Here is a 51,922-nt window from a genome sequence, read left to right as displayed (position 1 = left end):
GGCTGCATATATCACTTACCTTGTTTTTTTGGAAGTGACTGACAGATAATTAATTGGGAAACCATCTTTGGTGTAGCTTTATACATGTGGCAGTGATAGTTTCGAGGGTTGTCTTTATTTTTTGCAAGTAGAGAGCAAAAGGTGAAAGTGACACTCTATAAGAATCATAGGAAATCTTCTTCCTGCCACATGTCACAGCAATGATGTATTTCACTGTTGGCTTTTTCTCGTAAACACAACAAAAAGTAAGTTGGTGACATTAGCAGTGCATTTATTTATAAATGCAATAACTTATCTTGTCCTTTATAATTTAAGCAGCTGTCAAGGGTTATTAGGGTACCCAAAAAGCATATCATATACTAATTATAAAAGAAAGGACAAGCTGAATTTGTGTAATTAAAGAGAGGGTGCAAAGAAAGTGAAGTGATATTGTCTCCCCTTTTTTACTTGGGACAGCCCCCACTAGTGCATTAGTGGCTACTGTTTTACACTAGCAAGGGTTGTCCCAAGTAAAATGCTAGTAGCCCCACTACTGCATTAATGGCTACTGTTTTAGAATGCTAGTAGCCAACCCGCACTGTGGCATACTCTCATTTAACCGGTCCTGAATGTAATTTTTTTCATTTTTTTTTTAAAAGGGAATTTTCCGGAATTTTTCCTATATTTTACCAAATTTCGGTTCAAAATTTCAGCCCCATTTAAATGATTTTTCCTAAATTTTACCAAATTTCGGACCGAAATTTCGGATTTCACCAAAATTTCGGATTTCGGTGGGGTCCGAAATCGGTACCGAAACCGAAATTTAAAACCTTGGTGGTATTATCAGAGAGTCTTTGACTCATTCATCTTTTAGGTGGTATTATTAGAGAGTCTTTGACTCATTTGTTCTTTTGTGGTATTAATTAGGGAGTCTTTGACTCGTTCGTTCTTTTGGTGTTTTATTAGAGAGCCTTTGACTCATTCTTCCTTTGCTAGCGGAATTAGAGTCTTTGACTCATTTCCCCCTTTTCTTTAGTATTTTTGGTTAGGAGTTTCTCCTTTAGTCTTGTTGTCATTCTTCTTCTTTAGAGACTAGCACAGTCTCTTTAGAGCCTTGCTTGTTAGGGATCTTAGATTGTTTCCGGTGTCTTTGACACTAGCTTATCCGGTTTAGGGGTTTCCCCTGTTGGCCTTAGGGTTTGGCTCTAAGGGTCTGTTTTGCGTTTTCCCTTAGGTCTTTGACCAAAAGGGTGAAAACATTTAAAAATCCAAAAAAAAAAATTTAAATTATTTTAAAAATATCAAAAACACTAGAAAAGCTTTACAATGCAAAAATATTAGAAATTTAAAACATAAAAAATATTTGAAAATCTTAAAAAAGCCTAAAGTGTTGAGTGTTTTAGAAGTAGTAATTAGGAGAGTTCGATTTGGAACTACGTTAGCTTGATCCTCTTCCACGAGGTACATAGTGCAGCTTGGGATCTTTATCCCAAGTCCAGCCAAACTTTTGTAGATAACATTTTAAATCTTTTTGAATAAGCAACCTTTAAAACCTTATTTTCAAAAGATCTTCCTCTAGAGTTAGGAGTTTCTTCTAGATAGAGAGTTTTAGAGTTAGGAGTTTCTTTTGATAGGATGTTTGTTTGTTTGTTGTGTGCTTGTTTTAGAGTTAGGGGTCTGTCCTAGAGTTATAGGAACGCCTCCGTCCGGTCAGTCGGCGATCCACATCGCCGAGTGATGACTAGAGTAGGATACGTTAGTCCACCCTTTATTTTTCTTTGGAAACACAGCCTAGTTACACATAGGTTGTAGGAACCACCTGCATTAGCTTAGGGCTAATCTGCATTTAGTTAGGGCATATAGAGTGTCCTAAAATCCACAATTCACTGGAATTTAAATAATCGTACAAGAAACTTTAATAACTGGTCCGGTCTTTTAGATCCAGTCTAGGATAGAGGTCTAGGTGTCTTAGGCATCATAGCTTAGAATAGGCGCGAAGAACTACGTTGCTCTGATTCTTGCGGAGGCAGGGATACGTCGGCTTCTTTGGATAAATATCAGACCATCCAAGGACTTGGGCTAAATGGTTTGGAGTCTTAGGATTTGTTATGATTGTATGTTTTGATGTGTTTTCTTACTTTCTTGTACTGATCCTATACCTTTAGCTGTAGCTTGCATGTGTATGTCCACCAGAACTTAGACACCAGTTAGGCATGCCACTCACAACCTAGTTGTCATTAGGTGACACATCTTTTATCTTACTTTATGTGTGTTTATTATATCATCCCCGAGTCATGCATGATTAGGTAGACGTTCACTCGGGGATATTTGTTCCCATTTCACATGATTTTTATCCAAAACTTCTTTGGAGTTAATGAAAATGGCATAAGAGACCAAGTGCTTGCACTCGGATGAATTGGGGGTGCTCTTCGGACCTTCTCCATTCGTAATCAGGCACGAGCCCATATATATTTCTGGTTATCCATTGTACAGAGGATTTGATTTTGGGGTTCCATGGCCTATCCATGGATGGCGACTCTGAGTTATTTCAGGTACATATCGGTTTGGGGATTTATCCTTGGATCAGGATGTATCTAAGTTATATCGCCACTCGTGCTATGCTATGAGGGTGGCAACCGTTTCGAGAGTTCATTGGCAGAGCTCTCTCTTTCACGTGGAGATCTTAGAGGCTATTTGAGGGACTCGTTTCCTCATCATATCTCAATATCGGGGTCCACAGGCTGGCGACTCTGTTGGGGAGTTCTTGAAACATTGCCTAACTCTATAAAAATGTCATTTTTACTAACTTTGGAGAAATTTTGGCTAAATTCAATTTAATTGGAAACTCTGTCGTTAGAATCTAGGGGCACCAGATAGGTGCGTAATTAAAACGAAGGATTCACACCCTGCACAGCATGTATTATCATATTTTTTATTTCGTTCATTGTTTTTCATTATTGGCTACACGGGATAGATTCAATGCATGCCTGACTGTGATGTCATTACCCTGATGGTACTGTTGAATCTATTTCCAAGCTATGCGCCAGCGCTGAGGCCGTAAACACTCGGTGCACTTGTGTTTACAGTAGCCGATGAGCAATGAAGCATACTATGATAACACTCGGTGCACTTGAGTTATACATATTAAGTATGGTTCATACGCATAGTACCCGATAGATTGAGTCCGGAGCCATACTTTGTTTTATATATTATGTATATACTTACTGACTTAGTGAAATCCACCTAGGAAGTACCCGTGTTTATATAAGTATATTGCATTCATATAAGGGTCGAACGTGTGTTGCTTACACATGTGGAGCCTAGAGTTAGGAGCTTTGTCCTACTTATAGACTAGGGTAACTCATTTTACATGGCTACGACACGGTCCTGGTACACTCACCAGTCTGTCTTGAGTCGAGACTTCCTTGACTCCGTTAGATTAGAATTAGGGCTGGTGCCCCTGGTTAGGATATATGTGTATGTATATACCTATATATACTGATTATGTATATTAGGGTTCTTCTCTTAGTTAGAGTTCCTTATTTATTTCAATCGGTTATATCCATTCCTTATTCAGATCTAGATCTAGTCAGTGGCTTTGGCTTGCTATTATCTTGGCCATGATCTGTCATTCGGTCTGTTGGTTATAGGATTTGACCCGTTATCATGTATTCTCACTTATGGCCAGTCCTTCATATGATTACCTTTCTTTGGTAACCTCATTTCGTTTACCAATGATGAGCTTATCGTTCCATCATTATTCATATACCTTTATGTTGAGTTTTACGATTCCTTTATAGCGCTGTTATGCTACCGGATTTTATCCAGAATGTTTTGAGCATGACCGCTATTTCTTAGAGTTAGGGAAACCATGAGTTTACCTCACTTTGACTTTCTTGTCTAGCTGTTATGCTGTCGAATTTTTTGCAAAATATGTTAAGCATGACCGCTATTCTTGTAAAGGTAGTTAAACCATGAGTTACTTTCTCTGGACCTTTTTGTCTAGCCGTTATGCTGCCTAATTTTTGCAGAGCATTTTAAGCATGACCGCTATTCTTTGGAGTTAGTTAACCCATGAGTTTACCTTACTTTGATCTCCTTATACAGCCGTTATGCTGTCAAATTTCATCCAGTCAAGGATAAACTATGAGCTTGTTTTGTCATGATCCTTTGTTTATTCATATTTATCCATTTTATGGATCGTTTGTCAGATTAGTGGCCTGTATATGTTACTTTCATGGCCACAGTCTATTTACTACCCTTAGATTGTATATCTATTACCTTATGCATAGATGAAGGTATCTCTCGATTTGAACCTTCACTTAGTGAGGACATATCAAAGTTAACCAGAATTGCATAGTAGATGTATCTTTGAACTAGCTATTCTATTTGGTTAACCGGATACGTCTCACACACAAGATTTCACCTCTTTGGGCAATATCTAAAACCGACACATGTATCATAGGATGATCCGAGCCGTCCATTTGATGGGCCACAATGTAAATAGTTTGTGCCCCAAAAATATTTCCGTAGGATGATCACAACCCTACAATCTATAGAGGTTGCATAAGATGTAGTTTCTATTTAGATTGGAGGGCTAGGAGCAGCCTATGGAAATGATATTTTGGGATGCAACCTATTTACGTTTATGGCCCATCAAATGGACGGTTTGGATTATCCTATGGTGTGGTATGGGCGGGGCCTACGTTGTTCAAAGATGGGCCCACCATTCCACCAAGGTTTCTGTTGGGCCCACCAACTGTTCCTGTTGTGTGTGTGTAGAGAGAGAGAGAGAGAGAAAGAGAGGTCAAACGGTGGGAAAGTGACATATACGTTAGATCCTAACGTTTAACGTTAGGAAGCGCCCGGAAAAAAATGGGGAAAAAGTGTCGGGTTCCCTCTCGTCCTAACCATTCCCTTTTCTTCTCTCCAAAATCTAGTGAAGGAATTTTCATTTGAAAAAACAGCAGTCAAAATATCAGCTGGTATTTATTTTCAATCCATTTTCTCAATTCTTCTCTATTCTCTCTGGAGTTTTTTTTCCTCTGCATTTGATTCGAGCTTCCATTGCAGTTCTCAAATTCTATCTTCGCCTCCTTTGATTGTGCTGTATGGTGGGTCTTTTTCGTTTCATTTGGGGGATTATTAACAACTATGTTACTTTTGTTTTCATCTTCTTTACTTTTTTTGTTTATACATTATGATCATGTTCAAATGCTTTTTCCCTATGTTTTTTTTTTGAATGGTAGCCAGCTATAATATTAAGGAGGGGAAAAAAAAAACCCCACGAACGAGGTGGTCGATGCAACCGAAGAGAACAATCAAAGATGAAATAAAATAGCTCCAAACTATCCTTGGATACCCTATCGGCACCACCATTGACTGACCTCCTGACATGGTTGAATGAATACTTGAGTCCCCCACTCGATCATTGATCGTGTCAAAAATGGGGACAAATCTCCATTGATCCAAACATACTCTTTTCAGAAGAATGATGCCCTAATGCGGTGCTCTCTAACCTCCATTTCAATGGAATCAATGATTCGGTTAAGAGTGTATTCAGGGGATCAAATAAGGTTCTGGCTCAACAAGTAGTGTGACCAGTCATCTTTGAAGGAGCTTTTTCTTGACTTATTAATAGTGGCAGAGAACAAGGAGACTTTAGTGAAAGAATGCTTTGAGTTGGGGCGGCAGAGTCTCATGAAAGATGAACTTCAGAAGAAATTTCTTTGATAAAGAGGTACATAGGGATGGCCAAGTTGATTGAGATGCTAGAAGGGTGCCATATCAAGAGGACAGCAAGGATAGAGAGCTTGGATCTAGAATTCTTCTAGGGAGTTCAGTGTAAAATCATTCTATCATCGGCTTGTGCCTAGCCCTGTGCCTTCACGAGTAGCCAAAGTGGATATGTGCATTCATTTGGACCACTTTCCTTGACAGGATACAGACGGTGGATCACCTGCGTGACCAGCATATGGCAATTATAGACCACTGTGCCTTTTGCATTGAGGTCGGGGAGAGGGTAGATCACAGGTTCATACATTGTAAAGTGGCCAGGGAGATGTAAAATAGAATCTTGGGTAGATTTAGTATGTCTTGGGTGTTCCCATCCAAGCTCATTGACCTCTTGGACTATTGGTCGTTGGTACCCTGAAGAAAAAAAAGGAAAGATGATGTGGAATGTATCATTGCTAGCAACAACATGGGTATATTGGAAAGAGAGGAATGCTCGAATATTTAGAGGTTCCGTGAAGATTGCCTACTTCCTACTCTTGAAAGTGACCCCCCTAACTATCTCATGGGTGAAGACCATTCCATGCTTCAAGTTTGTGTCTGCATTCGATCTATGGAACGGGTGGAAGGAGATTTGCTTTAGTTCAGAGCAGGGGAGCTTGATATCGTAGGAATGGAAGCCACTTGCCTCGGGTTGCATAAAGCTCAACTTCGATGGTTCTAGTTGGGGAAACCCGGGATCTCAGAGACGAGAGAGGTCAATGAGATGGGCGTTCTTAGGACCCATAGGGATCATTGATTCCATTGAAATGGAGGTTAGAGAGCACCGCATTAGGGCATCATTCTTCTGAAGAGAGTATGTTTGGATCAATGGAGATTTGTCCCCTTTTTTGACACGATCAATGATCGAGTGGGGGACTCAAGTATTGTATGAGAGAGAGAGAGAGAGAGAGAGAGAGAGAGAGAGAGAGAGAGCTTCTCTTTGTTATTATTGTAATTCTAGCTTAGTACTACTTTTGAGGGGCTTGTACAAAAATAAAAAATAAACCCAAGTTGTTTTCTTAATTTGTTGTTATTGTAATTCTAGTGTAGGCCTATTTATAAGGGGCAGCTACAAAATAAAAAATAAACCTATGTTCTAATTCACATTAGGGAAATGACAGTAGTACTCTCTCTCTCTCTCGGACCCTATTTTCACTCTTCCCCACCAATCTCTCTCTATAAGAAATCAGCCACTGAGTTCCAATAAAAGATCCACCATTGCGTTACACAGGCCAAGGTCAGCTCTCACTTCATGTCTCCCATCTCTTTTTCCAGTCGGTGTGTTACGTATGCAAGTTAATTCATAACATGATTGACCTTCTTAGGAGGAAGATCAGCCTCTTGACCCACTTCGAGGGAAGGGTCGGTCCTCCTCTCTGTGTTCAAAGAAACAGTTTTGGGTTTGAAAATTTTCATTCCGTTGAAAAATGGTTGATTATAAGTTATAAAACCACTTGATAACCATGAGACCCAATCCTATAAAACCTATTAAGACTAGACCAAGACCTACTTGTCAACAACTCATTGTAAATAGTCATACTAAGTCCAAAAAACTAACACTATAACTCTTATCCTACCTTCATGATAAGATCATATCAAATAACAAACAATTAACTTATCATTACCCAAGGAACTAGGTACGTATCACATGGTGATTTTCTGCCTTTATATCTCCCGTCTTCTCCTCTTCCAGCCTTTGTTCATCTGTCTTTTTATCTCCCATCTTCTCCTGTTCCGATCATATGCACACCCCATCTATAAGATCAATGTCGACAAAATCAAAGGTTTATAATGCTCCTAGAGCCATGCTTATTCTTGGATCATTCAATTGTGAGAGAAGCTGCATTGAGCTAGACTTGTGGTGAATATGTGACACATGACACATGCATGGGCCTAGAGTCATCTTTCTTTACTTTCTCTCTTTCTATTTTTTTTGTGTAAAAAAGAAGCCTTCTTTTTACACGGTTAAGGAAAAACCTTTGGATTTTAGCTTGCATTCGGTGACCATTCTCCACCCACTTTTTTAGTTGTGGTGAATGAGGGAAAAAAAAGAAAAGAATCTGAAGAAGCCTGTTCGGCAACCTGGATCGGTAGAGCCAGTTTCTCAGGTTGTCGCAATTTGTGCTGCTAAAAGATGAGAAAAGATAAGATTTTCCAACATGGAGTTTTTTCGAAAGATTGTCAACATCCCGTTTAGTTGGGGGAGAATGAGAAGCCTTACTGAACATGTTGTTAGAATTATTAATTTTATTTTGGGATTTGCTGGGGTACACACAAAAGGCATTTTGCAGATGCTCTATCGCATGCCAGAGCAGCCACCTCTTGAATGAAGACAAAATCTGCTGAAAAGTGAGCCTCTGTGGCTACTCTGACATGTGCGAAATGCCTTTTGCGATGGAGGCTAGCAAATCCCTTTTATTTTATAGGGATTTGCTAGGGTCCATCGCAAAAGGCATTTCACAGCTGGTCTGTCGCATGTCAGACCAGCCATTTTTTTGAATGAATACAACAGCTTTTGTCTCCATTCACGAGGTGGCTGGTCTGATGTGCGATAGACTAGCCACGAAATGCCTTTTGTGATGGACGCTAGCAATTCCCTATTTTATATAGTTATGTTTTCTTCTTTTCATGAGTTTTCGTTACCAATTGTAGATTATATGTATAAATTTAACTGCATTATAATATAGTATGCAATAATATATAGATTCATTCAATATTATTGTTTGATAGGTATGATATTTAATAGCTAAAAGCAATTTAAATTTATAAGGTATTTAATAGTTGTAGAGAATTTACAATTATACAACAACTATAAAGAAATTTGCATTTATAGGATATTTAACAGATAAAGAAAAATTTACATTTATAAGGTTCTAAATAATTAATATATAGATTCCTTCAATATTATTGTTTGTTATGTAAGATATTTAATATCGCAAAGAAATTTAAATCTGTAAGGAAGTTCGTCGTTGTTGAGAGTTTACACTTGTATAATATCTATAAGGAAATTTGCGGTTATAAGTTATTCAATAGATAAGGGAAATTTTACATTTATATAGTATAGATAATTTGCATATAATGATTATGATGGTTTTATAAACTAAACAATTTATGGCTTACAAAGAGGCCTTAATGTCACATTTACAAATAAGATAAACATCAAATAATATTTGTGAATATTGCAGAGAAGGTTTGGATGCATGAAGCACTGCTGATGATCTGTAAAGAGGGATTCTTTACCACCAGCTTCTACTTTAAATGATCTAAAATAGTTAGAGAATTGTCTTTGATAATCAGAACATCTTGCCTTCATTAATTTTAGAAGATAATTTGTACACAATTCATCTGTTTACAAGGTCAAGAAAAGGTTTTCAAACATGGAAAGAGCTTATTTCAAAGGACAGTTACAGGATAAAGCAACAAAGCTCTCACACAACACAGAGAAAAGGAGCGTCTGTTCCTAACCGAACTATATTATAACATGAGATTCTCGCCTTGCCCACAGAAGATCAATGACTTGTTTTCAACAGAAGCGAAGAACAACGCCGATCACTTTGCAGTCATAGAATGCAAGCTGTTATACTGGTTTTTTCTGCAACCTATAGGTGTCAATCTTATGGACCCAGTACCAATCCACCGGTCATTTACCGATAAGAGTTGGAGGAATGGTTTAAAGGTGGAGTGTTGAAGCTAAAATTTTCTCCCTGGTCTTGTCTAGACACACAATGGCCTGTGCCATCTTTGAAAACTTCCATAATATGATGCAATTGGGGGTTGGTTGAATCACCTTACCACAACTGGAACTTCTGGTGATTTGGATTTGTTCTTTGTCCGGTCTTTGCTTCTGCTTGATTGATCTATTTTCGTAACTTCAGCTGTTCCAACACCAAGATCAATGCTAATCACGTCGCTTTCTTCTGACTGTTCGTAGTGCTGAGGAATTTCTTTTGTTCAAAGCTGCTGACATGTAACCTGTTTAGAGCATTGGCTGTGTTTAATATCATGGACCCGGAGTGGTCTGACTACTAGTCCTCGCGGCAGGAATGTCGTGGTTATGTTTTCCTTCGTATGTGAACATAATGGCCTTCAGATCATGTGATGCCCTCTCAACGTGCTTCCTAGCAGGGCATCCAGCGTTTGTGCATTTGTAGTAAGTCCTGCATAACATGACTAGGATAAGAATACCCACAGATCTCAAAGGCAGAAGAATATGAAGCAAGCTTTGGAGTTGCTAGTTGCAGAAAAATGGCAAATGTTGCGACGCTATAAATCATGAATCCACTGAACCAACTTCGTGAAGAAAGTCCAGCGACAGTAAATGCAAAATTTTAACAAGAATCAAATTGAGAGAGCATGTGAACCAAGAAGCTTTCTCAGGTGCCTGCCATTATATAAAAAGAGCTAAAAATGTGTACTCTGCGTAATCAGAAAATAAAAGGGAAAAGAAAACCTACACCATGTTCACCAGAGATTAGAGATGCATGTCCTGACTGAGATCCATCAGATAAGATGAAGAAAAGATGAGTTTATGTAAAATATGAAAATGACTATTTGCCTTCTGCTGCCCTCTCAAGGAACTTCTTGAACAATACCTAAACTATGCAGATCTGAATCTTCAAGGGATGTAAATGCTGTGAGAAACATATCATAAATAACAAGAATAAGGTCATTTCACATCCACGCCACTAGTTGAAATGGGGCATTGCATTTTTTTAGCTGTAAACTCAGTTCAGTTACTTTATTACAGAAACAAATTATGCTTTCTCATATAAGTCACTTAGGTTACATTTGAGCCATCCTATTATAAATGTCAAGATTATGAGATGTCAAGACACTAAAATGAGCACCGTTATAAGATGTCTCTACAATAGAATGTGCAAGAAACAAACTTAACCTAAGGATGCAGTCTTATTTGAATATAATTTTATACATAAATGGCGGTCATAAAAAATTTTATATGAATCTTAGTTAATGGCTCCCAAAGTGACCTTAATGTCACATTTACAAATAAGATTAACTTTGAATAATCTCATTTGCAAAAGAACTGATTATGGTTGTATCCAAAGAGTCCCTAAAACAACTAAGAAATGAAAAAGAAACTACTCTAACCACTATCAGATATAGAATAGAAAGATGCACCTATCAGGCATTCAGTAGCCATGTTCACCTCTAAGAGGACAGGTGAAACTGCAATGTGACCCCAAGAAGCCTTATTTGATAATACTAGCTTACGGAAACAAAGACAATCCATGTGCCTGAAGTAAAAGAGAAACATGCACAAACCAAAAGCTTTCACCTGAATTGACAATGCACATTTCCACCATTTATTGCAGGTAAAGTTATGCATTCATTTGTACTGGACAAGTAGCCAAAGCATTTTCTGGAGATACATGTATAACCAGGATAAGATGCATGGATAATAATACTTTGCTACTACTGCAGAACCTTTCAAACTTCATTTTGGTCAGAAAAGAAATTCAGTTGCTTAGAAATCAGGAAGAGACACAGGCTAGTTTTGACGAGTTGATTTTTCTGTTAGGCTCCGTTTCTTTCGACGTAAAATTGCATGTAGAATTTGTTTTATTCTACATGCATTTTTATGTAGTAAAGAAACTAAATCAAGACAAGAAATCAAAGTCACACCCCACCCGCCCCACACCCCCCACCCCCCCCCCCCCCCAACCCCCACCCACGCACCCTCTCTTTTCCTGACGCCAAAAAATTCCCAATTGCTCTGCTTGCTGTACTTGAAGGTCCATATGTATCATTCCAGCAAGTACTGAAAATTGCAGATAAAGATGAAGGCAGAGTTCAGAGTTATTATGTGTCTGTTATCAACATATGGAGGAGGCCTGTCTCTGTGCTTGCAACAGTGTTAACTGAATGAAATGAACAGAAACATTCTTCCACAAATTTTATGATCCAAGTATCATCCAAGGAAAGGGTAAGTATAAAAGAGAAAGGAGGACCAAAAGCAATAAGATAATCGCTTCTGCCTATTAGTTGTCTGATCCCAAGTAGTAACAGATACCTTGGATTAGGGTTCCATTTCACGACTTTCTGCCCATATTTACGCCAACGATACCCATCATCCAGGATATCGACCTCACTCATAGTTTGTACAACAACACGTCGGGTTACTTTAACCATCGGAGGAGTAACATCTATACCGCCAATATCTTTCTTCCTGCTTGCAATTTTATTCGAGAGTAGAATAGAATTTAGCATTTATGTGTGCACCTTTTTATATGTAAAGGCCATACAAGTAAATTCAAACTAAGGCACCTTCGCTTTGACTCCGGATCATCATCACCAATCTTGTTGGATCGTCCACATGCACCTTCCATATATCATCACTTACTTAGACAGGAGAAAGCTCAGAGGCACTATTTGGATCAATAATGTGAGCTATATGGGCATTTGAATTTGATGGCTTCTCTGCAAGAAAAACAGTATGTAAAAATCTTCCAAAATTTCATTTTTAAATAGAATTTACAAACACAAAAATATCATTATCAGTGGAACAATATACAATACCTTCTGCACTGATTAAAGAAGAAAACCCACCGACCGCTAATCGACGACTAGTTTGAAGTTTAGGATGGTTATGCTGACCCTTATATATAGTCCCCGTAATTTGCCCATCATGTGAGCGTTCCAATTGCTTTTTCACTTGAAGGATGTGCACATTTATAATAGCTCCGTGGAAATTCACTTCCTTTAACATATTTCTGCCCATATTTTCGCCAATTATACCCATCTTCTGACGATCTCTCATCTACGATCAAAGGATTAGGTTCTTTAGGATCAGATTGTGATGCTTGGATCCCACGGTCCGAGACCTGCCACTGCTGTGATTCATCGGAAATAACTTCAGAAGGTGCACTAGCCATCAAGGTAACCATGTGAGCTGGTGGATTTGAAGGTGTTACAGATAGAGACAAATTCTGCGAAGTGACTGCCCCGTTCTCGGTTGTAACTGAAGGTGGACATGTAAATACTTGGGACTGGCGACCCTGGACTTGTGCAAATGGCTTAGCGTGAGTAGTTTGAACAAACAGAAGGCTTAAATTAAAAAAAAAGAACGTTAGGCAACCAGTGCCAGTAAACCTGGCCAAATCGCCTATGTAAACTACTAAACTGAACATACATAGAAACCAAAAATAAGCTAGTAGAATGAAAGCTAACGAACGCATGTAAAATAGAAAACAGAACCTAACTCCTCATAGAAGCAGTTAAGATCAATCAGAAGCAATCACCTGCATCCTCATTAGGATGCCTCCCACATTTTACAACATTTTAGACGAGAAATCAATTTATTTGTAATGGTCGTATCTTCCAAGTGAAAACAATGTCCAAACAACCTCACTTCAACTTCTTTATTGAATATTAAAAATAGCCCTTTTAAAAATAAAATAAAATTATATATATATGTGTGTGTGTGTGTGTGTGTGTGTGTGTGTGTGTGTGTGTGTGTGTGTGTGTGGGTGATGATAAATTCGCACCCCTGTAGGATGGGTTTACACCCCTTTAAGGGTGAATTGACGTCAAAAAGCGTTAAAGTCTGACGCTTTTTGACGTTTTCTGCCGTCAATTCACCTTATAGGCTGTGAATCATCCTACAGGGGGTGCGGATTTATCATCTCCCTATATGTACTTTTTCTTTTTATTTACCGTGAATGATTCCATCATTCAATATAGTATGCCTGGTCCGAATCAGGCATATTTGTGTTTTACTTCCCGTAACTCTTCCTCAGCTAGGTTTGGGCAGAATAGCAGAGCAAATACAAGTATTAGTAGAATAGCAAAGCAAAAATGTCTAATGCTATATATATAAAACAAATAGCATTAGAACAATAAATTGCATCAGCATTCGGCATTAGCTATTTGGGAGATTTACTGCTGGAAACACCATTCCTTTGAGGGAACATATATTATATGCATATATCCGAGTTTTTATATGATGTCCAGGCGTACCTGCTCGTAATCAAGGCGCTTCCCTTGACATTTGATCCAACAGCAGCCCACTTTATATGAGGCTGCTGTCTGATCAAAAGACAAGGGTGGCACTTCTGCCATACCCTGAATGCTTGAATTTTGCATGTGCGCGCGAACTGCATATAATCTCACTTATATATCCAATGAGGTGAACCAATGCTGCACCTGACCCTTTTTGGGGATTGACATGTCCAAGCATCATACTGTTAGAACTTCTCGAACAAAATAAGTAGGGGTATTTTGGTCATTATATTACTCATGTATCAATTGTATTAAATAATTTTGATGAATGAAGAAACTGAGTTTAGACTCCCCACACGATTTTCTATCCTTTGTCTCTTCTCTACTTTCATCTCATTTTCATATGTAAGATAAATTTTACATGTAAGATAAATTTATCCTTTGGAATGAAATATCTAGGTGACCCACACAACTTTCCAGGAGTCGAGGGTGAGAGAACCCCAAAAATGGATTTATTTCTCATAATCGGTTTCACACGATGAACTACAAGTCAGTTTAACACTGCTGCAGTTTATAATAAGAATATTAATGGAAAGAAAGGGGAAATGGTTAGAGAACTGAACAATTATTGCATCATGGTAAGAGCTCTTTAGCATCTCGTGTTTACACCTAGCACGTGTAATAAATTAAGTTTTTCAATATCTAGATGATTCAACAGAGTAGCATCTACATATAACCAAATGTATCGTGAGGAAGAGTAGAGGAATGCTAGATCATGGACTATTTTAAAGAGCGCATCACAATAAGGCAATCAGAGTGTATGGATATTAAGATGTTGATTGGCAGAGATATTCAAACACACAAGGGTCAGTTACAGGGTATTGCATTTTAGTGAATGATTGTGTAACCTCCTAGAGCAATAAGAAACATGACAATTGCCAGATCCAGTGTAGATGCAGAATATAGAGCTATGGCCTCCACTACAACAGAGCTCACTTCGTTGGGGAATCTCTTGCAGGAACTTCATTTACACTGATGTGACAACCAAAGTGCGATCAAGCTATTTCAACCCCAGTTTTCAATGCCAGGATAAAGCACATTGAGATTGATTATCACTTTTCCATGAAAAGGTTGAGAATGGTGTGTAAAGTTATGATGAGGTTATGATGAAACTGAGTTCAGAACCCATCCACACACTATTTCTCTCCTCTTCTCTGTTTTCACCCCATTATCATATTTACAATTCTACACAATACTATTACCTGACTCATGCCTGTGTACCTTAGTGCAACAAGCAACCAGCAAATTCAGGGCAGCATGTTGAGCTTTCTTTTTCTTTTCTTGTATTTTATCGCATTATTATTATTGTTGCTGTTGTTATCATTCTTTTGGTTGATGGAGATTTTCTACCTGACATAGCAAACCTTATTGCAACAAGGGACCAACATATTCCGGGCAGCATGTTGCACCTTCTTTTTCTTTTCTTATATTTTATATATTATTCTGTTGTTGTTATTATATGATTGAGTAAGATCTTTTACCGCACATAGTTTGCTTGCTTTTCTCACACTTCATCATTTAAATCACTCATAATGATATGCATCTTTCGGCCTTTCTCAGCATCATTCAAATTGTTGATATGCATCTTCCCCTCCCATCAGATTTCTGCTTGAATTGATTCAATGCACAGTAATTGTCATTCAATTAAAGACTGACGAAGTCTTTAGGCTACATCTTTGGCCACAAATATGGGTTACATGTTATATGTCCTTTATCACTCTTGCTCCAGTCTGCAACTTCCCATTTGTTTCTTGCTATCAAATTTTGGCACTACCGTCGTGAAGAACTAATGGCAGATGAATTCTGTTTAGGTCAATAAGCATTCAATCAAGTATAGCAGGCAACAACTAAGAATCCAAGGCGTCATTGTGCATATTTCCTGCAAAGGCTTGAAGTCATGACATTGAGCTTTTGTCTTTTTGTCTTCCTGCAAAGGCTTGAAATCATGACATTGAGCTTGGGCGTGCAACCCTCGGATTAAACTAAAGACAAAAAGTTTAGTCCCACATTAGAGATGGAGAAAAAAGAGAACTTTTACTACCTATAAAGGTAGGGTTGAAGAAAGACTTGGGTCTTCTAGGAGAAAAACAAACGATAAAAAGGAACAAGAACAAGCTAGTAACAAAACATTAGGGTGGAAGAGAATCGAATAGCACAAACTCCTCCAGGAAGACACAATCTCTTGCTAGAGCATCTGCCATCGAATTAGCAGACCTACGAATATGCCTGACGAGAAAAGATGAAGAAAGCGTCCAATCACCTATCTCGTCAAAAAAGATGATCGAACTCCAAGGGTGAGTAGCCGAATCATTAAGCCAACGAATGACATTGAGAGAATCCCCCTCAATCACTGCATTATAATCTCTGACTAGAAACTTGATACGCTGGAAAACAACTCTCACTATCATGACAGTAACTAAACAGTGAAGTACAGAGATTTGCATAACAAGGAGTATCTTAGAGACTGGCTGTAGTCGTTAAATCTCCACTTTCATAATTTTTAATAACCCAACATCTATAGAAGGTCATAAACTTGATATTCACTTTGTCCGTAGCATTTCCATCAGGAAGCAAAGAATATGGAAATCTCTACTTTTATAATCATTTTGTCCACACGAAAGCAAAGAATCCCACATCGAAAAAGTGAATGGATGTGGATCGGCTTATACCTCCTTAATGGCTAGCTTTTAAGGGTGACTCCTACTTGATTCCCAACAAAGTGGTATCAAAGCCAGGGCGTGGTAACCCCAGTGTGTCTCCGAGGATGGAAAAAATCCTCCAGGGAATATCTCGGTAACCCCGGTGTACCTTCGAGCATAGTGAAATTCCCTTGGATAAAATCTTGTAGTTCCCATGCTACCGTCGCGTGGAGGAGGAGATTGTTGGGGGTTCCATGCGAAAGAAAAGAATCTCCATCATGCTACCGTCGAGTGGAGGAGGAGATTGTTGGGGGTTCCATGCGAAAGCAAAGAATCCCCATCGGAAAAGTGAATGGATGTGGATAGGCTTATAAGGACTTGGGCACCCTCCCCTTAATTGCTAGAGTTAAAGGGTGAGTTCTACCTGGATCCAAACAATGAGAAACTGGTTAAGGAATGGTAGGCAACTTCCATTTCTCATAGATGGTGCACTAATCCTAGGTATCCTTCAAAATAGGTAAAGTACCTGTTGGAATTTTGGTTGGAAGATTGAAAACAAACAATCTTTGACTTAAATCTCCATGTTTTGTCTTTTTGTGTTCCTGCAAAGGCTTGAAGTCATGACATTGAGCTTTTGTCTTTTTGTCTTCCTGCAAAGGCTTGAAATCATGACATTGAGCTTGGGCGTGCAACCCTCGGATTTAACTAAAGGCAAAAAGTTTAGTCCCACATTAGAGACGGAGAAAAAAGAGAACTTTTACTACCTATAAAGGTAGGGTTGAAGAAAAACTTGGGTCTTCTAGGAGCATTGGAATTATTTGGGTGGTCCTATTTTAAGATGGACTAAAACAAACAAACAAACACATGTGCAGGCTTGCATCCGAGTCGGGGCATGACCCGGTGCTGAGCAAGTGGGTTGTTATTTTAAAAGGGCGATTTTTTCAAATAATTAAACGGTTACTAATGTTGGAGACTTTACTTTTTCCTCATATGATTGGTTAATTTACTAAAGCGTTTTTTTAGTTAAAAACACTAATTCTGGAAAATATTGGGTTTGCAGGGATTGGTGAGGCTCAAGGCCTTATGTTTATAATGAGTGGTTTTTCTAGCGTGATGATAGTTTCATATTGAGTGATCTTTACATGGGGTTGTAGGTCCATCACAACAGACTATAGTTAGTTGAGGAATGACAAAATGGGGTGTCTACACCAGGTCAATCATTTTCATGAACAATTGTTTTAGAATTTGCGCCTATTTTGATTGGGTGGCCTTACATCGGCGGTGGTGACAGCCAGGGCTGATCATCAAAGCCTTCTTTGGCTTGGGTAAGGGCACCCGTTATGGTTAAGGTGCATTGGGAAAGAGATTTTACAAATGCATGTTTTAATAAAGAAATCTCAAAACGGTGTAAAAGTATGAAAGTATGTGTAAAATGATTGGAAATTTTCTTTTCCAATGCACCTTAACGGGTGCCCTTAGGGCACTCATTAGCAAAACCCTTAATCCTAGTTCTATGCGGTTTGCTCTTATACCAAATGTACAACTATATCAAACATATATACCTTAGATTAACTTTAGATCTAGTATAAAAAACATCTAATGTAATTGATCTAAGAAATTAAATAATTTTATTAATCTAACATTAGATCTAACTAATCCAATACTTCTCTCGGTTTCGATCTTGTAATGTGGCTAGATCACTTGTCAATGGATGGTAGTGGGGACCAATTCCATATAAATAAAAACATCGTGTTAGATTTCTAGCCATCATAGTAGAGCTCTAACCTGTGAGAGTGTAATTTTGGGTAATATTTTTGTGATTCTTCTACGAAATGGACTGACACGGGATAATAAGAATCTTCGGAGCGGATCATAGTCACTTTGGAAAATCTCATTAGTCCACATACTTAAGGAAGCTAGTCACTGTACAGCATTATCGAAGTTTTACTGGCCATTTGGTTTTCAAGGAATAGATTTGCATGGCTACCTCTCTTATCACAACAAAGATAGGCTCTTTATTGCACTTGGCCATATGTGTCAAGTTACCCAACCCCAAAATTTGAAACTTTCGTAAAAGTAGATAAGAAAGACATCGTGAAAGAGAAGCAACTTAGATCCATTTTGGAGTCTAGGTAAAAATCAAAATTTAATTTTCTAGCATTTGAAGAGGATTTGTTACCATCTAATTAAGGGTGCAATTGGGTCGGACCCAACTTGACCCCGACTGGTTTAACCCGATTCAGCTCAGGTTGGGTTGGCCTTCCCTTGAGTTGGGATGGGAAAAGCCAATACAGTTGGGCTAGGGTTGAGGCATTGGGCAACCCTAAAACAATTTTTTTGTGATTTTATTGAGACTTGAACCCAACTTTACTTGACCTGACCTGAACCCAATATCCATTTTTTTTTTAAGGGAAATGATAAATGCACCCCTTTTCATCACTTGGGACACCCAGCTGCATTGTACGTGGCAAGCAGGTCACTTCATTCCTTCAAAAGTGGAGTACATCAGCACCTTTTCAGTCATAGATACATTGTAGCTGGGTGTCCCAAGTAATGAAAAGGAGCGCATTTATCATTTCTCTCTCTTTTTTTTTTGTATTTTTTGTCTCTTTTTGCCCCGGGTCAAGGTGGCAATTGGGCTGTGCCGGCCCGCGGCACGCCCGGCACGACACGATTACTACAGTGACGTGGGCCGTGCCGGGCTAGGCTTGCCAGCCCACTTGCAATTTTGCCTTTGTTTTTTTGTGTTTTTTTGAAATCTTTTGTGTTTTCTCAAAAATACCCCTTAAAGTTAGGAAAAACGGCTAGTGAGGGGGGTAATTTCGAAAATTACATTGTATAATTTCTTGTGTTCCAAAAATACCCTTCCCAACAACTATATTTGGGGGGTACTTTAGATATTACACATGTTTTTACTAAAATAACCCCCCAACAACTATATTTGAGAGTACTTTAGGGATTACTCATGTTTTTACCAAAATAACTCCCCTCCTCCCAACAACTATATTTGGAGGTACTTTAGGGATTACACATGTTTTTACCAAAATAACCCCCCCCCCCCAACAACTATATTTTTTGGGTATTTTGGTAACTTATTATATTACAAGTCTTATAAATATCACCCCCCTCCCTTCATTTCTCACCCTCAATTACTCTCTTATTACTTTCTTCTTACTCTCACTTATTGCTCTCTCTCTTTCATATTACTCTCTCTAATTACATCAAATTCTCTTATTACATCCAATTCTTTAATCCTTCTCTCTTATTACTCTCTCTAATCCTTCTCTCTGTTACGCACTTCGATTAGCGATTAAGAAGAAGGGATTAAGGAGGTGCTTAAAAACTTGCGGTAATTAGTATTCAAGAAGGCGCTTAACAACTCCGTGGGCAATTCAAACAAAGTTGAGGTATTTAGAATTTATTTTTTAAAATTTACTTATAGCCCATCTTTGTAATTGTTTTAAAATGGCCGGTTCAATTGACAACTATTTTCAACCAAATGAAATCATGGGAAATGATGAATTACTGGAGGCTTGTGTAGAACCTTGGAATGATGATACATATACTCCAGAATCTGAATATCCAATTGCTCATGAACCTACCGAAGGACCTTGTAGTACTAGTGGGAGTCAAGCTTCTAGTACTAAAATGTCCAGAAGTAGGATTTCTCAAGTATGGAAGTTCATTACCATTGAAGAAAAGAAGGATTCTAAGGGAGTTTTAGAACAAAGAGCTATTTGTAAATTATGTAAAAAAAAATTTAGTTGTAAGAGTAAAGGTGGAACAGGGCACTTGACAAGGCATTCCACTGTTTGTAGTGCAAACCCAATTAAGACTCACTTCTATTGCATTAGGAAATTTTTCTTATTTTCAAGATAGGAATAGGAGAGAACTAGTATCATACATCGTACAAGATTAGCAACCATTTATTATGGCCGAAAGTAAAAGATTTGAAAAATATATTCAAAAAGCTCTAAATCCTGCTTTTAAAAAGGTGACTAGAAATACTATAAAATCAGATTTCTTTAAATTACATATTGAAAGCAAAGAACGATTGATTTCAAGTTTTAAAAATTTTAATGGAAAAATTGCACTTACTTCTGATATTTGGACTAGTAAACAAAATGAATGCTATATTTGTGTAACAGGACATTATATTAATTTGAACTGGATGTTAGAAAAAAAAGAATACTTAGTTTTACTCAATTAGAATTCCCGCATAATGGTCATTCTATATCAAAATCTATATTATCTACTGTTCACGATTTTAAAATTCAAAATAAATTTTTTTCTATTAGCTTCGATAATGCTAGTAATAATACTGCATCAATAGGGTTATTAAAATCTCAATTGAAACCTATTTTAGATGGACAACTATTTCATATTAGATGTGCATGCCATATTTTAAATTTAACTATACAAGATGGTTTATCGAAAATTGCACCACATATAGAGATTATCACGAATTGTCTTCAATTTATTCAGTCTTCAGGGCATAGAAGACAAGAATTTAAAGCTTTATGTAAAAATTTTGAAAAAAACTAGAAAAAAATCCCCTTAGATATTAAAACTAGGTGGAATTCAACTTATAAAATGTTAAAAGCATAATTTGAGTTCAAAACTATAATTACAACATTTTGCCAATAACATATGCCCCACCTTGCAATCATACTATATCTCTAGAATATTTGAACAATTGTGAAATTATTGCAGAGTTATTAGAAGTATTTTTAAATGCAACTAATATTCTTTCCGGTGTTTACTATCCAACTTCACAATTAATTTTGGGTCAAATATATAAAATTACTATTTGTTTTAAAAACAATAGATCGAGATTGGAAAATAGAAGTCTACTACATAGAATGAAGGATAAATTTAGAAAATATTTTCAAGAAATTCCTCCTCTATATTTTTTAAGTACAATAATGACCCAATGATCAAGTTACAAGGTTTATAGGTCATTTTAGATGCAAGCAATGAAAACGCACGTATTGGATCTGGGAATAGTATAGATGAGATTACAAATTTATTACATTCTATGTATGCATTGTATGAGACAGAACATGGACATAGAAGACCGAGTTCTTCACAAAACTACCAACCTAGAAATAACTCACTTTGGTCACTAATAAATAAAAAAAGACCTACAAATAGTGCTAGTACATCTTCTGATGAGCTATCATTATATCTGGGAAATGATTATTCAAGCTACCTTAATCCTGATGGATGAGAGAGTTTTGATGTTTTGACATGGTGGAAAGAACATGGAAAAAGTTATCCAGTACTATCCGCCATGACACGTGATCTACTAACCCCCCTAGTGTCCACAGTAGCATCGGAGTCTGCTTTTAGTGCAGGTAACAGGGTCTTAGATGACACACGGAGTAGAATGTCACAAAAAACAGTAGAGGTATGCGTGTGCCTCAAGGACTGGTTGGATACAGATGATAGAGCACAAGACAGAAGAGATGATGACTCAACCGACTCACCTGAAGAAATATAAAGATTCGAATTTTTAAGTCGTTAATTTCTACTTGTACTTCACAATGTATTTGTACTTCATTTTTTTTCTTTTTTTCTTGTATGTTGGTGGGTTAGAGGCAAGGTTCTATGTCCTCCTCTAATACTTTTCTATATTAATAAAATTTTAAGGTGCCGCCCGGGTTCCTGGATAAATATTCCAGGCACAATCGATCTTTGTTTTTAAATTACTTGCAATTTGACTTGCAAATTTTTCATAAATGACTTGCAAAATTTTCCAATTTTTCCCAACAAGTGCATTATCGGAATTCTGAGAATATGTTTTTTTGTACTGGAATTTTTCTCGGAACTCCGAAAATTTTCTCGGAATTTCGAAAAATAATCCAATAGAAAAAAAACATATTCTCGGAATTCCGAGAAAAATTCCAGTAGAAAAAAAACATATTCTCAGAATTCCGAGAACACACTTGTTTGAAAAAAAATAACCGTTACGTGCCAACACGGCACGCCACGCCACGAGTGGGCCGTGCCGTGCCTTAACCCCCCCCCCCCCCCCCCCCTTGGCGTGCCGGCACGGCACGGCCCGTGACCAAATCGTGCCATGCCGGCACGGCCCACGGGCCACGTTGGGCAGAGAATTTTCGTGACGTGCCGTTCGTTTGCCACCTTGAGCCCCGGGCCAACCTGAACCCCACCAACCTGAAAACTAGTGTTAAACAGGTTGGGTTAGGGTTTAAAAATTAAGGACAGGTTTGGGTTTGGTTATGGTTGACCCTCTCAACCCAAGGTTGGGGTTGGGTTGAGTTAGGGTTGAGGTAATGCTACAATGGCTTGAGTTAGGGCTGGCCTCAACCCGGCCTCAGTTGCACTTCTACCATCTATGATTGAATCTCACTTTCACTAGTGGCAACAAGCCAATGATCTAGACCGTTCATTGAATATTCCCCACCATATCTTTAGGGTCATCATACAAAATTTGTACCGATCATCAAACAATCCTAAACACTCAACGAGCCATTTGTAAATCTACGGTTGGATTTGTTGTGACCATCATATTCTAGGCCACCAAATGGTTTAGGCCTCCAAATGGTTTAGACGCATCGCAATTGATGTGACTATAGCACTGGGACCCACCAAGTGATTGAGTCTAGTCGCCAACCATTGATAACGTACGTATGGTCGAGATTAACCAGACAATTTGGGCTGTCCCTCTCCTTCCATGAATAAATTTATCTAAAAGACAAAGGAATCCTAAGTAAGCATACGTTAGGTTTTTTTATTCCTGTCTTACTCTCACCAACTATGCCTTTCTCGTACACTTTGGCATCTGTCGAGATCCAACACCTCCCTTAAATGCCCTGCAACAAACATACAAAATCCCATTTATTCATCTGTTGTCTTTCACCCTTCCTACTATGGAATCAAAGGCCCCGCTACGTTCTCTACCTCTACTCCGGTGAACATTTTTCTCCGTGAAAGCTATTTCAACACTATCTCACTGCATAACATTTGATAAAGCTCCATAGATTGTCTATAGGGTTCTCATATCTATTTACACAGGGGAGGGAGCTCGAAATTCATTCATCAGCCGGAGATCGATCGTCCTATTCTTGCTACGGTAATCAATTGAAACTACTATATTGATAAGTGCACCATGTAAATTAAATCACTAGTAAGAGAAAATGTTATATAAACTATAAAGCACTTAACATAATTTGGTACACCCCCTCCCCGAGCTATGGCCAGCATTGATTGGTACTCGTTCGGATCCGTGATTTCCTTATAGAATATAGAAAAGTGCTTAGTAACTGCTTAGTTTTTGCTATATCTTTGCTTCTTTCTGCGGTCAAATGTGTATGCATTGTTATACACCTGGACTTCAGTGTATAGTCTTTACTAATCATGGCTTTTTTTGTTATAGATAACCAACCAAACGAGAGAGAGAGAGAGAGAGAGAGAGAGAGAGAGAGAGAGAGAGAGAGATGCATGCAGTTTGGTTATCAATGAAGAAGGTCATGAACTGTAGGGCGAGAACGCCGGAAGTTTACCTGCCGGAAAAAGTGAAGGGGAGGAAAAGTGGGATTGGAAAGGTGATGTCCGCGAGAGATTGGTTGCTAGAAAGGGAAGATCAATCGGACGAAGAAGTCATTTTTTTGCAGAAGATCAACGGCGGGGAACGCTTTTGTGGTAAGATGAACATTCCTACTCTCTTTTGTTAATGGCAAAACCATAGATCACATGTGTGACGATCAGTACCGTTGATTTGGTTGGCTTCCACTTGGGTGCAATTTTCATCCCTTTGATTGTGGATCGTTTGGCTTTATCAACGGCTGGATCATCTATAAATGGTGGCTTGTAAGATCAATGTCTTGGATTACATTGTTGGTCGTCCATCTAAAGAATGTAAAACCTAATAATTTTTATTTTAATTGCCCACCTAGGAAGTAGGATGGGACTTTGCTTTATATAGAGCCACACTCGATATCTGATCCAATGACAGCTGACTTTTTCAGAGGCTGTCATTGGATCAAATATCAAGGGCGGCACCTATGTCGTGCCCCATATATTACAAGTAGCAATATGCGAACACCATATAATTTCACCGTATATAGTATAGTTATGCATGCTGATTTATTTGGATATATAATATAGTTATGCTTAACCATGTGAAACAACCAATTACTCCAAAAGCTTAAGCTGTTAGAGTTGGCATTGTTTAATCATTTATACCACACTCTCCCCCTCACGTGTGGCCCCTGTTTTGAGTAGGCCTTACGTGTGGATTTTTAATATTAAGGAGTTGTTGGGTTTTGAACCCAAGACCTGCTATGAGGTAACATGTGAAACAATCAATTACCCCAAAAGCTGAAGTTGTTAGAGTTGGCATTATTTTATCATTTATACTTCAACAGAGCCACAATGAAGCATTATAATTATATAATCCCAATCATTTATACATCGAATTTAGTTATATAATCTGACCAAATTCTTTTATAATATGTACATAGAGCTCGACGCTGGAGACATATCTAGAAATATCGTGGAGATGATCTTCCATGCAGCGTTGATGAGGCCAGGAGAATGCATCAAGAAAATCGAAAAAGTCTTGAAGGTGAAGAACCCGCCCGAGACCTTGGAAAGATTTGAGGAATATAGAGAGATGGTGAAGAGAAGAGCGCAAATTCTAGATAAGCAGCACCCACGAAGCGCCGTTGATGGTAACGAGCTCTTAAGATTTTATGTCACAACAATGAGTTGTTCGTGGAAGACGGCCAAGGTGTCGGAACTCTGTCAGGATCTCAGGTGCGGCGTGTGTCGGATAATCCGATCGGGGTCCGAAGCCGAGGACGAGAAGAGAGATGGGATTCTATTGAGGGCAAGTAGTGACATGTTGGATTGCGAGGAGGTTGTGAAGGAGGAGGGGAATGTAAAGAGGGCTGTGGTGGTTTGTAGGGTGATAGCAGGGAAGGTGGTTGCTAAGGTTGAAGGAGGGTGTGAGGAAGGCCTTGGGGAAGTTGGGAGTAGTGGAGAGTTTTATGCTGAATTTGAGCATTTGTTTGTGAGGAATCCTAATGCTGTTCTTCCTTGCTTTGTTATTGTATGTTCATGAGAGAGAGAGAGAGAGAGAGGTTTTCTTTGTTATTATTGTCACTCTAGAGAGAGAGAGAGAGAGCTTTTCTTTGTTATTATTGTAATTCTAGTGTAGTACTACTTGGTAGGGGTGTTCATTATTCGGTTAAAACCGAATAACCGAACCGAATCGAATTGGTTTGGTCAGTTCGGTTCGGTTTTTTTCCCTTTCGGTTCTGTTTCTGTTATTTTTTTTTTGGGAAATTCGGTTATTCGGGTTCGGTTTTCTCAAAAAAAATATTCAGTTAACCGAATAACCGAAATTATGGATAAAAACCATTATTTTCCCAAAAAAAGTGCTATATGGTCACTCCGTAGGATGATCTAAACCGTCCATTTGATTGATCACAACTTAATTAGGTTGTTCTCAACAAATTATTTCGATAGGATGATCCTAGCCCTCCGATCCGAACTGAGATTTTGCTTTTTTTCCTCTTTTTCTCCCACTATTCGGTTATAACCATGGTTTAAAATTTCGGTTTCGGTACCGGTTTCGGACTCTGGAATTGCGAAATTTCGACCGAAATTTTGAACATTTATACAGAATAGATAATTTGCATATAATGATTATGATGGTTTTATAAACTAAACAACTTATGGCTTACAAAGAGGCCTTAATGTCACATTTACAAATAAGAGTAACATCAAATAATTTTTGTGACTATTGCAGAGAAGGTTTGAATGTGAAGCACTGCTGATGATCTGCAAAGAGGGATTCTTTTTTTTTCTTTTTTAATGGTACAAAGAGGGATTCTTTCCCACCAGATTCTACTTAAATGATCTAAAATATGTAGAGAATTGACTTTGGAAATCAAAACATCTTGCCTTCATTAATTTCAGGAGATAATTTGTACACAATCCATCTGTTTACATTGTCAAGAAATGGCTTTCAAACATGGAAGGAGCTTATTTCAAAGGACAGTTACAGGATGAAGCAACAAAGCTCTCACAGAACACACAGGAAAGGAGCGTGTGTTCCTAACTGAATTATATTACAACATGAGATTCTCGCCTTGCCCACAGAAGACCAATGACTAGTTCTCAACAGATGCGAAGAACAACGCCGATCACCTTGCAGTCATAGAATGCAAGCTGTTATACTGGTTTTTTCTTCAACCTGTAGGTATCAATCTTAAGGACCCAGTACCAAACCACCGTTCTTTTGCCGAAAAGAGTGGGACGAATGGTTTAAAGGTGGAGTGTTGAACCTAAAGTTCTCTCCCTGGTCTTGTCTAGACACACAATGATCTGTGCCATCTTTGAAACTTTGATAATATGCTGCAATTGGAGTTGCTTGAATCACCTAACCACAACAGGAAATTCTGGTGATTTGGATATGTTCTTTGTCTAGTTTTTGATGCGTATCTTTTGATCTATTTTCATAACTTAAGCTGACCCCAACACCAATTTCAAGGCTAATCACATCGCTCTCTATGTGTGAAACAACCGGTTACTCCAAAAGCTAAGTTGTTACAGATGGTGTTATATAATTATTTATACTTCAACACGCCCCTCGTGTAGCCCCTCTTTTTCTGGTTGGTTGTACACGTGAATTTTTAATATCGAGGAGTTGTTGGGTTTTGAACCCAGGACCTAAGCTCTGATACCATGTGAAAAAACCAATTACTCCAAAAGCTTAAGCTGTTAGAGATGGTGTTATTTTGATCATTTTTTTTTTTTTAAAATTGACAATTTGATTGATACTATGAAAATTACATTGGGGACCAGGGGTCCCTACTTACATTACATAGAATCAAGGGAAAATGACTAAATGAAAGGGTTTTCTACTGACTATGACATTTGAAGAGGGGAGACTTGGAAATAACCAATATACAGTGACGTTGAGTGGTTTGCATGGGTTTAGGACAAAAATACCCTCATTTTTAAACTACCGTCACCTCTCTCTCTCTGATGGGATGATCCCAACCATCAATTAGAGGGCCACAATTCCTCTCTCTTTCTCTCTCATGGGATGATCCCAACAGTCCATTAGAGGGCCACAATGCCCTCTCTCTCTCTCTCTCTCTCTCTCTCTCGTGGGATGATCCCAACCGTCCATTAGAGGGCCCCAATGCCCCCCTCTCTCTCTCTCTCATGGGATGATCCCAACCGTCCATTAAAGGGCCACAATGCCCCCTCTCTCTCATGGGATGATCCCAACCATCAATTAGAGGGCCACAATTCCTCTCTCTTTCTCTCTCATGGGATGATCCCAAGAATCCATTAGAGGGCCACAATGCCCCTCTCTCTCTCTCGTGGGATGATCCCAACCGTCCATTAGAGGGCCCCAATGCCCCCCTCTCTCTCTCATGAGATGATCTCAACCGTCCATTAAAGGGCCACAATGCCCCTCTCTCTCTCATGGGATGATCCCAACCATCTATTAGAGGACCACAATGCCCCTCTCTCTCTCATGGGATGATCCCAACCGTCCATTAGAGGGCCACAATGCCCTCTTTCTCTCATGGGATGATCCCAACCGTCCATTAGAGGGTCACAATACCCCGCAGGTTCATGCACCTCTCTCCGGTATCCTCTAACCACTGCTTACACTGTATAAACAACTTATAAACACTTTAAACAACTGTTTATCCTATATAAACCACTTGTAAATACTCTAAACCACTGCTTACCCCTATATAAACCAGTGCTTACACTGTATAAACAACTTATAAACACTTTAAACCACTGTTTACCCTATATGAACCACTTGTAAAAACTCTAAACCACTGCTTACCCCTATATAAACCACTTACAAACACTATAAACCATTGCTTACACTGTATAAACAACTTATAAACACTCTAAACCACTGTTAAGCCTATATAAACCACTTATAAACACTATAAACCACTGTTAGGCTTATATAAACAACTTATAAACACTCTAAACCGCTGCTAGGCTTACATGAACCACTTATAAACACTCTAACCCAGTGCTTACACTGTATAAACAACTCATAAACACTCTAAATAACTGTTTACCCTATATAAACCACTTGTAAATACTCTAAACTATTGCTTACCCCTATATAAACCACTGCTTATACTGTATAAACAACTTATAAACACTCTAAACCACTGTTAAACCTATATAAACCAGTTATAAACAATCTAAACCACTGTTAGGCTTATATAAACAACTTATAAACACTCTAAACCATTGTTTACCATATATTATACACTTATAAATCCTCTAAACCACTGCTACGATTATATAAAATACTTATGAACGCTGTAAACCACTGTTTACCCTGTATAAACCATGTATAAACACTCTAAACCACTGATAAGCCTATATAAACCACTTATAAACACTCTAAACCACTGATAAGCCTATATAAACCACTTATAAACACTCTAAACCACTGATAGGCTTAGATAAACCACTGTTTACCCTATATAAACGAGTTGTAAACACTCTAAACCACTGATAAGCCTATATAAACCACTTATAAACACTATAAACTACTTCTTACCCTGTATGAACCATGTATAAACAATCTAAACCACTGATAAGCCTATATAAACCACTTACAAACACTCTAAATCACTATAGGCTTATATAAACCACTGTTTACCCTATATAAACCAGTTGTAAACACTCTAAACCACTGATAAGCCTGTATAAACCACTTATAAACACTATAAACTACTGCTCACCCTGTATAAATCACTTATAAACACTTAAACCATTGTTAATCCTTATAAACCAATTATAAACACTCTAAACTACTGGTAAGCCTTAATAAACCACTACTTAGGATTATAAACCACTACTGAAGATTCTTAACCAAAGAAGCTATATAAACCACTTATAAACACCCACTTCAGTAGTGGTTTATCATAGTGAAATAGTAGTTTAACTTAAGAAATTAGTGGTTTACAGTAAAATAACAATGATTATAAAGTGGAAAACAATAGTTTAACATGGAAAACTTTCATTCAAGTTTATAAACATGCCTTATAATTGAAAGAGAAGAGAGAGGGCTAGAAATACACACATTTCCATTGAATGGAGGCTTTGTGCAATTGAATGGTGGTTTCTAGTGAAGATTTTTACGATTTCGAAATCTAATAACATTTTTTTGCAATAGTTGTTGTAAATGGAGGCATTTTCCAATGCAATGAAGGGTTAGGGAGGCTTTGACATCTAAAAATGAGGTTTTCAGCAATAGAATGGAGCTTTTGGCATCTAACAATGGAGGTTTTTGGGTTTAAAAAATGGAGGTTTTTGGATTTTTCATACGTACGTAGGTGGGAGGAAGAAGAAGAAGAGAGAAAAAGGTGGGTTTTGGGACTTGTATTCTAAATGTAATCATTTCAAAAAGGTGATTTGATAGGGAGAGAGAGAGAGAGAGAGAGAGAGAGAGAGAGAATCAAGGGCATTTTAGTCATATGCACTCTTGATTGGTGATTTACAAAACACCCCTCTTCAAATGTCATAGTCAGTAGAAACCCCTTCTATTTGGTCATTTTCCCTAGAATCCAATAAGGGAGGTGTAAGCCCAATGGTTTTTACCTTGGCATTCCCATCTTGTTTTGATGATTCCAATACACAAGTGATCATTTATCACTAATGTGTTTGTTTGTCTAAGTTGTAGATCTTGATAAAGTAAGATCAAGGATGCTTGGATTGAAGGCCAAGAAGCCCACATTGGACCACTAATTGGAAGGCCTAAGTCATCAAGCAAGAAGTCATGAAGACTTGTAGACATGAAGAAATTCATATTGAAGACCATTTTTTGTCTTTTAGAATGTATTTGATCCAAACCTAGATTAGGTTTTTAGAGGCATAATTAAGTTAATCTCACACACCCTAAATAAACAAGTGATTGTATTTGTGGAGTTCCAACACCTTGGAACCCTCATAGCAATCCCATCTTGGTTGAGAATTGGAAGCCCAAAACAGAATTGAAAATCTGCTCTGCATAGGCTTCTCGGAACTCCGAGAGTTTTTCTCGGAACTCCAAGAATTCTCGGAACTCCGAGAATTATTCTCGGAACTCCGAGAAATGGTCCAGTAGACTTTTTCCAATTTCTGTGTGGCTTCTCGGAACTCCGAGATTTTTTCTCGGAACTCCGAGAATTATTCTCGGAACTCCGAGAATTATTCTCGGAACTCCGAGAACACTCCAACGGTCTGAAAAAGAGCCGTTTGGAATTTTGCTGGAATTACCGTAATGCCACTGAACGGTCATATTTTGGTTTTCCTATAAATATGGGTGTTCTAAACATACAAACCATCAATCCTAACACTCTTAAACTTCATTTGAATACCCAAGAGTGAATCAAGCTTCAATTGTGCCTCTCATCACCAACTCTAGGATTTGGATCATAGGCTCTCAATTGTACATCTTTTGTAACCCTTGTGAAGGGATTTTTTAGTTCTTTCTTTCATCGTTCAAGATTTGTATTCGGGCGAGTATTCGGAGAAGCGGAGCCCTTTTTCTCCGTGGTGAGGATTGCCACCAAGGTTAAAGCAATTGTAATTGGCACCGATCTTCGCCAAGGTTAAGAAGATCAAATAGTGAAGCCATCAACGGGTTTGGTTGGTGGAGTGGAGTAGGCCTCGGGTTTGAGGACCGAACCACTTTAAATCTCGGGTGCACTCTTTCTATCTCTTTGCTCTTTCATTTGCATTGCACCATTAGATTTAACTTGTATGCTTAAAATATTATTTTTGATCCCTTAATTGGTTTAAGTTTTTCAAATTGGTAAATTCTAGTTTTCTTAAACAACCGCATTCTCCCTCCTCATAGTTGCCATTTCTATTATAACTTGGGACCCCCTATATCGGATTTTCAGGAGGCGAGGAGCATGCTCCTAAGCCCGTAACAAATCAAAAATCTTCAGGGTCAACTACTACAGTGAAGTCTACACTACCATACACTGCCACCTTGTCGAGCAACTATTTCACTTTCCTTTCGAATTCTTCCTCCACTACCCTTTATTTCTTGAGGTCCCGCACTCATCTTTTCAAAGCCAGGGAGGAGACAAGGCATTCATCAAAACAGACTTGTCATCACCAACTAGATAGTCATTCAGTTAGAGATTCTGGGCAAGTTGTCAAAATTGAAGGAGCCTCCTCCATGCTATGCTGTATCTGGGACACTGGCAAGTAAAGGAGAAAAACCTCTGGAATCATGTTCAGGACTTCCGGAGGTTCGCTGGTCGTAGGCTTTTCTTCCACCCGCCGGATACCCACCGCCTTATTCTTATCCCATTTTTGCCACCACCCAACCCTTTCTCCTAACCCAAGTATCCTAAAGAGAGAGTGCCTGAATAAATGGTTGTCCTTTAACAGAATAATCCCACAGAGTCTATATCTAGTGAACGGCCCGGCTTGAGGCTCTATCCTGAGAAGCCGTCTTCCAAAGCAAGATGAGGATTCTCGTGAATCATCAGGAGATGCTATTCCTCCTTGTTAATGGTACCTAGGGAGAAGAGATCTATCTTTAGGCTTGAGAGTCTTCAAAATATGAGATTGGGGGTACCTTTTAATACCAAACCCAAGACCTTGAAGCCTCCGCTCCTAGAAGAGAACGCTAGGAGGCTGAAAAGACAACTTCCCAGTGATCGAGGAAGGTAAGTTAATCAATGCATCCATAAACGCTTTAATCACTATAATCTCCTTCAACCCCAGGATCTACGGCTACTGAGTTCGCTACAGATGGGATCTATCCAACCAGACTTGGAATAAAATTTTAGGAGCTTCAACAATCTGCTGTTTATCTTCCTTGATCCTGGTTGTAAAACCAAGATATTCCCCAATATATTCATAAGGAATTTTTCTTGTGATCTTGACCCCCTGGCTAGGGCATTTAAGCCATTGTAAGAACCGCCAGGGGCACGATAGTCAAAAATCTTCCTGGCTCTAGGATGAAGACAACGTATTGGTATTAGTGAAAGGTGCAGCCAACAAAGCAGCTCTCCGCCTAAGGGCAGGGTATTTAGGCTTATATTTCTTGGGACTCACCAACAGACCAGAATTGTCAGCATTTCTCTCTTCAGGTCCCATCACACCTTTTTCAAAGCAGACCAAACCACACATTCTTAGGCATCCCGACATGAGGATTTGATTGGTTAGATTTAAAATTTGAATCCCATACGGGGCCCAACGGCTCATCAGGCAAAGGCCTTTTACTCGCCGGAGATCGATCCGTCAGCGAAGAAGGATTTTCCTTCAAAAGATCAACCCCAATGGTATAGGTCTGGCCTAAAATTTTGAGCTTAACGCAGGAATTAGGAAAAAGCCAGCGGGGGGCTATAATCTTGGCCGAGACATAACTCATACAATTCTGGTCGTTGCCCTCCATCTTGGTTTCCACAACCTTACCAAAAAGGCCCCCTAATGCCTCCACCGTTGAAATAGCCCAGGCGTGCAATGGGATGCCATAAAAGTGAACCCAAAGAGGCGCACAATCGGACACCTTCTACATTTAATCCGCCATCCAAAATTATGGTAGCGACAAAGTAGGCACTGCCAATCCACCTCCCCTCCCCGCCCATTAGCCATTGCTTGAACTACTCTTCTCCTTCAATATGGAAGACTCATCCCGTACAAAACCTTAGATCACCGATTGGATCGTCCGGTCGATGCTACAACGGAGGAGACTCCATTCGGCGGATGATCATCTTCCAGACGTCGGAAAATGAATATCAGCTTGAGGTAGCCTGAATTTCATGATATTTTAATTTCTTATGTGGGGAGAGGGGTAGGGCATGTAGGAGGAGGAGAGGTTTGAGAGCGCAAGAATTATTTGATCATTTATACTTTACAGCATTCTGATTGTTCTGAGGAATTTGCCTTTGTAGTGCTGTCAGTACATGTAACCCTGTTTAGAGCATTGGCTTTGTTTAATATCATGGACCCACCAGAGTGGTGTGACTACTAGTCCTCGCGGCAGGAATGTCGTGGTTATGTTTTCCTTCATACGTGATTATAATGGCCTTCAGATCATGTGATGTCCTCTCAACGTGCTTCCTAGTGAGGCATCCAGCATTTGTGCATTTGTAATAACTCCTGCATACATGACTAGGATAAGAATACCCACATATCTCAAAGGTAGAAGATTATGAAGCAAGCTTTGGAGTTGCTAGTTGCAGAAGAAAGGAAAATGTTGCAAAAAACAATAAATCATGCATCCACTGAGCTGATTTGAAGTCCAATGACAGCAAAAGAATTTTTTTATAGTAAGAACCATATGGAGGCAGCATATGAACCAAGAAGCTTTCTTAGATGCCTGTCATTACCCAAAAGGAGCTAAGAATGTGTACCTAGTGCAGAATAAGAAGAAAAAGAAAAAAGAAAAACAGCACCATGTTAACGAGCTCGAGATTAGAGATGCATGTGCTGACTGAGATCCATCAGTTAAGAACAAGAAAAGATGAGTCCGTGTGAAATAAGAAAATGTCTTCGTTTACCTTCTACTGCCCTCTTCAAGGAACTTCTTGATCAAGACCTAAATTATGCAGATTTGCAACTTCGCAGGCTTCAAATGCTGTGAGATATATATCATAAATGACAAGAATAAGATCATTTCACATCCATGCTGCTGGTTGAAATAGGGCATTAAATTAATTTTTAACTGTAAACTCTGGTCCAGTGACTTCATTACAGAAACAAATTATGCTTTCTTATATAGGTCACTTCAGGTTACGTTTGAGACATCCTATTATGAATTTCAAGATTAGGAGAAGTCCCCACACTAAAACAAGCACTGTTATGAGATGCATCTACAATAGAATATGCAAGAAACAAACTTTAACCTAAGAGGCTCTTTGGACACCCCTAAAATATATTTGCAAATAATCTTCTACGCATAGTCGTATTTGAATATAATTTAATATATAAATGGCAGTCATAAAAATATTTGTATATATATATATATATATATATATATATATATATATATATATATATATCTTAGTTAACGGCTTCCAAAGTAACCTTAATGTCACATTTGCAAATAAGATTAACTTAGAGTAATCTCATTTGCAAAACATAACTAATTATGGTTGTAACTAAAGAGTCCCTAAACAAGTGAAAAATAAAAAAAGAAACTACTCTAACCACTATCAGATATAAAATAGAAAGATGCACCTATCAGGTGTTCAGTAGCCGTGTTCACCTCTAAGAGGACAGATGAAACAACACTATGACCCCAATAAGCCTCATCTGATAATACTAGCTTAGGGAAACAAAGACAAGCCATGTGCCTAAAAGAGAAACATGCACAAACCACAAGCTTGCACCTGAATTAACTATGCACATTTTCACCATTTATTGCAGGTAAAGTTATATGCATTCATTTGTACTGGATAAGTAGCCAAGCATTTTCTGGAGACACATGTATAACCAGGCTAAGATACATGAATAATACTTCTCTATTACTGGATATATCCTTTCCAAACTTCATTTTGGCCAGAAAAAGTAATTCAGTTGCTTAGAAATCAGGAAGAACCACAGGCAAGTTTGGACAAGTTGATTTTTCAGTTGACAAAATTGATGACATACTTCTCTAAATTCGAGATTTCAAAGGACTACTTTTTTGGAAATTGGAAAGATTTAGAAAAGGCAGCACCAAAAACATGAGTAGTGGAATATATTTAGTCATTGTCATGCAAAGAAACTGGCATAATCATACATAATGACAGTGAATGACGTGCCCGCATAATTTATGAACCATAGAAGTTGCCTTCTAAGTAGGGCATTTTAGGTGACCACATTCTACATAGTTAATGGGATTAGCACACTGGCAAGAGCTTTAATTGTTACCATAAAGCAACTAAATCTAAGACAAGAAAACAAAGTCAGTCCAGCAAGTACTGAAAATTACAGATAAAGACGAAGGAAGAGTTCAGAGTTACTATCGTGTCTGTAGTCAATATATGGAGGAGGCCTGTGAGCCTGTCTCATGATCTAAGTATCATCCCAGGAAAGGGTGAGAGTAAGAGGACAAAATCAGTAAGACATGCAATCACTTCTGCCTATTAGTTGTCTGAGCCCAAGTAGTAATAGATACCTAGGATTAGGATTCCATTTCACCACTTTCTGCCCATATTTACTCCAACGAAACCCATCATCCAGGATATTTACCTCACTCATTGTTTGTACAACAGTACATCGGGTTACTTTACCCATTGAAGTTACATCCATACAACCATTATCTTTCTTCCTACATGCAATTTTATTTGAGAGTAGAATAAAAGTTAGCATTTATGGATGCACCTGTTTATATGTAAAGTTCATACAAGTAAACTCATATCAAGGCACCTTCGCTTTGACTCTGGATCATCATCATCAACAACATCATCACCAATCTTGTTGGATCGTCCACATGCACCTTCCATATCATCATCACTTACTGAGAAAGGAGAAAGCTCAGAGGCACCATTTGGATCAATAATGTGAGCAATCTAGGCATTTGCATTTGATGGCTTCTCTGCAAAAAATAGCACGTGAAAATCTTCCAAATTTTCATTTTTAAATAGGATTTACAAACATAAAAATATCATCATCGGTGGAACAATATACAATACCTTGTGCACTGATTAAAGAAGAAAACCCATCAGTTCTTTGAAGGATTGCACCGACCACTAATCGACGACTAGGTTGAGGTTTAGGATGGTCATGCTGATCCTTATATAAAGTCTCTGTAATTTGCCCATCATGTGAGTGTTCCAATTGCTTTTTCACTTGGCAGTTAGGATGTGTACATTTGTAATAGCTCCGTGGAAATCCACTTCCCTTAGGGCCAGTTTGGATACCCCTTGGATTTGGATTTGGAGGTGAATTTGGATTTTCGGCGTTTGGCAAGCCTTTATGACATTTGGATTTGGATTTGAGTGAAATCCACAAGATTTACAAATTCCTAGTGTAAGTGTAATTTTTTGGATTTATAAATCCTTTCTGCTAGAGGTTATTTATAAATCTAAATCTGACCCGTAAGGGGTTAAAATGACCAAAATATACCAAAAAAGTGTTAAATGACTTAAGTACCTACATGACATTAAAAACTGCTCAAAATACATTGTATTAGGTAAAATGACTAGAAAACCCCCGAGTCAGGCAAAATGGCCGAAATACCCCTATCCCAGGTAAAAAAAACAAAATACCCCGAGTCGTGCAAAATGACTAAAATACACTTATGACATAAAAATGATCAAAATAACCTCATACAGGGTAAAATGACTAGAATACCCTAATATCATGAAAAATTACTAAAATACCCCTAGATCAAGTAAAAATGACCCATGACTCATAAAAATGACTAAAAATACCATCATGAGATAAAAATGATAAAAATATGTCATATTAGGTACAATGAGTAGAAATACCCCTATGCGTAAAAATGACAAAATACCCCCGAGTAGTCCAAAATGACTAAAATACCCTTATGACATAAAAATGATCAAAATACCCTCATATAGGGTAAAATGACTAAAATACCCGAAGATCAGGAAAAATTATCGAAATACCCCTATATCAAGTAAAAATGACTTATGGCTCATAAAAAATGACTAAAATGACTAAAAATACCCTCATGAGATAAAAATGACTAGAACACCCTCAGGTCATGCCAAATGACCGGAATACACCTATACCGGGTGAAAATGACCAAATACCCTGAGTCATGGAAAGTGACGAAACACCCTTATGACATAAAAAATGATCAGAATACCCCCATATAGGGTAAAATGACTAGAATACCCCTGGATCATGGAAAATGGTTGAAATGCCCCTATATCAAGTATTTTAGGGCCTTTTGGTTTTGTTAGGTTTCAAATTCAAATCCAAAGAGCATCCTAACAAAAAAAAATTAATTTAGATTTGAAATCCAAATCTATACGTGGTCATCCAAACGACATTATTTATAAATTTGTGAATTTTAAAATTCTTGATTTCAAATCTATGGATTTTGGAAATCCAAATTCACCTCCAAATCCAAATCCAAGGGGGATTCAAACGGGCCCTTAATGTATTTCTACCCATATTTTCGCCAATTATACCCATCTTCTAATGATTTCTCACCGACGATCAAAGGATTTGGTCCTTTAGGATCAAATTGTGATGCTTGGATCCCACTGTCTGAGACCTGCCTCTGCCGTGATTCATCAGAAATAACTTCAGCAGGTTCACTAGCCATTGAGGTAATTATAAAGAAAATACAATTAGAACAAGAAATTGCATCAGCAGTCGGCATTAGCTATTTGCGAGATTTACTGCTGGCAACACCATTCCTTTGAGGGAACATATATTATATGCATATATATCTGAGTTTCTTAATGTTGTCCGGGCATACCTGCTCGAACAAAATGAAGAAACTGAGTTTAGACTCCCAACACGATTTCTTTTCTCTTCTCTACTTTCATCTCATTTTCATATGTACAACACATTTTACAGGGTCTAAGAACCCCATTTGATCAAAATCAACAGCCAACCATTTACTCTCCATCTTTCTCCTACATAGTTTTTCGATCTTCTCTTCTTCCAAGATCCTCTACATTTATCTAATCTTTTTGTCACTCCCTTTATCCTATTTTCCTTTCTCTTCAACCTTAATAACTATAAAGTGTAAATCTCCTTATTTTCTTCCACTTGCTCTCCTTTATTCTTCCTTTTTCTCTCTCTCACATAACAACCTAGAGTTTCTCACACCCAGTATTTCAAAACTCAGACTCAATGAGAACTCGGCGAAGGTGAAAGGGGCTCGTCTAAAGTGAGTCAATGGTTGACGTGGTTCATTAACTTGGGCGAGTCAAAGGACTTTTGGTTGACTTGGTAGCGCAAAACAAGTACTCAAGACAAGAACTCAATCAAGGTAAAAAGGGAATCGACTTGGATGAGACCCGGACTTGAACAAGAATATTGGTCTAAAAATTAGATTCAAAATTCAAATTTGAGTCCAATAATCGGTCTGGCCCTCACAATCGGTTTTCATAATCTCAGACGAACAGGGTATATAGCACCAACGGAGAGGATGACAATCAATTTTGAATAGGATGATTTTAGAGAACCAAGGAAAAATGGGTGAACTATTACTTATTGGGATATTTGAAAGGGCAAAGGGCGTATTTCAAGGCCATAAGAGATCATCTATCAAGTAAATGGATTCTACTTGGAGAGCTTCAGCTATTTGCATTACAGATTGGCTACAAACCCAGATGATTGTGTTCAAGTTCTTAAAGCTCCAAACCACAACTATAATGGGACAACATTGATCTTACAAAGGTGGACACCAGACAATCCCATTGAACGGTTGAAAGTTCAGTACCATCCCAGTCTGGATCCCATTCCTTGGTCTCCTCTTGAAGTATTGGACCCCGTGGCGTCAGCAAGTTGGCTAGTGCTATAGAAAGGCCCCTCTATATGGATACCTAGATAACAAATTGCACAAGACTAAAATATGCTAGGCTTTGTGTTGAGATCACAATCGGAAAAATCCTACATGATACCATCCATATAAATACGCCCTTAGGCACCCAGATGGAGCCATTAAAATATGATTGGAAGCCCAAGTCTAGCAGCACTTGTACGGACTATTGCCACATCCCCAAGCCCTAGATGGAGTAGCGCGAAGTAAAAAGATATAAACTATGACAGTAGATACACTTAAAAAAATAAGGAAAATAATCTTGAGAGAGAAGTGGCTAAACCACTCAGCCCATCTCAAAGAGCATTGGAAAAGATATATCACCGGCACCAAAACTGCCAAGCAAACAACTTCACAACCTTAGACTATGTCACTGATGAGACAGACACTCCATCAATTGAGGAGGACAAAAGGGGTCAACAAGGCCCATATAGTTCTTCACCAAGATGGGTAATTGATTTTGACCCTCGAAAGGCTAGAGGAAGGAACTCCTAGCATAAAAGAACCAACCCATACTAAAAGGGTTCCTAGAAAATTGAAAGAAGACCTCCCAACATATTCGGAGAAGGATTCCTCATCTGACTCCAACATCACAGAAGGAGGAATCTAGCATAAGGTTTCAAGGAAAAACGTATTTCCAAAGCCTTCCCCAAATTGCTTATGCGGACATGAAGAAAGGCCACTAAGAATTTCAATATTTGAACAAAATCAGTAATATGAAGAAGATAAGATCTAAGTCTATGTCATCAGTAACTGATACGACCCCTTGGATAAAAGTAAAAATAAGAGAGAAAGAAACAATGTAGGCCTATTCGAGATGGCCAAATCTCCTAAAACAGTCTTTGCTTTTCCATTCATACGTTAAAAAGAGAGAGATTACATACTTATAGAATTAGCATTTCTACTATTTAGGAAACAATCCAAACTTCCCAAATCCTAAAGGATACTTAGGAAACAAGATAATAATAAAAAGAAACTAATATTAAGGGGAATATCCTAGCTATAGCAAGAAATAAGGAAATCTACTACTAAGGAAATCAAGAAGATCTTCCAACTAATCTTGGGTACGTAACATTCCCTTCCTCTTAAGAGTCATTGTCCTCAAGGACTAAGATCCTTCTACTTTTATTATTTCTTATTCCTCGTTTTCAAATCCAAATCCTTCTAATATCGCCAACTGTCCTCGACATTGATGGAGTGGGCGATACTTCTCATTGCAATTATAGCATAACCCTTTCTTTCGCCGCTCGAGCATTTCGGTAGGTGTTAATTTTTTTGCTGGTAATGGTCCTTCCTTCATGAGGGCAACCGCCGTAGAAGTAGACGTCGATGGATTTGGTAGTGGGGGGCGCGAGTATCGACCACTAGCTAGAGATAAGTCTTCATGTAACAAGGCTAGTTGGGATGCATGCTGGAGAGTAATCGGTTGAAACATTTTAACGCCGGCCCGAATATCGTCATGAAGGCCCGAAATAAAACATTCGATTAAGAATGATTCGGGTAATCGTGAGGTTCGGTTGACCAATCGCTCAAACTCAGACTGATATTACCGTTTGTTCTAATTTTGATAGTGCTCCTCCTGGATCGTCGCTTCCAGGCGGCCCAAACCGAGCACATAAAGCATGCTTGAATTGTGACCATGCCATTACACCCATGGTCTTCTCCCTCCAACAAAACCATGGTATTGCATCCCTAGTAAGGTGGATCGATGCCAAATCTACCATACGCTCATCGGGTATTTTATTGAACCTTTGAAATTGTTTAGCACTAAAAACCCATCCGGCTGGATCGGATCCGTCAAATCTAGGAAATTCTAGACGGAGGGTACGGAGATGTGTTTGCACATCTTCAAGATTTCCTTGATTTACTTGTGGTGCTACGGGGGCATCATCCAATTCGTCCTTGTAGACACCCCATTTTGACCGGACTCAAGTTCGTAGTGTTTGTGCGAGACCTCGTCAAATCAGTGAGTTGGGATCCCAAATTGAATCCTGAGGTAGCTTAAGGTCTCCCATAGGTCTCTGTAAAATTTCAGCAAAATCTGCTCAGAAATTACAAATAAGACGAGCGTCACAGTAAAGTGTATTGCAATCATAGAGGGGGTGAATTATCTGCGATTGAGAATCAACCGAAGCAAGGGGGGTGAATCAGCTCGTCTGGGACGGAGCTGATTCGCGCGCTCATCACAATTCTGTGCGCTTATCAATTGTAGGTGTGCCAATATCCCAACCATTATATGGGTATATAAGCTCATTTTTATTTTTTTTCTTCTTTCGCTGAGAGAGAGAGAGAGAGAGAGAGAGAGAGAGAGAGAGAGAGAGAGAAGGAAATTTGGGGGAAATCCGTTGCTTGTCTTTCTCCAGCAATTATTCGATCGGCGAGCTCATCTTCTCCGGCCAATTCCTCCGGTAGATCTTTCATTCTCCGATTAATCGCCGGTAGAATCTTCTTCATACTTCTTTGAGTTTCTTTAAATCCTTAATTTTCTCCCATTTTCTAATACAGTTGCCATCTCCGATCGATTCACCGGAGCTCCGGCTAGCTTTTTTTTTTCTCTCCGATTTGTTTCTGGTAGTTTTGTTCCTCTTTAAGATTTTTAACATGTGTTTCAAATTTTCAAAGATCCAAGATAGAAAAACCCTAGGATTTTCATAGGAACCTTTGATTCAAGCACTATAACCCTAGATCTCTTATTCTCTCGACCAATATATAAAAAAATAATTTCAGATCTATTATCTGCTTCTTCGGAAACTCTAGTTTGTAACTTTTGATCTCAGATCTGTTGATTTCATGCCCTAACCTTCATTACCTCCGCGATTTGGGAGTTATCAAACCTCGAATTTGTTGTTTGCTACTTCTGAATCTTTGAATCTATTGTTTTTCTTCTTTGATTCTTCAATTTACAATTGATTCTATCCAAAACCTCAGATCTAAGTATTATGGCTCAGATTGAGTAGGCTTGTAAAGAGTTTTCTTTGGATCTGGATATTTTCTACTCGTAAAGTTGTGGCTAACAACTCAGATTGTTCTGCGTTTGAGAAGCTGTGAAAAGCTTAGGCGATCAGGCTCGTTTGATTGTGATTTTGAAAATTTGCTCTATCTTCTGTTCTCAGCAATTTTTCAGAGCTCGAACAAGTTATTTTCGATTCAAGTGTGTATTCATTTTTTTTAGCAATTTTGAAATAGATCATGTTCTATGATAAGCTTGATTGTTCTAAATGATTTCTTAGAAATGTAATGTGTTTTATAGATCACAGTGATCGATCTAATCCGTGATGATTTATGAGTATCTGTTGAGGGTAGTTTAGAGGGTTTTACACTATATTTTTCTTCAGCTGGTTTTAGATCCCTATGTTTTTCATGATGAAACTGACGAGATTGGGCTATTTCATGAGTAATGCTTTTGTTGTTGTCTGCTAATTATTGTAATTGCTCCATGTCAAGGATGAAAATGCATGAATTGTTTGATTTCATATCCTTGTTTGTTTTTAAGAGCACCCATAGTTGTCTCGGGCTGGATATTGCTATACATCTGTTTATTATTCCTCAATTGAGTTACCATTTGTTTTGCAAAGCACTTTAGAAGACTCTGTTGTTATTTGGATATCTCAGTTCTTGATTGTTCTCATTCGAGAAAAGATGAGTAGTGTATGACTCCCTTTACTATTCAAATTGATTACAGACATGGGTACATGTATAAGCCATGCATTTTTAAAGTTTAAAAGTCGTTTGAAATGATAATTTGATGGTTTACTTCTCTTGCAGTGGGTTGTTGCTATGTTTGTGTTTCATTGGATCACTTGCCATCTAACTACAAAATTGATAGAGGCAAAATTTTCTTTTGATCTTAGCCTTTAAATTTCAATGATAATCTGCTAGTAGATCCCATTCTTTATAATATTTTCTTTAGGCTTGTTATCTCTATGAGCATGTTTTAATAAATATATCTGTTGGTAGACACCCCACTGATTGAAGGATTGTGATAATAAATGCACTAGGTCGTCTTGTTTCGTACACATCTTGAAATTAGCAAAATGGTGCATGCTGTAATCTGTCCTTTTGTAGCCTTTAAATCCATGTATGCTTCCTGTTCGAATTATCTTCCTTAAAAATTTGTCTCAGGAATTTATTAGATGGTTTCTACCCCATGTCAAGCGTGTAAGTGTTTGAATTATTAGACTGCATGATTTTTCTGCCAATCCTAAAATGTTCAGGATTTATTGAATAAATATTTCTACATTTCTGTTGATCCTTCTCTTGTTAAAGTCGCTATCGGTCTTAATTCATAGAAATAAAGGTTGGAGTCATACAGTTGGATTTGTTTCGCTCATCTTTAGGAATTAGGCCTTATTTTCATTATGAATTGTCCATTCGAAGTATTTGTCAGAGAGCCTAAATTATATGGTGTTATTGTTTGGATTGACCATCTCATGGTTCCCATTCTAATCTGCTTGCTTGGATTTTTGAATAAGGTTTTAAAGTATTATTTAGTTTCACACAGTGTTGTTCACTTGTCTTAGGTTCTAGTGGGTTTAGTTCATATATATATATATATATATATTTGTATTTTTTTATTATTTATTTCAGAAGTTTCTGATCCTTGTTGAAATAGACTTGGTGTATTCTCAATTTAATTTTGCATCCCTGTTGGTATGTAGTTCAGCTCTTGCGTGACTCATTGCACATATATACAGTTCAGTTTTGAGCAGCTCTTTGCTTACTTATGGTTTAATTTCTATGTAGTTAAGATAATTGCCACAACAGTTTTGATAAAAAAATAAATAAATATGGCTGTTGTCCTGCAAGCCTAGGTTTTGTTTGACAAAAGCACACGGCTGCAACCCCACTAGCTATGTACTTAACTGTTAAGACTTTGGGGGGGAGTAAGAGCACATAATTGAATATTTTGTACTGTATTTCTGCTGTTCTATAGTTTTGCTCTATAGTTGTAATTTTAGTTGGGTTATTCTATAGTTGGGTTAAGAAGCACATAATTGATGTCTATTATTGTATATCTGCTATCCTATAGTTTTTTTTGCTCTATAGTTGTAATTCTAGTTGGGTTAAGAAGCACATAATTGTTGTCCATTATTGCATATCTGCTGTCCATATTTTTGCTCCACAGTTTTTTTTTTACACAAATTTTAGTTCACAATTCTGCTTTGTCTTGGCACAAATCTAGCTCACTTCCTACCCAATATTTCACCTCTGTTCAGTGTAATATAAGGTCAATTCAATCATTGATGAAGGCAGTTTATTTGCTTGCAGTTCAATCCATAGTTTAGTTCATGTTTTGTATAGTGTGAGGCCAGCTTATTCACAACCAAATGCATTTGTATTTCAGTTCTTTGTTCTGTGCATTTTTATAAATTCTATACATTTTTGTTTATAGCTCAATGTAGATGTTGTATATTTTGCAAATTTAGTCCAGCTCATTTACAATTCAGTCTAAGTTCCGTATGTCTTGTAAACTCATTTCAACTTATTTGTAGTTTAATGGGTTATGTAAGTTATTAAAGGATGTGTTTAGATGATATAGGGCATTTTGTTTACATTTGTTTGGGACTTTAAAGTTGTCATCTCCATAAGAAATAATGCAATGCCGCAACCTGTCTCTTTTCCTCTATAGGCTTATGTAGTGTGGATATTTTCCCATGTGAAAAAGATTGAAACCTGTTTGGATACTTTCTCTCATTGCTAAAATCCTACTTGAGTTACAAAGGATTTTAAGAAAGGTTACAATGATTCATTGATTTAATAAGTACAGACATATTAAGTTCTCATTGTTGTTATGACTTTTCGCTTGTTGTGGTTATCATTTATGCTGACCTTCAAGGTCACTTCGCAATTGTGGCATTTGTTCCAGCCTTGAGATATAGGAGAATAAAAATCAATTGTTAGCTTTGCTTTCTAATTTCATAATCATATAAAATCCTTTTTATGATCAATGAACTTGTAGCTGTTGTCCTTATATATTTTGCATTCTACTATTAAAAGTTGTGTTTGACTAGAAGACATATTTTGTCTCGTTAGGCGCTCCTCCTCTGGAGGCAAACCTTATTTAGAGAATTTACCCTCAGGAGGCGTACTTTGCCTCATGTATAGAACCCTTTCCGGATTGTATCCCAGCTTGTCCTCCTATAAGTTGAAGACCAGCTTGGTCTATTAATTGCCTGTACTTAGTTTTTCATTGCAAAGGGCAATGAAAGAGTCATATGGAGCCCTCATTTAGGAGACCATTGTGGTCTCATTAGTGTGTTCCATTAGGAGACACACTCTATCTCATTAGGATAGCCTTTCTTCAAAGGCAAGCCTTATCATTAGAGCCTCCCTCCTTAGGAGTTTGCTTTAGTTTGGTAGAGAGTTTACCCACAGGAAGCATGCCTTGCCTCACTTATAAAACCCCCCTATTTTGGTGGCTTTATTAGAGAGTCTTTGACTCGTTCATCATTTTGGTGGCTTTATTAGAGAGTCTTTGACTCATTCATACTTTTGGTGGTGTTATTAGAGAGTCTTTGACTCATTTGTCTTTTAATAGTATTGTCAGGGAGTCTTTGACTCATTTGTCCTTCTTAGGGAGTCTTTGACTCAGTCGTCTTCTTTAGTGGTATTATCAGAGAGTCTTTGACTCATTCATCTTTTAGGTGGTATTATTAGAGAGTCTTTGACTCATTTGTTCTTTTGTGGTATTAATTAGGGAGTCTTTGACTCGTTCGTTCTTTTGGTGTTTTATTAGAGAGCCTTTGACTCATTCTTCCTTTGCTAGCGGAATTAGAGTCTTTGACTCATTTCCCCCTTTTCTTTAGTATTTTTGGTTAGGAGTTTCTCCTTTAGTCTTGTTGTCATTCTTCTTCTTTAGAGACTAGCACAGTCTCATTAGAGCCTTGCTTGTTAGGATCTTAGATTGTTTCCGGTGTCTTTGACACTAGCTTATCCGGTTTAGGGGTTTCCCCTGTTGGCCTTAGGGTTTGGCCCTAGGGGTCTGTTTTGCGTTTTCCCTTAGGTCTTTGACCAAAAGGGTGAAAACATTTAAAGATCCCAAAAAAATATTTAAATCATTTTAAAAATATCAAAAACACTAGAAAAGCTTTACAATGCAAAAATATTAGAAATTTAAAACATCAAAAATATTTGAAAACCTTAAAAAAGCCTAAAGTGTTGAGTGTTTTAGAAGTACTAATTAGGAGAGTTCGATTTCGAACTACGTTAGCTTGATCCTCTTCCACGAGGTACGTAGTGCAGCTTGGGATCTTTATCCCAAGTCCAGCCAAACTTTTGTAGATAACATTTTAAATCTTTTTGAATAAGCAACCTTTAAAACCTTGTTTTCAAAAGATCTTCCTCTAGAGTTAGGAGTTTCTCCTAGATAGAGAGTTTTAGAGTTAGGAGTTTCTTTTGATAGGATGTTTGTTTGTTTGTTTGTTGTGTGCTTGTTTTAGAGTTAGGGGTCTGCCCTAGAGTTATAGGAACGCCTCCGTCCGGTCAGTCGGCGATCCACATCGCCGAGTGATGACTAGAGTAGGATACGTTAGTCCAACCTTTGTTTTCCTTAGGAAACACAGCCTAGTTACACATAGGTTGTAGGAACCACCTGCATTAGCTTAGGGCTAATCTGCATTTAGTTAGGGCATATAGAGTGTCCTAAAATCCACAATTCACTGGAATTTAAATAATCGTACAAGAAACTTTAATAACTGGTCTGGTCTTTTAGATCCAGTCTAGGATAGAGGTCTGGTGTCTTAGGCATCATAGCTTAGAACATGCGCGAAGAACTACGTTGCTCTGATTCTTGCGGAGGCGGGGATACGTCGGCTTCTTTGGATAAATATCAGACCATCCAAGGACTCGGGCTAAATGGTTTAGAGTCTTAGGATTTGTTATGATTGTATGTTTTGATGTGTTTTCTTACGTTCTTGTACTGATCCTATACCTTTAGCTGTAGCTTGCATGTGTATGTCCACCAGAACTTAGACACCAGTTAGGCATGCCACTCACAACCTAGTTGTCATTAGGTGACACATCTTTTATCTTACTTTATGTGTGTTTATTATTTCATCCCCGAGTCATGCATGATTAGGTAGACGTTCACTCGGGGATATTTGTTCCCATTTCACATGATTTTTATCCAAAACTTCTTTGGAGTTGATGAAAATGGCATAAGAGACCAAGTGCTTGCACTCGGACGAATTGGGGGTGCTCTTCGGACCTTCTCCATTCGTAATCAGGCACGAGCCCATATATATTTCTGGTTATCCATTGTACAGAGGATTTAATTTTGGGGTTCCATGGCCTATCCATGGATGGCGACTCTAAGTTATTTCAGGTACATATCGGTTTGGGGATTTATCCTTGGATCAAGAGGTATCTAAGTTATATCGTTACTCGTGCTATGCTATGAGGGTGGCAACCGTTTCGAGAGTTCATTGGCAGAGCTCTCTCTTTCACGTGGAGATCTTAGAGGCTGTTTGAGGGACTCGTTTCCTCATCATATCTTAGGATCGGGGTCCACAGGCTGGCGACTCTGTTGGGGAGTTCTTGAAACATTGCCTAACTCTATAAAAATGTCATTTTTACTAACTTTGGAGAAATTTTGGCTAAAATCATTTTAATTGGGAACTCTGTCGTTAGAATCCAGGGGCACCAGATAGGTGCGTAATTAAAATGAAGGATTCACACATTGCACAGCATGTATTATCATATTTTTTATTTCGTTCATTGTTTTTCATTATTGGCTCCACGGGATAGATTCAATGCGTGTCCGACTGGGATGTCATTACCCTGATGGTACTGTTGAATCTATTTCCAAGCTATGCGCCAGCGCTGCGAACGTAAACACTCGGTGCACTTGTGTTTACAGCAGCCGATGAACAATGAAGCATACTATGTATAACACTCGGTGCACTTGAGTTATACATATTAAGTATGGTTCATACGCATAGTACCCTATAGATTGAGTCCGGAGCCCTACTTTGTTTTATATATTATGTATATACTTACTGACTTAGTGAAACTCACCTAGAAAGTACCCGTGTTTATATAAGTATATTGCATTCATATAAGGGTCGAACGTGTGTTGCTTACACATGTGGAGCCTAGAGTTAGGAGCTTTGTCCTACTTATAGACTAGGGTAGCTCATTTTACATGGCTACGACACGGTCCTGGTACACTCACCAGTCTGTCTTGAGTCGAGACTTCCTTGACTCCGTTAGATTAGAATTAGGGCTGGTGCCTTTGGTTAGGATATGTGTGTATGTGTATATAGCTATATATACTGATTATGTATATTAGGGTTCTTCTCTTAGTTAGAGTTCCTTATTTATTTCAATCGGTTATATCCATTCCTTATTCAGATCTAGATCTAGTCAGTGGCTTTGGCTTGCTATTATCTTGGCCATGATCTGTCATTCGGTCTGTTGGTTATAGGATTTGACCCGTTATCATGTATTCTCACTTATGGCCAGTCCTTCATTTGATTACCTTTCTTTGGTAACCTCATTTCGTTTACCAATGATGAGCTTATCGTTCCATAATTATTCATACACCTTTATGTTGAGTTTTACGATTCCTTTATAGCGCTGTTATGCTACCGGATTTTATCCAGAACGTTTTGAGCATGACCGCTATTTCTTAGAGTTAGGGAAACCATGAGTTTACCTCACTTTGACTTTCTTGTCTAGCCGTTATGCTGTCGAATTTTTTGCAAAATATGTTAAGCATGATCGCTATTCTTTTAAAGGTAGTTAAACCATGAGTTACTTTCTCTGGACCTTCTTGTCTAGCCGTTATGCTGCCTAATTTTTTGCAGAGCATTTTAAGCATGACCGCTATTCTTTGGAGTTAGTTAACCCATGAGTTTACCTTACTTTGATCTCCTTATACAGCCGTTATGCTGTCAAATTTCATCCAGTCAAGGATAAACTATGACCTTGTTTTGTCATGATCCTTTGTTTATTCATATTTATCCATTTTATGGATCGTTTGTCAGATTAGTGGCCTGTATATGTTACTTTCATGGCCACAGTCTATTTACTACCCTTAGATTGTATATCTATTACCTTATGCATAGATGAAGGTATCTCTCGATTTGAACCTTCACTTAGTGAGGACATATCAAAGTTAACCATAATTGCATAGTAGACGTATCTTTAAAGTAGCTATTCTATTTGGTTAACCGGATACGTCTCACACACAAGATTTCACCTCTTTGGGCAATTTCTAAAACCAACACATGTACCATAGGATGATCCGAGCCGTCCATTTGATGGGCCACAATGTAAATAGTTTGTGCCCCAAAAATATTTCCGAAGGATGATCACAACCCTACAATCTATAGAGGTTGCATAAGATGTAGTTTCTATTTAGATCGGAGGGCTAGGATCAGCCTATGGAAATGATATTTTGGGATGCAACCTATTTACGTTTATGGCCCATCAAATGGACGGTTTGCATTATCCTATGGTGTGGTATGGGCGGGGCCTACGTTGTTCAAAGATGGGCCCACCATTCCACCAAGGTTTCTGTTGGGCCCACCAACTGTTCCTGTTGTGTGTGTGTGGAGAGAGAGAGAGAGAGAGAGAGAGAGAGAGAGAGAGAGAGAGAGAGAGAGAGAAAGAGAGGTCAAACGGTGGGAAAGTGACATATACGTTAGATCCTAACGTTTAACGTTAGGAAGCGCCCGGAAAAAAATGGGGAAAAAGAATCGGGTTCCCTCTCGTCCTAACCATTCCCTTTTCTTCTCTCCAAAATCTAGTGAAGGAATTTTCATCTGAAAAAACAACAGTCAAAATATCAGCTGGTATTTATTTTCAATCCATTTTCTCAATTCTTCTCTATTCTTTCTCTGTAGTTTTTTTTCCCCTGCATTTGAGTCGAGCTTCCATTGCAGTTCTCAAATTCTATCTTCGCCTCCTTTGATTGTGCTGTATGGTGGGTCTTTTTCGTTTCATTTGGGGGATTATTAACAACTATGTTACTTTTGTTTTCATCTTCTTTACTTTTTTTGTTTATACATTATGATCATGTTCAAATGCTTTTTCCCTATGTTTTTTTTTTTGAATGGTAGCAAGCTATAATATTAAGGAAGGGGGAAAAAAAAACCCCACGAACGAGGTGGTCGATGCAACCGAAGAGAACAATCAAAGATGAAATCAAACAGCTCCAAACTCTCCTTGGATACCCCCTCATTGGCTACCCTATCGGCACCACCATTGACTGACCTCCTGACATGGTTGAATGAATACTTGAGTCCCCCACTCGATCATTGATCGTGTCAAAAAGGGGACAAATCTCCATTGATGCAAACATACTCTCTTCAAAAGAATGATGCCCTAATGCGGTGCTCTCTAACCTCCATTTCAATGGAATAAATGATCCCTATGGGTCCTAAGAACGCCCATCTCATTGACCTGTCTCGTCTATGAGATCCCGGGTTTCCCCAACTAGAACCATCGAAGTTGAGCTTTATGCAACCCGAGGCAAGTGGCTTCCATTCCTACGATATCAAGCTCCCCTGCTCTGAACTAAAGCAAATCTCCTTCCACCCGTTCCATAGATCGAATGCAGACACAAACTTGAAGCATGGAATGGTCTTCACCCATGAGATAGTTAGGGGGGTCACTTTCAAGAGTAGGAAGTAGGCAATTTTCACGGAACCTCTAAATATTCGAGCATTCCTCCCTTTCCAATATACCCATGTTGTTGCTAGCAATGATACATTCCACATCATCTTTCCTTTTTTTCTTCAGGGTACCAACGACCAATAGTCCAAGAGGTCAATGAGCTTGGATGGGAACACCCAAGACATACTAAATCTACCCAAGATTCTATTTTACATCTCCCTGGCCACTTTACAATGTATGAACCTGTGATCTACCCTCTCCCCGACCTCAATGCAAGAGGCACAGTGCTATATAATTGGCATATGCTGGTCACGCAGGTGATCCACCGTCTGTATCCTGTCAAGGAAAGTGGTCCAAATGAATGCACATATCCTGTGTGACGCCTGGAATGCCCACACTTTGGCTACTCGTGAAGGCACAGGGCTAGGCACAAGCCGATGATAGAATAATTTTACAGTGAACTCCCTAGAAGAATTCTAGATCCAAGCTCTCTATCCTTGCTGTCCTCTTGATATGGCACCCTTCTAGCATCTCAATCAACTTGGCCATCCCTATGTACCTCTCTATCAAAGAAATTTCTTCTGAAGTTCATCTTTCATGAGACTCTGCCGCCTCCACTCAAAGCATTCTTTCACTAAAGTCTCCTTGTTCTCTGCCACTACTAATAAGTCAAGAAAAAGCTCCTTCAAAGATGACTGATCACACTACTTGTCGAGCCAGAACCTTATTTGATCCCCTGAATACACTCTTAACCGAATCCCTTCAGAATTTTTTTCGTCTTTGTCTTATTATATCCTTAGAAGCATGAACCTTCTCTCGGGGTGCCGCTCCTATCTCGGAACCTCGATTTGGCGCTCCTTAAGAAGGAGCTTCCAGGGAGCGCGACCCCAGAGAGATGAGAACCGCTCTAATGACGCTCCCAGCCTATTTGTTTTACTCTATAAGTCCCAGCATCATCAACTTCCCTACATCAAACTCCTCCAACTCTTCAAAGTATTTCATTAGTGCAAGCACAAAGACTTGTGCATCTTCAGAGGGCACGAGGAACGAGTGCACACAAATGAAGATGGTGAAGGTGGTTAGAAATTAGCTTTTAGATGTACTTAAATTTTGAAAGATACGTATGAAAATGGTTAGAAACTATTATTTTTTGATGTACTTGAATTTTAAAAGATATATAAAGAAAAAATTGCATGCATGCTCCCATGACGCTCCCAAACTTAGACTCTTCTAGACCCCCCGCTTCCCCACCCCCGCTTCGTGCTTTTATATCTCTCCAAACTGTCACCCTGTGCCAACAACTTCGGCAAGGTTGGGGGAGGGAAGTGTTCTTTAGAATATTGGGCATAAAGGACACATAGGAGGTGAATCAGGTTGAAAGTTGCCAAAAAGTGGCAAAATG

The 51,922-nt window shown here is 38.4% G+C and overlaps 1 protein-coding gene and 2 pseudogenes across 1 annotated transcript; 1 reads left to right on the top strand and 2 right to left on the bottom strand.

Annotated features, from left to right (window-relative positions):
- Positions 1 to 9,398: 9,398 nt before the first annotated feature.
- Positions 9,399 to 16,181, bottom strand: LOC143850176 (WRKY transcription factor SUSIBA2-like; annotated as a pseudogene).
- Positions 16,182 to 23,314: 7,133 nt separating this feature from the next.
- LOC143851942 (uncharacterized) lies at positions 23,315 to 25,503 on the top strand. Its single transcript, XM_077361454.1, has 3 exons — positions 23,315 to 23,511; positions 23,815 to 24,080; positions 24,902 to 25,503. The coding sequence occupies exons 2-3, from the start codon at positions 23,876 to 23,878 to the stop codon at positions 25,501 to 25,503; spliced, it is 807 nt and encodes a 268-aa protein (XP_077217569.1). The 5' UTR covers positions 23,315 to 23,511; positions 23,815 to 23,875.
- A 7,790-nt stretch (positions 25,504 to 33,293) lies between these two features.
- Positions 33,294 to 37,674, bottom strand: LOC143850175 (WRKY transcription factor SUSIBA2-like; annotated as a pseudogene).
- Positions 37,675 to 51,922: the final 14,248 nt, after the last annotated feature.

The sequence above is a fragment of the Tasmannia lanceolata genome, unplaced genomic scaffold (genome assembly GCF_043159265.1).
Source record: "Tasmannia lanceolata isolate RefF3 unplaced genomic scaffold, GAP_Taslan_0.1 ptg000018l, whole genome shotgun sequence".
Classification (NCBI taxonomy): Eukaryota; Viridiplantae; Streptophyta; class Magnoliopsida; order Canellales; family Winteraceae; genus Tasmannia; species Tasmannia lanceolata.
Note: the sequence above shows the minus strand (reverse complement) of the source record. Positions and strands in the feature narration are given on the sequence as shown.

Bases quoted from the DNA above. Each gene is read 5' to 3' on its own strand.
- LOC143851942 (XM_077361454.1), top strand. From the start codon at position 23,876: ATGCATGCAGTTTGGTTATCAATGAAGAAGGTCATGAACTGTAGGGCG. The intron at 24,081-24,901 runs GTAAGATGAACA...ATATGTACATAG, and splicing joins CGGCGGGGAACGCTTTTGTG to AGCTCGACGCTGGAGACATA.